Raw genomic sequence first — 72,089 nt, 5'->3', positions numbered from 1 at the left:
TATTATCAAACTGTAATGGAAATAACATCATGTTGGAGTCAAGATGGACAAAATCCCTGGGCCTCCTTCAGTCTGGGTGGGAGGACATAAACCACCATTTAATGAATTTCCCCTTGTGCCAGACTTTTCATTTTCAGTGTCTGAGGAGGCGAATGCTGTGTCCATATTTTGCAAGTAAAGTTGTGAACTAACCTCTCTCCAGTGCTTGGGGGGCATGTGGCCTTTTCCACACCCAAGAAGCTGCTCTTCCACTACACTCGTCTGCACCCAGGTGAACCTGGGACTCAGAGAGAACCGATCACGTCGCCTTGTGTGGCCAGGGCTGGCTATCAGCAAGACGTTGACCTTGATCAACTTTGAATGAGAGAAGGTAGGAGCTTCGTCAGATGGAGGTAGTTGGCATAGATGAGCACAGTAAGTGGAAATGGAACTCTGTGGAAATTGGTATTATCCAACTTGAGTGGATTTAAGGCTATACATTTGGGTCTAAAAGTAGAGGGGTTTAAGTCTAAGATGTTTGAAATGAATTTGAGGATTCTTAGAAAGACATTGTTGATGCTGAGCAAGAGAGAGAAAGCAGTAAGAAAAATATTTATGGAGGTTAATATGTTGAGATGCATGGAAATCAAGTTGTCACCTCACAGGAGTCTCCTCTGATCCTCCCACTTGCACAATTGCTCATCTCATGCTTCTCCTACTCTCACTGGGCAGATTTGGAGATGGTGACTTAGCCACTGGGTCCCTGGCTCCATAAGGGTCTCACACATGAGTGTGGTTGTCTTTCTTCCTCTCCATCACTGGGCAGGGACAGAACCTCCTCCCATCCACATGGCCATGGTGGCAAGAGGAGTCCTGGTCTCCTCGCCAACTCATCCAGCTCTGGCCACACCTTCTCTGCACTCTGCTGCCCACCACATGGTGGGACGGAGCACAGTGATGTTGGGAGTCGGGCTTGGACTTGAAGGAAAGTGGAAGGGCTCTGGAGTATATGGAGCAACCCCACTTCCCTACTGTGGGGCTCATACCCAGCCTATTTAACAACAAAGTTTCATGCTGCCACTCTTGGCTACTTCTCCCCATGAACGCTTCTGCCCTGGAGACTTTCTGGGGCAGGGTACACTGATGTGGGGAAAGATTCATCTATTTCTGAGTTGTTTGACCTCAGACTCTCTTAATACTCTACCAGATGAATTTGGGGAGGCTGTGAGGTAAGCAGAGTTGAAGACTGCCTCTAGCAGTATCCTGCACCATCCTGTCATGCCGAGCAGCAGTGTCCAGAAAAGGACAATAACCTGATTAGATTCACTCATGCTAGAAGCAGAGCTGGGGGTAGAACCAACTCCTCTGGCTCCCAGTCCAATGCTGTTTCTTTTACTCTAGAATGTGCCTGGATGCCTTAATTCAAAATTTGATTTAAGGTTACTTAGGAAACCTCTTCTTCTCTAAGAAATATGTGCTTTTCCTGGCTTGCTTATTTATTCCCAACTGTATTTGTTGTAATCAAACTTCTGAGTCTTTTGGAGGGGTGCACAAATTAAGCTGTCATCTCTCACTGAAAGCTGAGAGTGAAGAGAGTTCAGCTTCTCTACAGAGCGTAAGTCTGAAAGAAGGGGTAAAAGTGAGATCAGAAAGTCCTTGATCTCAGGGTATGGGCTTGAGGAGGGTGGGAAGATGGGAGGATGGGGCGTGGGGGAAGATGAAGATCTGAGGGTCTTGGTTTGCAGACATAACCAACTTGGCCTTGCTAGTGATTCCGATTTTCCTTACAAGGGAGGAGAGAGAAGAGGTAGGAGGGAAAAACTTAATACTCTTGTCAGACACCTGGCTTGTCCATGGGCTGCCCCAGCTGTGATCTACATTGAGGATTTCTGCAGGGGAGGGGGGAGATGAAGATTCTTCAAGGAGGGTGTCAACGGGTTGTGTGTGGAGGGGACTAGGCTATGCAGCAATAGCTTCATCATGAACATTTGATTCTAACCCATGGTATGATGTAGAAGAGGCATAGAAAGGCTTACTTTCAAATCATGTGTCATACTGAAGAATAACGGTTGTTGCTGCTAGGGGTGCATATATATTTTTAATTTCTGAGTGAATGAGTGTCTATAAAAGATGTTGAATTGGCAGCTTAGAAAGCTGCAGCCCTTGATTTATTCCCAGAAAAGGAAAGCCAGAGACGGTGGCTTGATCTTTCCTGAGTGCCCTGGGCCACCCGCCCTACCCCTTGCCCTTGTCTCACTAAGAATTTTGATCAATTTCCCTTGTGTGTATGTCCTTCCCACAATTCAGCATTGGTTTAGATTTGGATGATACCAAGACTCAGTGGCAGGGGAATAAAATAAATGAATTTTGAGGTCCCTTCCAAATAAATTATTCTGTGACCATGGTTTATGTATACGCAATACTAACACTTGCACATCTTTCTCTAAGTTGGATTTCTTTTCTCAAAGGGCTTTTGTATATTATATTTCCTACTGTTATCTTTACATATCTGTGCTGCAGTACTTGTTAGAGTCATTTTTGGGTTTGGATGGGAGAGTGAGACACTGAGAATGATGGCGTGTTGTGGAAGGAATCTGAAAGAAGTGGTGGGATGAAAAAGTATTTGTTTTCAATGAAGAGAGAAGCCCGAGTCAAACATAATGGGGTGGCCATGGATGGGGGCCCAGAATTCAGGTTTCCTTATACGTCACCCTCCTCCCACCAGCTCAGGCATCAGTCATCATTACTTAACACAAAAACAAAAACAAAAACAAACAACAACAAAAATAAGCACACACAGATGATGTAATGATGACAAAAAACATTAACAAAAATAACCCTTCTGAGAGAAGAAAACTTCTATCAAGATAGAGTTAGACAGACACAAAAGGAGAGGCATTGTATGTTACCACTAATGTGCACTCTTTTTGAAGAATATAGAGGACCTAAAGATAGACAACAGTTAGTGAAGGGGGAGCAATATTCTGATAAGAACAGATAAGATATTGAGGGTAATCTTAGTGAAATGGGAATGTTCAGGAGTGACTATGGTTTGTTAATTTTCTTGTGGTATGGTAGGAGCATATTGGAAGCAATGAAGTTATTTCAGGATATTTGTTTTTCCTGTTCCTTTGCTTTATTTTATCTGGAAATGTTTTTTATTTATTTATTTTTTTTTTTTTTTTTGATAAATAAAGTTAAAAAATAAAAAAACAACAAAAAAGCTAGAGTTAGAGGCCTAGAGGTAGAAGGGAGCGGCCAAGGTGAGATGAGGTGAGCCAGTTCTCATCCTGGATCCGTTGCTTAAACATCACTTTTGCCTACAGGACATTTAAACCGTCTGAGTTTCAGGCTTCCTGTTATTGAAATAGGGACGTGAAAGCAACTTTGTAGGATTAAATACAGCACACAGGTAGAGCCATTGGCACTCAGTAGATGCAGAGGGTATATCAGTTCTCCTACTGAAAAACCATGATTTTTTTCTATCAGGTAGGGAAGCATGATCATTGTGGAGGTAAGAACTTTTTCTTTTCGTTTTTAGAGACATGCATGACTGTTTGATTTCATATTACAATTCTGATTTTTATTAACTCTAACTTTGGTTTATTTTATTTTCTCTTTAAACTAAGCAGGTTCTTGACTTAATACAAGACTTAGGCTTCTGGATACCTTCCCTGCATTTGGTCCAAGAAAGCATTCTGAGGGTGGTGCATATTGGGGAAGTATCTGAAATTCTTTAAAATTGGCTACTAAAATATGGGGAAAGAAGTGATTCCAGGTAGGGTGTTGCTCTGTGTATTGCCCCATCGTAAGAGAAGGTCTGTTTGTGGAAGAGGAAGAGATTCTGGGGCCCTCGGCCCCCAACATTCTGTGGTACATTGACATGGTCCGTGCTTTCTACAGCAAACCAGAAATGCAGCCTCAAACGTACTGAAAGAAGGAGTGGGATAAAAGAGTATGTTACTGTTTGATGTGATGAGAAATAAAATATTTGTAGAAATGTTACCATGTAAGTAAGGCACCTACATGGGGCAAGGTGTGATCACTATAGAAGCTGAAAATACATTCACACACACACACACATTCACAAGCACACTCCCTCTTTCTCTTCCAGTTATATTTCCTCCATCTGCAATAGTAGTTCAATCTAAATCACATCTGAAGTACGAGTATTGAAAATAAAACCCAGATTTTTGTATGTTTTACTTGGCTATCATCGCATGTTTTGCAAACCTTTATTTTTCTTTCCCAACATTCAGATGGGAAAGTGAGCAGCAAAAACACTAAGCAGTCATAGTGTAATCAAACCAGAGAGATAACTCAGCAGGTCTGAACGAGGCCATCACGTTGCATTGAAGGATTCCAGATATGCCTTCCCTTTAGAAGAACATTGTTGACATTACAAAAATGATTAAAGCTTTTATTTCTTTTAAATATAATATAGAAATATATTATGTCTCTCTATCAAGTTAGAGAGACTTAAAGATATGTATTCATAAATCAAACTCTCAACAAGTATTTATGGAGCACCAACTATATTCAGGCATATTGTGATAGGAGCTCTATGTCTTACCCAAATACAGTAACAATTCATCCCTGCCATCCAGGAGGGTAAAATGTATTTATTCATTCATTCAATAGTCCACTACTTATTTAGCACCTAATGTGAGCCAAACTCGTTGCAAGTACTATAGATACAAATATTAGTAAAAAAAAATTTTTCCTGAAAGCTGCTCACTAAGGAGAAAACTGACAAACAGTTATAAATACAATATATTAAATAAAGCAAGATAAATAACACTTTACCAACACGAAGAACTCCAAAATCTCAGGGGCTTACTGCATAAGAGTTTTGTTTCTAGCTCACGTTAAGTCTCACATGAGTGACCAGAGATAAGTTAGGAAGTCGAAAGAGTGGTTTAAAAGTCAAAAAGTGTGAACACTCTGAAGTAAGGCAACGGTAATGAGATAGCAAGCAGACGTTGGGTGCTAGAGATAATATATATAGGCACTTGGCTGGAAGACACCTTTCACTAAATACTGATAAATATCAGGGTACTTTTACTGAACAAGATTTATATGAAAAAATATTTCAGAGGACAAGGAATCAAATTGCCAAAGTCTTAAAAGTACAAGCAAGAGTAGAGTAGAAATAAATAATTTTATAGATAAATCTAAATAATTATTGATGTCATAGTTTTGTAGGAATAAAATAATATTTAACTTCAAAAACTCAAATACATAGCTGTAGAAAATCTAAGTTGTAGATAGTCCATAGAAAAATTGAAAGGTAACGTATAACTTCAAAACTATTTGAGAAAAAATAGAAGACAAGAAAAGAAAAATAAGAACATGGAAAACTTTTTAAATGCAGGGAAAAAAAAGGCTAAGGAATGGGTGGATAAACAGTGCAAAGAATGGTAGAACAGAAATAGTAGAATGAAAAAATAATGGTGGAATAAATATATAGAAAGAATATTAGAGTAAGTGCTAACTTTTCACTACTCAAAATAAATATTAGTGTATTAACTTTCTCTATTAAAGCACAGAGGTTTGCTGACTAGGGAAAAAATCTAGCTCAGGCTGTTTAGTAAAATGCAAGTAAAATAAACCAATAGACAAGTTCTATAATATGCCAGTAAAATGACAACAAAAACAAATGCAATGATATTTTTTAAAATTCATTTTTATCAAGATATATTCACATACCATGCAATCATACAAAGCGTACATTCAATTGTTCACAGTACCATTATATAGTTGTACATTCATCACCAAAATTAATTTTTGACATTTTCATTACCACACACACAAAAATAAAAAGAATAAAAATTAAAGTGAAAAAGAACAATTAAAGTAAAAAAGAACACTGGGTGCCTTTTTTTTTTTTTTTTTTTTTTTTTTTTTTTTTTTTTTGCCCCCATTTTTCTACTCATCCATCCATATACTGGACAAAGGGGAGTGTGGTCCATATGGCTTTCCCATCACATTGTCAGCCCTCATAAGCTACAGTTTTGTACAGTCATCTTCAAGATTCAAAGGTTCTGGGTTGTAGTTTGATATTTTCAGGTATTTACTACTAGCTATTCCAATTCATTAGAACCTAAAAAGTGTTGTCTATATTGTGCGTAACAGTGCCCACCAGAGTGACGTCTTGGCTCCTTTTGGAATTTCTCTGCCACTGAAGTTTATTTCATTTCCTTTCACTTCCCCCTTTTGGTCAAGAAGATGTTCTCCATCTCACGATGCCAGGTCTAGATTCCTCCCCGGGAGTTATATTCCACGTTGCCAGGGAGATTCACTCCCCTGGGTGTCAGATCCCACGTAGGGGGGAGGGCAGTGATTTCACCTGCCAAGTTGGCTTAGCTGGAGAGAGAGGGCCACATCTGAGCAACAAAGAGGCATTCAGGAGGAGGCTCTTAGGCACAATTATAGGGAGGCCTAGCCTCTCCTTTGCAGCAACAGTCTTTCCAAGGGCAAGTCTCATGGTAGAGGGCTCAACCCATCAAACCATAAGTCCCCTATGTCTGTGAGCACATCAGCAACCATCAAGGTGGGGCAGTCCAATAAGCCTGCATTCTCCACCAGCTCCTCAAGGGAGCTCTGCATATTTTTTTTCATTTTTTTTAAATTAACTCTTTTTTTAAAAAAATAAACTATATCAAAAAAATTTTTAAAAAAACATTCAACAAAAAAACCTTTCAAACAAACCACAACAAAAGAGTAAGAAAAAGACAATGAACCTAAAATAACTACTTTACTTCCAACATGTTCCTACTCTACCCCAAGAAAGTAACCTAATACAGCAACATTTCTGTGAACTTGTTCCTTCCATACCCATCAGAAATAAACAAACCATAGTCATTCCTGGGACAAACGCAATGATACTAAGACAAAAAAAAAAAAAAAAAATCAAGGAGAAAAGCGCTAACAGTAGGGAAAGTCATGGGATAAATGATCCAATCTACCAAGAAAGAGCAATAGGCATGAGCTTTAGTAAAACCAATGAGAAGTTTACAAAATACAAAAATCTTTGGAAATGCAAGGTGAAATGGAAATTTTTACAATCAGAGTTAAAGATATTAATACGACTTAAAAAAATGTTAGCACCAACAGGCAAAAGAAGTACACAGAAGATTTTAACAACACAATTGACATTCTGAAATTAAATGACTAAATAATAGATACATAGATGATAGAGAGAAAGCGCAAATAAGAGGGAGAGAGAGAGAGAGAACAATCAATTCAACAAATAAAGAATGTTCATCCATTTCAAATATAAGGGAATTTTCACACATTGACCAGCTTCTGACCACAAAATCTCAATATATTTTAAATGTATTGAGATTTTGTATTTAAATGAATATGGCCTATAGAATTCTATAGACCATATTCTCAGATGAAAGTACAGTAAAGTTAAAATTAACAGAAAAAGGATAGTGGAAATGGAAGAAGTCATCTACTTGAAAAGGGGAATAAATCAAGTTTAAACAGGAATTCAAATGAAAATTGCAAAATATGAAAATTACAAAGTATATATAGAGGAATTAGAACATTATATATTAAATCATATGGGATGTGGCCAAAGGAAATGACTTTAATAGACAACAAGAAATATTGGAAATAAATTCAGTAGGCATAAATGTCCATTAGGAATAGTTCTACAAATAAGACAAAAATAAACAGTTCCAGGGCCAACAGTTTTGCAATTCTATTTGTTTTTTCCTCATCTTCTAGGATGCCTGTTGGATCTCCAGACATTGCATCCATATCACAAGCAGGAAGAAGGAGAAAATGAAAGGGAATGTTTGTGTTTGTTCACTCTTTTATCTGGAAAGCAAATGTTTTCCTAAATATCTCAGTAGTTCTTATTGGCCAGAACTATAGGAAATGGCGCATGGTAGGTTACAAGGGAAACTTGAAAATGAGTAACAAAGTTGACAGAAGAAATGAGTAACCACAAAAAGACAAGATATTAAAAAGAAACTACAATAAAAACAGAAAACTGGATAAATATAAAATCTGGTTATTGAAAAGACCAAAAAAATACATAAAAAGTCAAGCTAAAGTAATCCAAGAAAATATATTACACAGCAACATTAGAAATAAGGAAGAAGATATGAGTGAAATTTTAAATATTGGGAGAATGGTAGGTACAACTTTAAGAAACCACCTTTGAAAGTATAGGGAAAATAGGTGCTTTCTTACAGATATGGACGTGCCAACACAAGGGGCAGACATCCCTCATGGAAGAATAACCATCAAAGAAAATGTAAATGTTTAAATGGCTCTATCAGCATATTAAAATAAAACAATGAGACTCATTGTATGCAAAATGATATGTAGTAAAAATAATCTTTTCAAATGTCTTAGGAGACCAGCATAGCCATTTTTTTTTTTAATCCACAATTACAAAAGTTAAAAGTTACTAAGTGTTTGGGATAGGTCAAAAATGATGTTGCTCATTTGAATTTAGTGGCCATGTTGCATAAAAATGCATTATTTTTAGACATTGTAATCACATCCATCTTCATAAAAGTCCACAGGAATTAAACCAATTGAAGGAAGAACATATCCACAATTCCCATCCCATCCTTACTCTGAGTCTGAAACACTCTAGAACAAAGAGTTTAGAATGAGATCTGAGTGCCTATAAGGGTTTATAATAAATACAGAGATATTTAGGAAAACACTTGCTTTCCTGATGAAAGTCTGAAAGTTAATGAGCAGACTATTTAATACTTGGTGTTAGAAAATAGTCACCTCCCTATCCAAAAGGAGGGAGAGAAACAGAGACACAGACAGGCAGAGAACCAGAGAAAGCCAAAGAAAATCCCTTTCTTTCTCAACCATCTACATACAAATTAATTCAAGATGGATTGAAGAGCATAAGATAAAGAACAAAATTCTTAAAGTATCTGAAAAAAAATCAGAGAGCATATTATTAATCTATGTATCGGGAGGTTTTTCTAAGTAAGATACCATACCTAGAATTTATAAAGGGAAAGATTGACAGGTTTTACCATACAACAAATTATAAATGTCTGCATGACAGAATACTCCATAAACAAAGTCAAAAGAAAGAAAGAAATGTTTGTGCAGTGGAATAATGTTTTGATATAAGAACCGATTTTCCTCTAACTTCCCGTTATGCCCACCACCTATGCCCAAAACCACCAGAACCCTATTTTGGCAGCAACAAGGACATTCTACATTCACGGCCTCAGAAAACAGATGACACAGCACTGTGCAGCGAACAAAGGAGTCTGTTCTCAGCTTTTGTATTTCAAAAGCCTAGGATGTGACATAGAAAAAAAAATATTTTGAAAAATGTGTTTGTAACAATCGCAGTCTCAAGATTTGATTGTCTTGATTCTTAATCAAGAATCTTTTGGCTTGGGGAAGAAGGGGAATTGAAAGGGAAGTAAAGAGAGCAGAGAAACCGGCAGGTGCATGAGGAGAGCCTACCCTGAGCCCCCAAATCCTGAGGTTTCAGGGGCCTGGTAGGGGAGGGGGAGATGGAAAAGGGTGTGCTGGTGACAGCAAACTCAGAAACAAGGTCTCAAGTCCCTTTTCCAACAGTGGAGGCCTAACGGGACAAGACTTCAGTGTTCTCACTCCTTGACCCCAGCCCCAGTGGATGAAAAGCCTGTATGGTGTGTCTGGGAAGATGGGGTTGGCACCTTCTCTCACATGCCCCCATGACCAACACAGCACAAGAACAGCCAAATCATCCCAGTGCACCAAACAATGGCACTGAAGAAGCAAGTAAAATCAACTTGACTGAGAACAAGGGATGATTCAGCATTAACTTGAGGACCAAGAATTCAAGCAAGTAAAGTATTTCTCAGGAGATGCCAAACAAAGGTGACTGAGGTACAGAAGCATCCTGTGTCCAACTCCTGGGCACACCTAAGCCCCCAGGGGATTGATACAACCAGAGGAAAAGGGTGAGGCAGGGAGTCTGAGATGCAGTTTCTGGCACCCAGTGGAAAGGGTTGAAATCGAATTAAGTAAGAGAAAAATGAAGAGAGCTTCCCTTCTAGCTTACATGAGTTTGGAACCCATTAGCTTAGCCACATTCTCCTGGTGTCCAAAACACCTAAGGATTTCCTCCAAATCATTAAGAGAAGGGCGAACAACCCATCACAGGTTGGCTTTTCCAGGTAGCAGACTCTGAGTTGGAGTCCACTGTGCAGAAGCTTTTTTAAGAAGTCCTCTTGGAGCAACACCAGTGAAAGGGGTTGGGGTGGGGGGAAAGGCAGGACTGGCCAGCGGGAGTGGCTGCGTTGCAGACAGCCCCGACACAGAATCTAGGCCAAAGCTGTGGGGAGCTCTGCAGTTAAAATGTCCCATCCCAGTTGTCTTGCATTGGGCTGAAATAGCCAGGTCCTTAACCCCCATCTCGAGCAGTCATTGGATGGAGTTTGACCTGGGAAGAGCATGGCCTTGGGCAAGATGGATCTCAGCAGAAGTCATCCCTTAAGGTCTGGCAGTCCTCCTAACAACCAGGAAATATGTCTCCATGTCCAGCCACAGCTCAAAATAAAAATAGGCAGATGACACCCATACCCAATCAAGGCAATGCAAAAAATAAACCAACCAACAAACACACAAGAATGTGTTTAAGCTGCTAATAGGAGGGGTATTTGATTTTAAACAATGGGATTCTCTATTCCACCCCCACTATAGACTGGCAATACTTTTAAAATATTGACAATATCAAGCGTCGTTAAGCGTGCAAGAAGAGACCACTTTCACACACTGTTGGTGGGATTATAAACATATGAAGCCTTTGGGAGGCAAGTGAGCAGTGCCAATCAATTTATAAATGTGCATCCCCTTTGACTCGATAATTCTGCTTTAAGGAGCTTGCTCAGGAGAAATACACCAGGCCACAAACGGCCATCTATAATTGTGTTCACTACAGCCTTGTCTGTAAGCATGAAAACGAGGAAACCACACAGATGTCCATCAAAAGGGAAATTTTAAAATAAATTTTGGCTCTTCTGTGGTATAGAATTGTAGGCCTTTGTTTAGAAAATTGAGGTATATCCGTATCCATGTGTACTATTGTGGAAATATATCTGAGTCATACTATTGCCTGAAAAAAATCAAATAACACCGAGCATAGTATTCCATTTGTGGATTGAAGACAGGCACATATGTACATATATATTGAGAGGGAATGGAGGTGAATCAGAGAGCAGATGGTGCTTCCACGGAGATGGGGTCGGGGAGGGGAAGGGTGGCTGTCACATTTTACTTTGTATACTTCCACATTAATTTATTCTTTTGAAAACATTATCATGAAGTATCCATAAAATAATAATAAACGAGCTGAGAAGTTCACATGGAAAAATTAAACCAAGAATATTTTGGTTCCATTGGGGATAATTTCAAAAACCCTGAGTTTTGTATTGTTTAATATCCTCAGCACTTGCTCCAAGCTCCTGACTCATCAGGAGCTCCTTCCCAGAACTAAATCTAGGGCTTGGAGAATGAGATCCATGTCTCTTTTTTCATCCTAGATGAAAAAATATCTCCTGGATGCTGGGGAAGGCAGAACAGCTGAGAGGTCACATGTACAATGGAAAAAGTGGAAGCAAAGAGCTCAGAAGCTGTCTGATAATGCCCAGGTCTGTGAACCTGGTGGGCCTGAGAGAAGAGAGGAAAACAACAAACAAAAACACCAGAGTAGAACATCCATGTCACTTCCATTAGGATTCTGTCTTTTCCAGGAATTCTACACAAATAATGCCTGTACACTCTCCTTTCGAAATCGAAAAGTAAGACCCCAAAGGACAGGGTTTATGTTTTAATCTTCTTCTGTATCACCCAGCACTTGTGCCTTGCACAGGACGTTGTGCGGAATAAATTCACTAATTATGTGTGGCTTGGTGGCTCTATCTCTGTATGCAGGTACCACATGACTAAGTAGTGGAAAGACAAGGGAACCGCCCAGTTGGGATTGAGTTACATACCCTTTCCATGTTCAGATCTTAATCCGTATTCCTACGGGTGTGAACCCATTTGTAGATAGAGCTGTTTGAAGACATTATTAGCTAATAAGGTAAATCAGGTGGGCCTTAATCTGGAGGCCTTATTAAGAGAGGAAATTTGGATGCAGTCAGTTGGAGAAAACCACAGGAGGAGACCATGTGGTCGAGACAGAGATGCAAGCCAAGGAGCCCCACGGACATGGGAAGCCAGCACCAGAACACTGCAAACATCAAGGAGAAAGCGTGGCCTGCTGGGACCCTGGACTTCTTGCCTTCAGAACTATGATACAGTAGATCCTGCTGTTTAAGCCGAGCCACTGTGTGGCACTTTGTCATAGCAGCTCTGGCACACTGAGACACCCCCACTGGAAACACCTGTTCCAACACCACATGGCAAAGGTAAAGAAACCATCATTGTCAACGAGGTTGGGCATCTCCTGCACTGAATTCATTTTGAGAAGGGGTTTTATAGAAAGGAGGTTGCTATAAGGTGAGCTGGAGACAAGGAAACCTTCCTAAAGGAGCTTCTTGGAGAGGTGGCAGATGTTTGAGAGAGTACGCATGTGCTCCGCGTTTCAAGGACGCCTCACAGGCACTCTTTGAGGCATGAATTGGGAGCAACAGGAGTAGGAGAAAGAGAGAAGACAGACAAAGAGAACTTTTACCGAGCTTTTGCAAAAACAGTAAAGTCAGTGGGAGAACACAGAATAGGACAAAGACTGAAATCCAGGGTGAAGTGGTGATACAGAGGTGAGAACATATTGGAAGGAGGTGGGTGGCGGGTACCAGTAAACCATGTGGGAGATGTTTTATAGCCCTGGTGATAGAGAATCCTAAGAGGCACATGATTGAGAGGCAGGGATGAGCTGTCCAGAGGCAGGTGGTGGCCTTTGGAGCAATGCCCCAGAACTAGCTTTGCTTGTAAAGCACGCTGCATGAATCTCAGCAAACCCATAACCTGGCTGGCCGTACATACCTAGGGCTTTATTCAGAGTTGCTGAATGAGGTCCATCCCATGCCTGAAAAAAATCCCTAATTGTATTCTTGGCTACTCTGAAAAAGCACTGGGATCTTCCAGCCTTTCTATGTTATTCAGTAAATTGCTTTCTCTCTAATCAGTGAAATCCTGGTAAAAGACATTTGCTATTGTGTGTGTGTGTGTGTTTTAAACTTGAGCCCCTGTTTACAAGTGTAAGTGCTAGGTACCCTGAAATCAGTTGCACCTCCTACAAATTCTCTCAGCTATAAAGATGGGCAGCATGCACCCCAAATGCTTCCACTGTAGGCTCCTACCTTAGAGTCTCAGTTCCTTGAAGATAGGTGTCTCTTGTGTTTGTTTTTTCACTCCAGTTGATAGCACACCATCAGGAATCCAGTCTATGTTTTCTAATTTTTCAGAAATAATTTTGCTTCTTTGTTTATTCTGCTTCCCCAACATAGAACAGCCTCCTTCACATGGTTATCAAATGAAAACCTTTGGTTTCTCATGGAACATTTCACACTGGTTTCCTCTCTCACAGATCCCCTATGGTGATTGCCTGTTCCAAGCCTTTGGAACATCAAACTAAATTGTATTATATCAGCTTCTTATTATTTCATGTAAAGGCATGTGTTCCATAATAATTATGTAACTTAGATGGAGTCACTTGGCTTTTCTGAGTCTGTTTCCTCACCTGGAAGATGGAAAGAAAAATAAATATTTCACAGGATTTTTACTAAGATTAAGAGATACAACATATGAAAAAGAGTGGGTGCTGAGCAGAGCATGAGAGCTTAGAAGTAAAAACCACCTTTCCCTTCCCTGGCTTATGTCACTGATCAGGGAAAACACCTTCACCCTGCTTGTATCTTACAATTCCTAGCACAGTGCTTAGCACAAGCTAGAAGAATCATGGAATTCAGGTTTAAGAAGGACTTAAAGGTGGTATACACTCACAGCTTTCAAGATTTTTTATTGCAACCCATGTTTTACATCAGGACACAGTGTATGTGTGGGTAAGCATATATTCTGAAGCTTTTATTTTATTCTACCACATTCTTTTTTTAAATGCTGCTTATAGCCCAATAAATTGATTTTGTGACCCATAATGTGTCGTGACTTATTGTTAGAAAATAATGATCTAAATTCTAGATCAACCACACAAAAGTGTTCCCTCTCCACACCATCCCTTCCAATGTGACTGTCCAGTACTTGTCTACTTAGGTAAGAAATGCTTGACACTGAATAGTGCCATGGAAGATGCCAGCAGAGGTGAGCCCTGTGCTGTGGTGTGCAGGCACCAAACAGCACACGGGAAGCCCCCTCTACTGTTTCAGAAAAGGGCACTTGTTCTTGCCTTTCAATTATACATGCCTCTTACGAGAGGGAGCTGGCTATGTGAAGTGGTTGCAACAAGAATGCCCATGAATTCTTTGTAAATGCAGACTGGGCTGTGCCTCCATCCCCACTTGGCAGTGCCTTCAGATGTGTCCTTCTTCATCCCTCATGCACAGGATCTCGGACTCTGTCAGGAGCGTGTGGGTAATTGGGGTGCATTCATCACTGACAGTGCTTTCAGCTGGCCCCAGGCAGAGGGACTGGGTAGAAAAGTAGGGCTTAGTTTCTCTCAAGGTATACGAGTCCCAGAGGGAGACACAAGTGCCCATTTGCTCCTAGACCAGGAGAGGGGAAATCTTAAAATAAAACCTGGCTTGGTCTCCAAAACACACCTGGACTCCTGCCTAAGAAGTTCAGGGGTATCCTGCTATTGCAATTGAGTCTCATTTATCCTTCCTAAGATTCCCTCCCACTCCTCACCTCATTGAAGGCAGAGAGGATTCCAGGTACAGATGCCCACACTTTGGGAAGTCAGCTCAGTACCCTAACTCCCTTTCTCTAGCAGAGATGCGGCCCCCTTTCAAATTGAGAATAAGAAGCAAGTCCCTCCTTTTTCCTTCCTGATTCAGTGAAGAGTCTGGGGTCAAGCAGGTAATGGGAAAGACCTACCCGAGGAGAAATAAGGACACCTTCCAAAGGGGGATTTACCATTCTCAGTGATGGGGCAAAGAAATACATCCCAGGGACCTGCTGATGTTGCTAATTATGCAACCAGGAAAGAAGAGACTGATTAGGTTCCACCAGGCCAGATTCAGGTTTCAGGGATAGAAGCTCACTGAAGTTAAGTCCTGACAAACATTAATGTAAATATAAAATAAGATTTTGATTTAACTCAGTCATGAGAACATAAGATTTAATTAATAATTTGGTTGATACTTTGAATATTATCCATGAAAAACAAGGGGAAGGATCTCTAACTTCACAACTGTCCTGCATCCTAGAACTGCTTAGCATGGCCCCTTAGAGAGACATGCAGGAAAATGATCGTTAATAAATTCTTTGCTTGAGTCTTGAGCAGTCCTGCTCTCTAGGGTTTGTTTACATGCTCCTGGATGGGCATGCTAAGGCCTGGGAATTGGGACCATAGAACAATTCGCCACTTAGGTGTGACCATCTTCTGATCAACCATGTCCACCTGCTCTCCAGAATGTTGAACATCGGTTAAATTTGATGGCATCTTCAAAGAAGCATCTCACTTTCCAGCTTCTGCCCCATTAGTGATTTCTAAGGATCCAGATGAAGTTCTAGTGATCAGCTTATCCCAGGCCAGAGGAGGTGGTTAAAGGGGAAGGTTGGGAGGGTGAGGAGATTTTTGAAGGGGGTTGTCATTCAACCAGTGTCTCTCCCTCTTCACTCTCAGTTCTGCCTTGGCCCTATCTATATTCCTGCTATCCAGATGTCCCTTTGCTGGAGATCTCTTCCTTCCCCCTCCTTCCTACCCAACCCCCTCCCCACAATCACTTTTCTTGAATAATTAGCATCCATCCTTCAAACAGGAATTCAGTGTCACCATGTTCAAGAAGCTCATCTGCTCAATCCAGGATGCTCCTTGCACTCTCTCCCATGTCCCGGCAGATCCTGGGCTGCTTTCTGTGACTGCACTCACACTCACACTTTTCACTACCATCACCACTTTGCTGCTCTGTCTCCTCAAATCAACTGTAAATATTTTGAAATCAGGGTTTATATCTCACTTGGCCTAGTGCATTGTGTGCTTAGAATCATAGTTGGTATTTGATTAGTACATAATAAATGTTGAATTTTGCCTCCATCTTTTTATGGACCATAGCATTTGGACCCAGTAGAGTTCTGAGGGGTTTGTGTGTGTATGAGTGTGAGTGTGTGTGTGTGTGTGTGTGTGTGTGTGTGTGTGTGTGTGTGTGTGTGTTGGTGTGTGGGGGTGGAAGAACGAATGGTTGCCCTTCTTGGCAGTAACTGAGGCATCTCTGGAAGGAGATTTTCCTAATGAGACCTCTGATTTTCTGGCCAACTATCCTGGCTTTCCCAGGACTGAGTGGTTTCCCAGGATGTAGAAATTTCACTGCCAAAACCAGTGCTGCCCATGGCTAGCCACCAGATTCTCCACCTATGATGCTACTTTGGTCCTCCCCATCCTGGGGCTTTGTAACTCCACACCACAAACCAGGCTGCATCTGAATCAGCTATGGAAAATGGAAAGTTATCATTGCCTTGCTAAGAATTCCCAAATTTCCCACTGCAGTTTCTTTGCCCAAGGTTGCCCTGTTTTGAGTTCTTTCCAGCTCATTATCCATTCTTTTCTAGCAATAGAACCCAAGGTGAGTTTTAGCAATGAGAGGATTAGAGCAGCCTCTCAGATTCAAGAAAGAACCACATGTTGAGGATGGTTCTGTACCAGTTATCTCTGGATTACTAAGGGAAAGAAGAATAAACTTCTGTTTTGTTTAAACCACTTGAACTTGGGGTCTCTTTGTAACAGAGTTTAGCATTCATCCTATATAATATACTAGACTAACATAATTTTCTATCTACAAAGACTATCATCATCCCCTTTTGAAAAAACTGAGAGTTTTCCTTACCCCCAGAGACCTACAGGAAACAATAGCAACAACACCAACAATAAACACCCCGCCATTTAGTGAGCACGTACTTAGGACCTGACGTGATGTCTGTGAGAGGCCCTTAGGGTACATGACCTCCTTTAGCCTTCCCACTAACTCTCTGAGGTGACTTTTATTTTCTCTATTTTTCATATGAGAAAAATGAAGCTGAATAATGATGCAATTAATCCAATTCACACAGCCACTAAATGGTAGAGTCAGGATTTGAACCTTGACCAGTATTTTGAACACAAACCGTAAAAAACCCAAGTCATTTTTCCCAATGTTTAATTTTTTCTAGACACATGAATGTTAATAAGAGGTAAAATTAACCTCTCCTTCTCCCAGTCTCCTGCCAGGAGAGGCATCTTGGCCTCCATGCTACTCACCCTCCCTGCACATTCCCTTCAGTCTCTCCTACCACTCTGTGATTCCTATGTTACCACCAGAGCTGTCTGGGTAAATCAAGACCTATTATTCATCCACATAAAATCTCTCAAAGGCACCTCATTGCCTCTTGCAGTTGTTCTCAGCAGGGCAAGGATCAAGTTGGAGGGAAAGTTTAAATCATCCTTAGTATAAAAAATTAAAATTCCCCAGATGAATAGAATGTCCTCTATTTTCCCTGTACCCCGCCCACACTTATGTTCCAGGTGTGAACTTCTAATGTAATAGAGAAAAAAAAGAGTAAACAAAATGTGGAATTTCAATATCCATTGAACATTTAACCATACAGGCAATATGCAGAGTATCATACATCCTGTGATTTATTCTCTTAAATATACTAGTTGCATTTGCAAATCTTACCTCATCCAATTTCCACGAGAAGATGTTATTTTTTCCCTTAGTTTTATGCTGAGGAAACAGAGGTCTGGAAGGAACAACTCCCCTCCCTCCTCCTGATCTCCTGCCAAGAGACAAATCCTGCTAAGATCTCATGCTATTAAGTCTTAAGAGGCTAAATTCAGGGGAGGATTGTGGGAAGGTGGTGGAGTAGGAAGCTCCAAGAAGCAGTCCCTCCAGCAGAGCCACTATTAAACAGGCAGGAAAAGTCTGAGTCAACTATCTTGAAACCCAGGAATCCAGTAGAACACTGTGCAGCATCCAGGGAAGAGCAGGAGAAGGAGTCTGGTAAATTACAGTAAATACTAGCAAATTGCTCTCTCCACACAGCAATTTCCACTGCCCCACCTCCACTCTTGCAGCAGGCAGCAGTGGGGTCCGGCCCCAGCATAGTTTGCTGGTGCCTGAAAGGGACATATAAACGCACTCCCCTAAGATCTGACATGGCACTGTCCAATTGCTGTTCAAAGCTTTTGATGAGCTACTTTGGATCAAAGGGGGCCTGGCTCTGAGTGTGGTCACTATTCCAACCTGCCCCAAACAAAGGTGGCGGAGCAGACTTAAAGAGGATGTACCTCCTCAGAGGAGCAGAGGACAGCTGAAGGGCTGCATTTGCTCAGCAGGTTGAGAAAGTGCAGCTTTGGGGAGCATGGAAGAAGCTCCTGGCACCCTGGTCCCTGGCCTTGCTCTGGTTGGGAAAGACTGACTTGGGAAACTCCTGCCTGGCATCCCCTCCTTCCCTCCCAGAACTTGCCTCCAGGCAAAAGCAGCTTGAGACAACTAAAGCAGTATAAGAAACAATCGATGTGGATGGCCTAGGGCAAAGGCTTTCCTGCTCTAATACCAGCAGTGGAACAACCAGGAGAGAGAGAAGTTCTGTCTCCTGGAAAATAGAAGGGACATTCAGATTCTTGTAAACAGGGGAACTCTTAAGGCCATTGGTAAGCACAGCCCAGGACAAGACACAGGCCCAGAAAAGACAGGGAGGTCTTGCACTGTGCATTCACCCAGGGCAGACCTTCTTGATGGGGGTGTGACACTCAGGAAAACCTCTTTTCATATGACCAGCTACTTATAAATCAAGAAACAGATATCTTGGGAAATAAATTCCAGAGTTAACATTTTAAAATATTAAAATATACAGATTACATTTAAACAAAAGATTACAAGACAAAGAAGCAAGAACTGATGGTCCATCCACAAGACGAGGATAAAAATCCAGAAAAAACATCAATGAAGAGCACCAGATTGTGGATATACCAGGCAAAATCTTTCAAAAATTGATCTTCAGTATGCTCAAGGAGATGAAGGAAAATACAGAGATAGAACTAAAAAATATCAGGAAAACAATGAATGAATAATATGAGAAACTCAATAAAGGGTTAGAAATTTTAAAAAGGAACCCAACAGAACTACTGGAGTTGAAGACAATAATAACTGAAACGAAAAATTCCCAGGAGGGCTTTAGCAGCAGATTGGAGCTGGCAGGAGACAGAATCAGCAAACTCAGAGATGAGACAAAGGAAATGAGTCAGGCTAAAGAGCAGAAGGAAGAAAAGAATTATAAAATGCAAAAATAGCCTGAGAGACTTCAAGGACATCATTAAGAGTACCAATAAGCACTATGAGGGTCCTAGAAGGAGAAAATGGAAAGAGGCAGAAGGAATATTCAAAGAAATAATGTCAGAAATGACAGAAAACTTCCCAAACTTAGCAAGATGTGAATATGCACATCCAAGAAACCCAGAGGACACCAAACAAGATAAACTTGAAGAAAAATAAAATATTCCTTGTCACATACTGATCACAGTGTTGAATGCAAAGGAAAAAAGAGAGTTCTGAGAGCCACAAGAGAAAAAGCATTGTTATATACAACTTAATCTACTGTTATGTGTACCTTAATTTACATGTTGTGCAGATTAAATGCCAATTGCTTTTCAGAAACCATGGAGCCAAGAAGGCAGTGGGATGAAATACTTAGACTGATGAAAGAAAACAATTGCCAAACAAGAATTTTATATCTAGTGAGCCTTTCTTTCAAAAATGAGGGAGTGGTTAAGATATTCCCAGATAAACAAAATCTGAGGGAGTTCATCACCATTAGACCTGCCCTACAAGCAATGCCAAAGGGAGTTCTTTAGACTGAAGGGAAAAGACACTAGACGGTACTTCAAAGCACCATAAAGAAGTAAAGACCTCTGGTAAAGGGAACCATTTGGGTAATTATAAATGTCAGTACTATTTTGTTTTATTGTTTGGTATGTAACTCTACTTTGGTATGTAACTCTACAGCTGCTAAAATGCAAATGCATAAAAAGTAATGGCAAATCTATGGTTTTAGACATACAGTGTACAAAGATATAATTTGTAACAAATACAAAAAGAGGTGGAGAGATAGAGGGGCATAGGAACAGTGCATTTATATGCTATTGAAGTCAGCATCAATAAAATATGGTCATTATATATGTAGGATGTTAAATTTTAACCTCATGGTAAGCACAACAAAAATATATGAAAATATATCCAGATAGAAATGAGCAAGGACTCAATACAATGCAATTCAAAAAATGAAATAAATATGAAAGTAGGCATGAACGGAAGAATTGAGGGATAAAAAATGGTTTAAGACTTACAAACACTAAATAGCCAAAGGGCAGAAGAAAGCCCTGCAGTATCAATATGGATTTTAAATTTTAGTGGATTAAACTATCCAGTCAAAAGGCAGAGATTGGCAGAATGGATAAAACATTTTGACCCAACTATATGCTGTCTACAAGAGACTCACCTTAAATTCAAATTTATAAGTAGATTGAAAGAGAAAGGTTTGAAAAAAATATACCATGCAATTAGTAACCAAAGGAGAGCTGGGGTGACTATACTAATATCAGATAAAATAGACTTTAAGTCAAAAACTGTCATGAGGGGGAAAAAAGAAGATAGTCATTATATAATGATAAAGTGGTCATTTCCATAAGAAGACGTGATAATTATAAATAAATATGCAACTAACAGCAGAGCCCAAAAATATTTGAAGCAAATACTGACAAATTTGAATGGAAAAACTGATGGTTCCAAATTAATAGTAGGAGACTTTAATACACTGCATTCAATAATGCATAGAACATCTGTACAGAAGACAAGTATCTTGAGTGATACTCTAAACCAACTAGACCTAACAGATATATATAGAACACTTTACCCAACAACAAAAAAATACACATGCTTCTCAAGTGCACATGGATCATTCTCCAGGATAGACCATGTGCCTGTTTGAATGTATTATGTGCCCTAAAACACCATTATCTTTGATGCAATCCTGTGTGGGCAGACGTATTAGTGTTGATTAGATTGTAATTCTTTGATTGAGTGTTTCCATGGAGATGTGACCCACCCAACTGTGGATAATAACTCTGAATGGATAATTTCCATGGCGGTGTGGCCCTGCCCATTCAGCCTGGGCCTTGATTAGTTTACTGGAGCACTATATAAGCTCAGACAGGAGCAAGCTTGCTACAGCCAAGAGGGACATTTTGAAGAATGTACAGGAACTGAGAGAGGAGCTGCAGCTTACAGAGACATTTTGGAGAAAGACTTTGAAAGCAGACCTTTGCTCCGGGGAAGCTAAGAAAGGACAAATGCCCCAAGAGCAACTAAGAGTGACATTTTTGAGGAGCTGCAGCCTAGAATGGAATGTCCTGGGAGAAAGCCATTTTGAAACCAAAACACTGGAGCAGTCGCCAGCCATGTGCCTTCCCAGCTAACAGAGGTTTTCTGGATGCCATTGGCCATCCTCCAGTGAAGGTACCCGATTGTTGATGACTTACCTCGGACACTTTATGGCCTTAAGACTGTAACCTTGTAACCAAATAAACCCCCTTTATAAAAGCCAATCCATTTCTGGTGTTTTGCAAAAAAGCAGCATTAGCAAACTGGAACAGACCACATCTTAGGTCACAAAACAAGTCTCAATAAATTAAAAAAAATTCGAAATCATATAATGTATCTTCTCTGAGCACAAGGAAATCAACAACAGAGGGAGAAATGGAAAATTCACAAATACATGAAAATTAAATTATGTACTCTTAAATATCCAATGGGTAATAGAGGAAATCATGAGGAAAATTAGGAAATATCTTGTGGCAGATAAAAATGAAAATACAACATACCAAACTTATAGGATGCAGTAAAGGCAGTATTGGGAGGGAAATTTTTAGCTCTAAATGCTTACATTAAAAAAGAAAGAAGATTTAAAATCAGAGACCTAATCTCAGAACTGGAAGAACTAGAGAAAGAAGAGCAAATTAAACCTAAAGTAAGCAAAAGGAAGCAAATAACAAAGATTAGAGCAGAAATAAATAAAATAGAGAATAAAAACATAGAGAAAATCAACAAAACCAAAAGTTGTTTTTTTGAAAAGACCAATAAAACTGACAAACTTTTAGATTACCAAAGAAAAGGGAGAGAGGCCACATATGACTCAGTTCAGACATTCTACTGATTTCATTAAAATAAAAAGGACTATAAAAGGATATTATGAGCAATTGTACATCAATACATTAGATAACCTAGGTGAAATGGACAGAGTCCTAGAAACACACAAACTACATACACTGGATCAGGAAAAAATAGAAAATATCGACCAATCAATAATTAGTAAAGAGACTGAATCAGAGTAAAGCCCAGGACCAGATGGTTTCATCAGGGAATTTTACCAGACATTTCAGGAAGAATTAACACCAATCCTGCTCAAACTCTTCCAACACTTGAAGAGAAGGAAACATACCCTAATTCTTCTATTAAGCCGACATTGTCATACTGAAGCCAGATCAAGATACCGCAAGAAAACTACAAACCAGTACCTTTCTTTGTAAATTTTATAAGAAATTTCACTTTTATTGATTAAAAGCATAATTGGCCATGTACATATATATGAAAACAGCATTCAAATATTTGGAGACATTAAATGTATTTTTTTCTGTGTGACTTTATAGGCTTTATATAAAAGTATGTAAGTTCAAACCAGTATTATAATTGTCAATAGTTACCAATATTTTTTTATTTTGCTCTACTTTTCATCATAATTTCTAGGACAGATCCAAAATGAAAACATTTTAAGATTCTAGGAAAATAAATGATGACAATAATCCTCTAAATAAAAGCAATTTGGAAGTGACATAGCAACTGTCTAGCAATGTACAACCAAACCAAATAGTGCATTCAAGTTAAAAATGTTTTCTAGTTTAAAAATTTTTTTAATTTCCTTTCAAAAAGTATACTGATCATATTTTAAATATATATATATCTTAAATACCTAAAGCAAATTTTTTTTTTCCTTTTACCAAATAAAAAATTCTAGTGAAATTGATAGCAGGTATGTGGTGACAAGATGCTTTGAACATGGGCTCTTTGAAATATATTCCATTTGCCACATTTTCTCCTCAAAAACAATCAGGATGAAACATATGGACTGCAGCCTATTTAATTTGCAAATTTGTGGAGTTTTTTATTTAGGAATATGAATCTTTTCCTGGCCTAAAAAATTAATTATGATCATTACAAACCATTTGGAAAATATAGAAATATATGAAGAAGATACTAAAATCCCTGTAATCCTACCATATAAAGAAACCTCTCTGGCAATATTCTGGTGTGTTTATTTCCTGTTTTTATTCCTAAGCACTCAAAAATATATAAACATGCATATAAAATGGGATTATAGTATTTATACAATTTGGTTTCCTGCTTTATCACTGAATAAAAAGGTCTTGAGTTGCTTTCACTTGCCCTTAATAGTCGTCATAAAAATTTAAGATTTTAATGGCAAAAAAAAATTGTTGAATGGATATACCATCATGTAAACAAACGTTAAAGATGGTGTGTTAAATTTTATAGCTTTATATAGATTAACTGCCTCTCAACCTGCAATTTAAATGTCACATTATCTCTGTATGTTCCCACAACTCCTTGAAGACTGGAAGGGTCAGCAAGTGAGAAAAGGATACTACATCCCAAATATTTAAGGTCCTATTCCCCCTGATCCAAATGAAAGTGAGCAATTCTGAATGGGCAACTGAAGGCCTGCTTGTTAAGTTCACATGCTGAACTCATACAGGCTGTAGGACAGAGTTGATGGGTTTGTGATCCTATCTATTCCTATTGCAGCATATAAAATGAATGCTATTTCCTGGACTTAAAATGAGGGTCCTGCCTTGCTGAGCTGGGTCTTCTTGAAAATCAAGGAGGCCCGGTCACTGCCCACCATGGTTCCCAGTGCTTCCTAGAGTATATTTCACTTTATATGGCAGCTCTGTCCTGAGGAGGTGATTTCTTCACCTCTTTTCATTCCCCGTCTTTCATAAATTTCTCTCTCAGGATTAACACAGATTTCATGAAAATACCCAGTCAGCTTGCAGAAAGGCTCAATATGATGGTAGGATGACTTCCCAATCACTATAAGGATGACATTTGCTTCTTGTAAAAACTCTTGGGGATCTGGGCCAGATCTCCTACATGTTCCTTGCAGATATAACACATGAAATTCAGTACAAAGACTGCAATAGCCCAGCACTCAAGGAACAGACCCCTCCCCCCACAGGACAAACACAGGCAGCTCTGCAAAGGCTGCCCACACTCCGCCAGTTGGGGCCAGGGCTGTGCAGCTGCTAAACTGCCAAGTGACTGGGACGGGGGTGACCATCATGTCTTGCCTCCTAGGGCCGCCACTAACCAGTATATCTTAAATATATCTTATGAATATAGGTGCAACAACCCTCAATAAAATACAAGCAAATTGAATCCAACAGCACATTAAGAGGATCATACACCATAATCAGTTGGATTTATCCCAGGTATGCAAGAGTGGTTCAATGTAAGAAAGTCAACTAATGTAATACACCACATGAAGATAGTTAAGGAAAAAAATATACATTATCTTTAAACAGAAAAATTCAACACCCCTTTTGATAAAAACATAGAAAACTAGGAATAGAAGGAAATTTCCTCAACATGATGTAGGGCATACATGAAAAACCCACAGCTAACTTTATACTCAATAGTGAAAGACTGAAAATTTTCCTTCTAAGATCAGAAACAAGACAAGGACGTCCATTGTCACCACTGTTATTCAACATTGTACTAGAAGTTTTGACCAGAGGTGTTAGGGAAGAAAAAGCAATAAAAGGTATACAAATTGAAGAGGAAGAAGTAAAAACCTCACTATTTGCAGATGACATGGTCCTATATACAGAAAATCCTAAACAATTGACAACAAAGCTGCTAGGGATAATAAATGAATTCAGCAAAGAGGTGGAGTACAAGAACAACACCCCAAAATCAGTTGTGTTTATATACACTAGAAATGAACAATAGGAAGAATAAATCAAGAAAAAAATTCCATTTACAATAGTGTGATGGTTAGGTTCATGTATCACCTCGGCCAGGTAATGATGCCTGGTTGTTTGGTGAAGCAATTAGTGGCCTGATTATTACTAGGAGGATATTTTGTGGGCTTAAATCTTCAGTATGTTGATGGCATCTATGGCTGATTACAGCTACACTCAACTGAGGAGACTGCCTTCAGCAATGAGAGACATTTCATCCAATCAGCTGAAGGCTTTAAAAGAAGAAGTGATGATTTCAGCAGTCAGAAGAGAGAATTTCCTTCTCTACTTCAGCCAGCCAGCTTCTCCTGGGGAATTCATTGAAAACTTGCATCAGAGTTCCCAGCTTGCAGCCTGCCTTCCAGAATTTGGACTTAAGCAAACACAGTTGTGTGAGACAATATTTATAAAATCTCATAATATTTACAGATATCTCCTGTTGGTTTTGTTTCCCCCAGAGAACCCTGACTAATACAAATAGTGACTAAAATAATCAGATATCCAGGAAAAAAATATAACCAAAGATGTAAAGGACTTGTACACAGGAAACAACAAAATATTGCTAAAAGAAATCAAAGAAGACCTGAATAAATGAAAGGGCATTCCATGTTCATGGATTGGAAGACTAAATATTGTTAGGATGTCAGTTCTACTCAAAGCAATTTACAGATTCAACATAATCCCAATCAAAACTTTGAGAACTCTTTTTGCATAATTATATATTTGAATGTGGTTAAAAGGGGAACTTTCAGGTTGTGTATATGTTATTAAAGTAAAAATTTTTAAAAGAAATCCATGGAACTGCACAATGCAGTGAACCCTGAGTTAAATCATAGACCATAGTTAATCATACAATTATGAAACGTGCTTCCATAAATTAAATCAGATGTATCATACCAAAGCAAAATGTTAATAATAGGGTAGTATATTAGATTCCTGGAATCCTGTATTTGATCCATGATTGTTCTGTAAATCCACAACTTCCCTAATTAACAAAGAATGGAATGGAAAACCCTCAAAAAAAGAAGCTAAATCTAACCTAGTTCTTGATTCTAAATGCAGACCCATCTCAAAATGTGGTATATAAAACCCTCCCCATCTTGTTCTAACACCATATTCTGTCTAGAAGTCTCACTCAGCTCTTCTTCACATAGAATGTGACCTTACTTCTCTCCAGTCATCAGGGTGTACATCTCATTGTAACTGAAATCCTCCGTTACATCATCACAGGAACCTGCTTCCTCGTCCTTCCCAGTCCACAAGCCCCTTCTTATCTTCATTCCCTTCCTCATCCAGTCAAAGCTCCATGGTCTAACACTTCAACCATACTCCGGCCAAATTCTCTAAATGTCCTTGCCCCCTCTGTCTTCCATTATGTTGACTCAACCCTGGGTCTGTCTAACTATCTGCCTTTTCAACTTAGAGAAAAATGCAATTTGTGAACTCTTTCATGGATCTCCAAGTTCCAGTGGGTCCCTAACATTGAGTGACAATGTTTCTATCCTCCCAGAGAAACCTCTCTCCCTCAGTTGTCACACTCTTTCCACCTACCTCAGCAGATGACTTTGCCTCTTATTTCATTGAGGAAAAAAGAAAACTGACTTGTTTATTCACTCAACGAGTATTTATTGAGCCTCTTCTGTCACCCAGGCATACTTCTAGGTGCTAGGGATACAGTAGTGAATACAGCAAACAAAAACCCCACCCTAGTGGTGCTTGTGTCGTAGCGGGAAGCAAGAGACAATAAACAGACAACAAACAAATAAATAGTTGTTTTAGTTTTCTGGCTTCTGGAACAAATCCCATACAATGGGTTGGCAAAACAACAAGAATTTATTGGCTCGTGAGTTCAGAGGCTAGAAGGCTTGCTTCCTCCTGGGGCTGGTATCTCCTAGCCAGCCAGCAATCTTTAGGATTCCTTGGCTTTTCTATCACTTGGCAATGCACATGGCAATGTCTTCTCCTTTCTCTGTTCCAGGTCCTGTTTACTTCCAGCTTCTGGCTGCTCCTCACAGCTTCTCATTCTGTGTCCCATTTCCTTTGCTTATAAGGATGTTAGCCCTGTTAGATTAAGCCATTCATTCAGTTTGCCACTTAACTATTATCATCTTCAAAGGTCTTATGTACAAATGGGTTCACACCCACAGGACCAGGGGTTTGATCCTGAATATGCCTTTTTGGGGGGACATAGTTAAATCCTGAACAATAAGTTCACTCCTACAGAGTATTTCTGATCTTAATTGTTATGAAGAAAAGTAAAAGAGGGGCAGAGAAGGAGCAAGTTGCCATTTTAAATGAGTAGGCTTCACTGATAAGATGATATTTGAATAGAGACCTTAAAAGAACATCAACCTGGAACTTGCTCAAGCTCTCGTCCTTTGCCCCCAAAATTGGAATCCATGCCCACCAGGGCTGTGTTTCATCCTGTCTCAGGGAAGCCCTGGTTTCCCCCTGCTGTCTGTCCCAAATGCTCAGGATTGCATTTCCTTTCTCCCTCCTCCTTAGAGAAGTCCCTTCCATCAATTACATTTCCTCTTTCCTCTGTCTCCAACCTCTCTTTCATTCACCAGGCTTTTCTTACCACCGTCTAAGCAGATCACCTTAATTAAAAAAAAAACAGAAAAATGAAATCCCATCCTCATCCATTCACCTTCCTCAGGCTACATTTCTGTCTGTCTTGCACACTGTTTCACAGCCATGATTCCTAAAAAAAAAAAACTTGCCTGCACTATTTCCATTTTATTCTCAACATTATTTTCTTCTCATTTGGGGTCCCTTCTCTCTACTCCATAGCCAGTCTCTATCCTAATGACTCCCAAATCTCTGTCTCTAGCCTGTATCCAACACCCATATTTCCCATGCTGAGAGGATATCTTCTCTCAGATGCTTCAGGGATAACTCATGCTCTGTAGGCAACAGACTCTACTCACCCTCTTCTTGTCCACCCCTAAGCCTAATTCATTCTATTTTTCCTAGTTCACAGGATAGTATCTGCACTAATTCACTGCCCTTCCAGAAAGCTGGCAGTCCTTCTTCTGTCCTACCTCTCCTTTGCAGCTCACCAATTGCCAGATCACCTTAATCCTGGCCCCTGAGTACCTCTAGAGGCATCTATATCTCTCTGCTTCTCCTGTCTCCATCCTGTGCAGCAAAACTTCTCAACTGCCTCCCTCATCTCAAGATTTCTCTCTCTCCTCAGCCAATCCTCCAAACACAGCCAAAATTATCATCAAATGCCAACTTACTCCCTCAACACCCCCTCCTTTTAAATCTCTTCAATTACTATAGTCCAAAAGATAAAGTCCAAACTGCTGGCATATCACGAAAGACCCTCCAGGAGGTGATATTTCTCAACTCTCCAGTCTCATCTCTCACTAATTTGTTCTCTAACCTGCCCCCCACTCTTTTCCTCATATAGGATAAGCTCGTAATTGAAACTTCAATTCTAGTAAATTATTGCTAGATCCTCTTGAATATATCAAGCAAACTTTTATATTTGAGCCTTTGCATGAATACTTCTGCTTCTAGATCATCTCTCTCCCTCTCTCCTTTGTCTGACTTTTCTCTGCTCAGGACTCAACTCAGATGCATCTCTTCTTTCAGGCAGTCTTGGCAGACCATTGTGCAAAGCTGACTTTTGTGCACCTCCAGTGTTTCCTCACCATGTTCTCTGCTTACCTGTATCATAGCATGAGATTAGTTGGATTTTGCTAGGTTATACTGCGTGACAAAACCCCCAAAGGCTCAGCAGCTTACAACAAAATCAAAAATATTTATTTACTGCTCATGTTGCACATTTGCAGATAAGGGCTGTCTGACATGGCTCTGCCCCAGGCTGTGGGTCCAAGCCAGATCTGCTCCACAGATCTTCACTCCTAGGACCTGTGCTGAAGGATCAGCCTCCTCCCAAGACATGCACTACTCACGCACACGGAACAGGCACACAGGAGCCTGAGTCAGATGCGACAGATTTTACGGTTCTTCATATGAACTCACATTCCACTGGCCAAAGCAGGTTACATGATGAGCCCAACATCAACAAGGCAGGAACGTGTACTCCGCTCTCAGGGAGGCAGGGCAAGAATGTGGGTGTATAATCCTCTTGTAGAGGAGGATAATAATTGTAAACAATATTGCATTGTACCACATCTGCCTTTTCATTTGTCTGCCCCTCTAACTAGGATGTTAGCTCCTTTAGGGCCAAAATTGTGTTGCATTATTTTCTTCCCAATGCTTTACAGTGTCTGACACATCATAGGTGATCAAACATGTGGACTGAATAAATAACTGTTCACATATCACTTCTTAGATGCTCTGCTTCTGTTTTTATACTTTCTTTGCACTTTCATAGAGCAATAAAATAAGTCTGTTCTAGCTCTTATGATGTTGTACAATTTTTTATTGTCCATGCTTATTTCTCCCTCTGGACTAGAACCTCCAATGGCAGAAGCATCAGCTCTTCTCCAGCTCCTAGCACAACACCTGGCAGAGGCATTCAATAAACGTTAAACAATTCAACCAAATCACTCTCTCAGTTTAAATCAGCATGCATTTATTGATTACCTGGTGGGTGCCAGGCATTCTCACTCCAGCAGTAAGGGTTAGAAGCTAGGAAGTCCCCAAAGACCAGGTCAGTGGGGTGGGGGACAGCCAAGGGACAAGGGCATTCCTGCAGTCCTGTCTTGAAGAGTAACACTTACCTCTGAGCAGGAAGACTCAGTGCCACTCCGCTAGTCCATCCCCATTCCCAACCACCACAGCCTGTGCCTCTCACCCCTTAGCATGGCTGCAATCTAATCTTCCCATCCAGTTGATTGCTTTGCACTGCTCAGTTCACCAAGCACATTTGTGTTTATTGTGCGATTAGTGCTGAGTATATTGAACAAGGTAATGGCATGCAGCAAAGGCCAAGAGATGGCTCCCTGGCTCTGTGCAGTCAGTGAGGATCTCCCTCTCTCTCTGTTAACCCAGAGCCCAGCTGCATTATGCGGTTCAAGCCTGAGCTGTAGGCACCTGGGGAAGAGCACAGTGGAATGCAGCCTAAGGGGCTCTTCAGGGGCAAACCTTGAACCAGGAAGCACCAGTGAAGAGGAGCATAGAGCACTGTTCTCCATTAAAATACAACCAGTGAGGAATTCAGTGTATGTGGACAATGTTATATGAGCTCCCAGGTACTTTGCAAGCGTGAGGGGAAGGCTGGATGCTGAGCACGTTGGTCTTCAATTCATGGAAAAGATGGAATTTGGAACAATGTAAGCGGGAAGGAGGGCCTGGAGAAATGGAGGGCAATGCTGGGTGATGCTTTCCCATGGTGGGTCAGGGTGAGAAAACTTTGGCCAAGTAGATGAAAAAATGTCCCTGTTATTAGCCATTAAGCAGGGTTTTCAAGGACCCAAGCCTCAACTGTTCCCTCCTTCTCTACCACCCTTACTCCCACCAAACATCATCTCCTTCCTCGCCCCTCTGTTAATTATTCTACTATTTACATAATGCACAAGTTATTCTTGATGGCAGAAGAAGCACCAATGGACACTCATTCATTCATTCTTTCATGCATTTCTTAATAAATACGGCATGTATTACCTACCAGGCACTGCATCTACAACTTGGAATAGAATAGACTGCTTCTGCCATTGTGAAACTTACAGTCTAGTAGGAAAGAGAGATGACAAATACGCAAATACATAAATATTCAAATATAGGTTGCAATGTGTGTTATGAACACTTCTTTCTTCCTGTACAGCAGGGCGGGCTTTCAAACCTAAAGGCTTCAGGGGACTTCTGGTGGACTTCAGGGGGTCTCTGAAGTCCTTTAAGCTCTATGCAAAACAGCCTATTTAGGTGGGCAAATGCTTGCAAACATGGCTTTCCTCAAAATCTCCAAGAGATCTATGGTCTCATGAAAGTTAAGAACAAATGCTTGACAGCCACACCAGACACTTCTCTCCTTCTCCCATTGCCACCCCCTGGAATTGATTAAATATGCTCATGTTTATGGATGACATGGAAGCCACCAGCTCAGAAGAGCAGAGCAAGGAGACTGGGGCTGTCTCCTGGACAGGCAGATGAGCAGGTCAGTGTGCTAAAGCCTGAAAAACACCCCAAAATGTTCAGTTTGCCTTTGGGAGTGGGAAATAGGATGACGTTGCATTCTTTGCTATACATTTCTGTGTTGTCAAACTTGTTTAAGAAAACATGTTGCTTTTATAACCAGGAAAACCAGCACATTAAAGCTATTCTTATTTGGCAGGGAGTTATATGTTTTGCTACTTGTAGACATGCTTTGCTGACTAATGCATGGAGATGTATTGCACAAAAAAATATAATATACTGGTCCTATGATTATATAATCAGTTAATATAAAATCTTATTTTTTACTGTATTTAGCCTACCTGAGGAGTCTGTCCACACAGCTGTGGACTGCAATGCTGGCTAGGGCTGTGGGAGAATATAGAGGTCTATCACCTTTGACCTTAGGCTCTAGTTGGTGTGTTTCCAGGTCAATGAGCAGGAGTCCAACTAATAAAAAAGACCAGGAGTAGGTAAAGCAACCTTTCCTAGATTATGAGCCATGCAATGTGAACACAGACCAGAACTCAGAGTCAGTGATGGATTCAAGTCAGCTTTCTGGATATCTGATCTTAGCAAAGGCACTTCCTGACCTGTGCCTCAATTTACTCAAGTGTAAAGAAGGAATATGATATCACACCCTGTGCATCTCACAGTATAATCACGAGACAGAAACAAACAAATGAGAGCTAAAACCGCATCCAGATCGGAGAAGCAAGATGTGTTGCCCACAGCCATTTGTCTACTAGAGACATTATTTTTCATCTAATATCATGATAACTAAGAAGAAAGTCCATTATTGAAATCCATAATCTCCCTGGATACATACAACAACATGGATATAGAAAGCTCTTTTACATTGTTTGGTAACTCTGAGGACACTGCGGAACTAAGTATTATGTGCCTCGGACAGGGGGTAGATTTCCAACACTGTATGCCCAACGCATGGCCACACCCCAACCACCTCATCTGAAAATGTCCACCAGTGATATCCCATCATGTAGAATGAGACAAAATGATGAAGAAGGCATGAGCCTGGGATGAGTTGTTCATGTGCAGAGGGGGTTGAAGGCAGGAAGGGGGTCTTGGGAATGGCAGATTATTTGTCTGCCATTGAGGTAACAGGGCTGGACTCCAGGCTCCAAACCACACTTATGTTGAGGGAGATGGGGAGGTGTTGGAGGGAAGTTGTGAGGTTTAGAAGAGATGAGCATTTCCCAAGTTGTGTTCTCTGCCTTGGTTTGTGAGCTCTCTCACATCTTGAAGCCACGCATGATTATTTCTGTTACTTGTAGAGCAATTTCCCCCCTCATTTAAATATATAGTGTAGCAAGACATCTAGGCACAGACAGCAATGCTGGTAGTCCCAAGAATTGTGCCTAAACATTCATTCTCAAAGTTTTGTTTTTTTTCCCTGCACCCTGAAATCCAAATTGGATGGAGGAGGTCAGGGGGAAAAGAAAGCCGATTCCCCTCTGCAAGAACAATGTAAGGAAGGTACGAATGGACCACAAAAGCCTGGAGTCCTGAATCCAGGAACCAAACATGAGTCTGATGTCAGTCAATGGGGAGAGAGCCTCCTTCTGTTTTCATGGTTGATGATAATGTTTATTATGAAGTCATAATAAATAATAATAATAATGTTTATTATGTAGAGAGGGACGTGATGCAGGGCTATATCAAAGTCAGGAGCTCTAGTCCCAATCTTGTCCTGCTCCTGTGTGATAAGGGGCTAAGCACTTGATTTTTCTGGTCAATGATTTACTCTTCAATTAAATGTGAGGTTTAGAAGAGATGAGCATTTCCCAAGTTGTGTTCAACAGAGCTTAGGTCCACAGGATGTTAATAAGCATTAACTAATGGGGAATGCTGGGTTATACAAAGTTGAGCAGGTTCCTTAACTGCAAGAATTCTCAGAGGTTTAAATATGCTAACGTGCATTCTGAATCTCCAACAGGTGACTGTAAATAAGAGGCCTTGATTCTTTTCCCTCCTTGATGCCCACAGTCAACTAACTTGTTAGTTTTATCATGTATACCTTCTAACTCATTCATAATCCTTCCCCTCTTCCTCTCCTTCTAATGAACATTTTATTTCCTATTTGCATTCCTGGTGGATATCAGATATGACCCCTCAAATCCATCCTCCGTACAGTAAATCTCAGTAAAACCAGAATCTGGGCAACTCAGCTCCCTGCTTAAAACCCTCCAGCACCTCCCCATCTCCCTCAACATAAGTGTGGTTTGGAGCCTGGAGTCCAGCCCTGTTACCTCATTGCCTCTGACCGTCCATGTCTGCAGAGCCTTGGGGTTCCAAAGGGATTTGGAAATCACTGGCTTATGGAATAAAAAGAACTTCCATGGCAGTGGGGACCCTCCAAGGCCTGAACTGGGCCTCACTCCTTGTCACTTATTGTCTCACAGTTCATATATATATATAAATAAATATACACATATATGTGTGTGTGTATACATACACACGCACGCATGTGCGCACACACACACACACACATATATATATTCCATGGGGGAAAAAACAACTTAGCAAATAATAACCATTATTATTATTACTCCATATTTGTTTTACAGATGAGAAAACATAGCATAGATGAGAAAACAAAATAAACTGCCCAAGGAAACATAGCAAACGTGATGGATTCACAGTCCAAATAAGGCAGTCAGAGCCCAGAGCCCCCACCCTCCATCACGGCTTGCAGTAATTGCCACCTGTCAAATCCCACCCAGGGAATATCCCTGGATGGAGTATAGGTTGTATTCTGTTTAGAAATGGGGAGAAAACAGAATACTTAATCCTGGCATGCAGAGAATCCAAATAGGAACACTTCATAAAAAGTGCATATGAATACAGCTCTGAGAAGAACAGATTCCTGATGTATAAAACATCAACTTCGCAGGGTCAGGAGGATTAAATACGATGTGGAAATCCGCTATGATCTGTAAAGCAGAGAGCAGAAGCATGAATGCTCCCAGGAGCCAGGCACATACCATAAATGAGTTTAGCTATCTAGGTGGGGAGTACCTGCCCCATTTGAAGAGGCTTACAGACTGTTGTCTGAGATTCAGAAAGCACATATCCAGTGTTACCAATACTTGTGATTTCTTAAGAAAACATCTCTCTAATTTTAAACATTGGCAACAATTTTTTAATCACTGTAAGTCAAACAAAATGCCAGGAATCTGGGGGAGGGATTTTGCCATGAGGAGGCCAGTTGGCAACCTCTGCTTTCTAAAGGGTGTAGGGAAAGTTGGCTTTTTGAAGAACTTCTTGGACTCTCCCAAAGCCAAACCACCTAAGGACAAAGGCATTTGGAGTCAGGAGGGGTTTCCTCCCCAGGTGGTACAATTTTAGCTGGGCCTGAAAGAAGGGGACTGATCATTGCACGTGGACAGGAGAGAGACAGGATAAGTGAGGATCATCAGGCAGGCAGAAAATGACAAGAGTGAATCAATCTGCCCTTTACAGTCACAAGACTGAATCAAGGTGGAAAACAACAAAGAGAAAACTGCAATCAATGAGTCCCGAAAGGTTTATTTTGAACTCTGACTCCAGGAGGGAGTCACATAAATGTTGCTAATATCTTCACGAGGCACTTCAGTGTGCTCACCTTCCCAAAAAACAGAGGAAACAAAACCAAACACTATCCCTTTGCACTGAGTTTTGTGAAGGGTTCATAAATTGGATCCTGTCAACCTCCTGCTTAAAATTGGTTATGGCTTCCCAGTGCTCTCAGATCAAATAAGAAGTTCCTTACCTCAGCTAAGCCAGCCCTGCCTGGCTGGCTCTAACTGTATCTCCAGCTTCACCTCTGTTTTAGTTTCCTCAGCTGCTCAAGCAAACACCATGAAATGGGTCAGCTTAAACAATGAGAATTTATTTGTTCATGAATTTGAGGCTAAAAGGAAGTCCAAATCAAAGCATCATCAAGGCGATGCTTTCTCCCCTAACACTGCTGTGTTTGGGGCTGGCTTTTGGCAATCCTTGGCTCCTGGGTCACGTGGAAAGGCACATGGCAACTTCTCCTGGTCTTTCCCTTCCCTTTCAGGTTGTATCAATATCTAGCCTCTTGCTTCCTGTGGCTTTCTCTCTGTGTCTGAATTTCACTCCACTTATAAATGACTCCAGTAATAATTAAGAACCTTCCTGATTAGGCTGGGCCACAACTTCTTAACTGAAGTAACCTCATCAAAAGGTCCTACTTACAACAGGTTCACAGGAATGGATTAGACTTAAGAACATACAGCTTCAAACCACCAAAGCCTTACACATTCAGCTCACTCAGTTCAGCTACACCTGGTTATCCACGTTACCCCAACCTTGACCTCTTGACCAGACCTTCTTCCTTTTGCCCCTGCAGATCCACTCTTCCTGCTTCCTACTCTGCTTGATGTGACCAGAAGTTGGCTACAATGACCCCATAAGTGGGCTTCCTACCTTCTATGCTCCTCCTGCATGCAGCCAATAGAAACACTAGCAGATTGGGGGGGTGGGTAGTGGAAATCAGACCTAGCTCCACCCTGGAGGATCTCTCCAGTTGAGCTGGCCCTTCTCCAACCATGGAAGTCTGAGCTTCTGGGAGGAGACCTCTGCACACAACCTCCTAGTCCCAGGTTCCATGGGTCATGCACTCCTGGCCCCTGCCATTTTAGCGATGGTGTTGACCCTCTCTTGTGGTTCCCTTATGCCCTGCCTGCACCTATGTAAATAGTCCCCCTTTAAACTCATTCTTCACCTTATCCAATCTGAGTGTGCAATGGTTTTTGCCAGGCCCCTGACTTTACGACACTCTCTCATTTCAGGTCCTCTATGCCTGGGATTCATTTCCCTACCTGGAATGCTCTTGCTAGAGCATTTGGCATGGCCAGTTTCTTCTCACCCTCTGGGTCTCAGCATGGATGTCCTCTCCTCAAAAGGGACTTCCTTGCCTACTTGTCTCAGCTTGAAGCTCCTTCCCTTCACCTCAACACCCTTTTTCATAGCCCTTCATCTTTGTAATCCCTATGTGTCAAGTATTTTGGTATTCTGCCTTCCTGATGAGACTTCAAATTCCACCTCTGTTGCGCTGAAGACTTGCACCTATTACCCATAGAATAGGTGCTCAGTAAAAATTTGTTCAGTAAGATGAGGGAGCAAACCTTCAGGTATTCATGGTACATTGTCATCATCACCATCATCACTGTCATCACCATCATCATAATCATCATCACCATCAGAATTCATAATATTCATAATCTGTACACCAAGCAGGAATCAGACAAAATGAGGCTTAAAAACTTGTCTAGTAGTTCTGTGACCATAGATAAGGGATTTAGAACCTTCAAAACTCAGATGCCTCATATGTGAAGAGAGACTAGTAAGAACATCACTCATCCTGCCTCACATAGTTGTCCAGGTGTCACATGGCTGGATGCATGTAAGATGACATTATAGAAAGACAAGGTCTAAGTAAAGGTTTCTATACAAGATAAGGTCTTCCATGGAAACCTGATGAGCCAATGTCAATGAACGTATATTCAGCAGAATAGCTACAGTTATCACTATTTTCTTGGGAAAACCTCCTATTCTTAAGGTTTGTGCTGCAGGAGATAATATGAAGAAAACAGAATATCAGTGAGGTTCTTTTGGTTAGGATGTTCTTGGAAGTGGTGCAAGTGTGACCATAATTAATAGATGCCTGAATAATGCAGGCCGCAGCTTACTCCCTTTGGGTTCCATTTTGTTGAAGTTGTGGTTGTGACACAATCATCTGGGTAGAGAGATTCATTTGAAAAGGGAGGGATGGGTCTTTGACCTCCATTTCAAAGGGACCTTTTTTTTTTATTATTAAACTGAGTTTTATTTAAATACATTCACACAACATACAATCATCCATGGTATACAATCCACTGTCCACAGTATGATAACGTAGTTATGTGTTCATCACCACAATCTATCTCTGAACATTTTCCTTACATCAGAAAGAACCAGAACAAGAACAGAAAATAAAAGTGAAAAAAGAACACCAAAAATCATCCCCCCATCCCACCCCATTTGTCCTTTAGTTTTTATCCCCATTTTTCTACTCATCCATACACTAGATAAAGGGGTGTGATCCACAAGGTCTTCACAATCACACTGTCACCCTTTGTAATCTACATTATTATATAATTGTCTTCAGGAGTCCAGACTGCTGGGTTGGAGTTTGGTAGTTTCCAGTATTTACTTCTAGCTATTCCAGTACATTAAAACCTAAAAGGTGTTATCTATATAGTGCATAAGAATGTCCACCAGAGTGACCTCTCGACTCCATTTGAAATCTCTCAGCCACTGAAACTATTTCATCTCATTTTGCATCCCCCTTTTGGTCAAGAAGATACTCTCAGCCCCACGATGCCGGGTTCACATTCATCCCCGGGAGTCATATTCTGCATTGCCAGGGAGATTTACAACCCTGGGAGTCGGGTCCCACATAAGGGGGAGGGCAGTGAGTTCACCTGTCAAGATGGCTCAGTTACAGAGAGAGAGGGCCACATCTGAGCAACAAAGAGGTACTCAGGCGGAGACTCTTAGGCACAATTACATGCAAGTTTAGACTCTTCTTTGCGGTAACGAGCTTCATAAGGGCAAGTCCCATGATCGAGGGCTCAGCACATCAAACTGCCAGTCTCAAAGGGACCTTTTAAGGACCATTGGGATTATCTGAGCCAAACTCCTCAGGTGGGAGGGGTTGGCTGTGGTAAGGCTGGGTCTTTCTTCATCCTTCTAAGTAATATCAATAGGAATCTGGACTTGGCTTCAGGAGGGAGGTCAATTTGTAAACCACCATAGAAGATGTGGTTCCTCTACACTGCCGCCTTCTGCTAATTCTACCACCTGTATCTGCCATTATTCTTTGGCTTCCTGGGGCCTTGCTGGCCCCACAGAAAGGACAAGCAGAGTCTAGGAGCTTATTTCTGTAACCTGCCCACAGAACCAGGAGATAATTGAATACAGCCTGAAAGGAGCTGAGAAGTATAAGGGCAGGGTTTAGGGATGGGATTTCTTTCTTTCTTATTCATTTTTGGTTGTTGCTACTTGAACAAGATGTGTTTCCTCCCTTAAGCCTCGTGCAGCTGTATTCTCAGCAAATTAAAGAAAGGAGGAAAAGAAGCTATTTAAATTTATACTATTGAATTTCTGTAGGACACCGAAATATTTTTGAAGTTAATGGGGGAGCTCTGAATAGTCTGTTTCAAATAATTACAGGAAAAAAATACATTGAAATAATTAGTAGTTGCTATTAGAACATTCAGCAAAATGAAATGACATCTTCACATGCCTATTAAACAGCACTTTATTTTCAGTTTAGGGTGTTTTGGATGAAATTAGATGGCAAACACACTGCATCATTGAGTGATTAGAAGAACTGGTATCATTTAGAGTTAGACTAGTCCCATCATCAGCTTTTTTTCTCTTTCCTCTTTAAAAAAAATACTTGCTTTCCCATTAGGCAAGATTTTAATAGAAATGGGACCAACTGTAGCCCCTGAGACTTCAGCTTAAATGGCTTAAATGTAATCCCCCTTGGATGTGAGGAAAGGCCTTGAACAGAATCTGATTATTTCATAGTTTCTAATTCTGGAATGTTCTTTTTACTCTGTTTAGAGAATACATCAAACCTTTCTCTCCGCCATGCTCTCCACTCTCAAAACAGAATCTGATTTGCCAAAAACAGCAAGTGGTGCTAGTCTAGTGAGTAAAACCAAATCCATCTTTCATTCCAACCCTTACCAGCTTCACATATCTCCTCTCTACTTTAAAACAAAAACATCCCAATTAAAAAAAATACCAAGTGGTCTTATTTTTCAACATTTTAATTTAGCAAAACATAGGCCCTGACCACATCCTAATCCCCTCCATCTCTCCTCTCCCTTCTCCTCCTTCCTTCTCTCCTCCTCCTGGTCCCATCTCAGTCCTTCTGCCCTGCTTCGCCCCTCCTTCTTCTAACTGCTTCCCCTCTCCACTTCATTTCTTTTCCTATGGGAGAAGAGAAGACAGATCGGAGAATAACGGGAGAATGAGGAAGAGTTGTGAAGCAACGGTGTCCCATATACTTGTAAGTCGACTGCATCACAAAATATTGTTTATGTTTTCATTTCACAATACACAATTTTGGAAGAATATTTTTGAGGCAAGAGAAACTGAACAAATCTGTATGGGGCTGTTCTTCTTTTTCCCAATATTTTATTATTGTGCCTCAAGAAACTCGTCAGACCCACTGTTCTAGTTTGCTAATGCTGCAGAATGCAAAACACCAGAGATGGATAGGCTTTTATAAAATGGGGGGTTATTTCACTACACAGTTACAGTCTTAAGGCCACAAAGCGTCCAAGGTAACACCTCAGCAATCGGGTACCTTCACCGGAGGATGGCCAACAGCATCCGGAAAACCTCTGTTACCTAAGAAGGCGGCTGACGTCTGCTCCAAAGCTCCAGCCTCAAAACGGCTTTCTCCCAGGACGTTCCTCTCTAGCAAGCTTGCTCCTCTTCAAAACATCACTCCCAGCTGCACTCAGTTTCCTCCCCCCGCCCCAGTCAGCTCGTTTATATAGCTCCACCGATCAAGGCCCACCCTGAATGGGCGGGGCCACATCTCCATGGGAACATCTCATCAGAATCATTACCCACAGCTGGGTGGGGCACATTCCAAGCAACTCCAACCAGCACAAAAACTTCTGCCCCACAAAACTACAAAGATAACGGCATTTGGGGGACACAATACATTCAAACCGGCACACCCACTAACTACTTTCTCATTAAAAAAAAAAGTCAAAAAGTGTTTGGAAGTACTGAGATTAAATGTGAAGCAGAGAAGGAAGACTCAGTGGAAGTGAAATGGGCTGTGAGAGTGGAGGGTCCCTGTTTCATGGTGGGCAGCAGCAAAAGAGTGAGGGAGTGGGGACTGCTCTGCTCCACAGCTGGACTTAGAGCCTCCAGATTCTTCCCCAGGGCACAGCCACATTCTCTCATGTGGCTGGGCCTTGCCACCAGCTCTTGCCTGGCACTTTCTTAGCTCACCACACTCACCCTTTCTACCTGAGCCTCATTTGTTCAGGAGCACTAACTAGGTGGCCCTGCCTCCTTCCTGTCCCCAGGTTGTACTCAGGGCACCACAGTGTCCTGCACTGGGGCAGTTCAACAAGATTGTGATACACTCACAACTGAGGGCAAGTACTTTTATCAACTTTCTTTTGTAGTATATGGCCATTATAATAGCTCCCATTCAGAAATGAATCTGTTTAACCCAGAAGATGACACTAAATTTGGATATTTTAAACCAATAATAAAGGGAATGAAGGGGAAGTAGGCTACAGGTGTATTCAGCAGCAGAAGGGCCTTCCATAGATCCTAAATATGTCCATTTCAACATCTCAACTGCACCCCTTTGCTGCCATGCTCTGAGCCTTGCTCCTGACAACCTGAGGCTGCAATGAAAAGAGCTGAGACTGCTGTCTGTTGTCAAAATTTGGGCATCCAGATTAGGAAAGCCTTCTTTGCAATATTACCCATCTATACGAGTTAAGTCAGGGTCACTACTCCCTTATCCCTACAACCTCCTATGCCCCCTCTTTTCTCTCTAACCCTCCCCTTTTCATCCCCATTTTCTCTCACACCCATACCTTCAGCTTTGGCTTACTGTGCTTTCTTCTCATTCATTCTCTTCATATGGTCCCAAAAGAAAAGGAAATACTTTTCTTTTCCTTCCAGAGCTACGTTAATTGGCTCTGTCCTTTATAACCCCCCTTCTCTGATCCTGCCTTTAGTGATTTCTCCAATCACCCAGGGTAAACAGCTTCTATCCTGCTCTGTTTGATGTAGGGGCAATACACAGCTGCCTCTTCTCAAAGTTTATCCCACAATACATTCCCCATATCTTCAGGGGACAAGCCCAGGGCCCTGAAGCTGTTATCCAGGGTAGGATCTCCTAGCCTGCTGCAATGCCCCTTGGCAGTGCCAGCTGGCTCTGCTGGGGCAAGAGGAGATTTCAGGTCACAAAGCAGAAAGGAAGCAAGGCTTCAGAGTGAGTACTCTTTGGGAGTTTCCCTGGAAGTGGGCTGCCACTCAACACTGAGCATCTCACCTACTGCCCATCTCTCCTCTGTCCATGGTGCTGAAAACTCACCTATCCGCTAAGAGCATAAGGAGATTTGACGGTTAGCTTCAGTGTGTTCCTTCTGTTCCAGCCAAGGCCACGCTGGACTGTTTCCCCATCTCCATTAGCCTGGATCTGAACAAAGGTGGGGGCTCTGCCAGACAGCCTTCCCTGCAGAAATGAAGAGGAGCACATTTGGTTTTATAGGGAAGCAAATACAATAGAAGCCCTCGGGGAAGAGCCACGACCTCATCCCAACCCAGGCCTGTTCAGAAGCTTTGTGCTCTAGATTTATAATGTCTGTACTGAGCCAATTTAAAGAATTTCAATCAACAGACCCCATATGATAAATTTCATGTAACGCATCCTTATGAAGGAGAGAATCAATTTGGATTGAATTTGAACCTTGGTGGGGTGGGGCAGGGGGCTTCAAGAAGCCTCAGAATTTCTTCTTACAACCATTAAAATTCACTATTATGCATGAGCAGACTCTAAGAAAACAGCAACATCTGGGCCTTGAAAAAAATGAATGAGGCTGTTCAGTAGCAGACACATTGTGGGGTGATTGGGGCTGGCTTTCTGGATTTGCACTGTTCCAAAAGGTTAAGTAACCTCTCCCAGCTTAGCCACAATAGCAATAATAGTTTCTATCTTGAAGTGTGGTTTTGTGTATTAAAGGAGAAAAAATATAATGATAACTAATATTTATTATGAACTTAACAGTGCCAAGTACTATTCTAAGCATTTTGTGTGTATAAACTCACATAATTAAAGTTAAATAGTTAGCTCAGTTCCCAGCACACAGTAGTCTTAATAATTCTTAGGTGTCATTGAGAGTAGCAACAGTAATAATGAATATTTCTAAAGCACACATCATGCACCAAGCTCTGTCCTAAATACCTTAAATATTATCTTCTCAACAACTCTATGAAGGAGATGCTATTGCCATCACCCCCATTGCACAGACAAGGAGGCCAGGGCACAGAGAGGCCAAAGAAAGCATTTCCCAGGTGAGAGCTAGTGCGTGCTAGAGCTGGGACCTGAACCTGGGTGGTATCTGTCAAGACCAGACTGTTAACACCTGCCTCTCCTCCAGAAAATATTGACTGAGCTCCTACTAAACACAGGCACTATTTCAGGGACTTGGAATCCTTTAGAGTCCCAAGTGGATAAAATATTTCTCCACATCCTAAGGAGTGAGACAGATAAACAACTTAAACAAGTAGCATATATAGTATTTTTTAAAGTGCTTCATGAAAACACATGAAGCAGGGAAGAGTGATGACATGTTTTAGTGTGAGGGAAGCATTTTGGATCAAAGAAAGTGATGAAAGTGATGTTTGAGTTAAGAGCTGAAGGAACTGAAGGAGCTGGCCATGCAGATATGGGACAAGAGCATTCTAGTGGAGGGACCAAGTGCAAAGGTCCTGAGGCCTGTACTGCTGACAATGATTGTGTTAATCAAATCCTCTGCCAGCTACCACCTCTAACTACCTCCTCCTCACCTCTAATTGCTAAGCTTAGGGATAAAGGGACACGGATCTGGGAGTAGATTCTGAAATATTCTTTCTTTATTACAATTCCAACTATTGCAAAACACTGAAATAGGAAAGAGCATTCCTACTGTGAGAATTTGTGCATGTGCCTATAGCCTCAAAGTTCCTACTTCCTAAAGAACTTAGTTCATATCTTTTGCTTGCATTAGACTGCAGGAAAGGGTCTAAAGCTGAAGACAAATGTCTTTAAAACCACTTTGATCTGAGTATTGTAACCATTTAGTGTTTATTGATTTTTCTTTTCTATTTTCAGGAAGGTGGGAGCATGCTAATTAAACATTTTGAGTAAAGCTGGTTTCCAGGAGGATAGCTTAAGAGTCCTGATAGCCAACTCTGTTTACTTTCCAACAGAGGCTCCTAGGAAAAGTGAGCTGACTAAGTCTCTACCTCCCCAATCAGCCCAGTTCTGAAACTGGGCAGAGATCTCTGATCCCCATGCTCTTTCTGCCTTGCCTTCTGTTAGGGGTTGAATTAGTGCAACCTCCCCACCCCCCCACCCCCCCAAAAAAAGACATGTCGCTATCTGGTCCTGTTTGGAAATAGGCTCTTTAAAGATGTTCTTTGTTAGGATGAAGCCATACTGGACTAATGGGCTTAATCCAATATGATGGTGTCCTTATAAGAAGGGGAGATTGGGAGAGAGTCAAAGGAGACAGGCAGAAAGAGAAGGTGGCCATGTGAGAGAGGCAGAGGTTCATTAGTGCCACGGATTGCCAGCAAGCCACTTCCAGGACCCTACAGACTCCAATGGAAGAGTGGTCCTACTGACACCTACAGAGTTTGAACTTCTGGCCTTCAGACTTGCTATAGCAGCCCTGGGAAACTAAGATGCCTTTGATCTCTGGCCTCCTAGGTTAAGAGTCATCAAAAAAGATGGATGAAGAGTCAGTCTCTGTAAACAGGAAATAAAAACAGCCCTGTAGAATTTGTTGGAACATGGTTCCATTGAATGTGGACCTGTTGGGGTAAGAACTACTCTGGGGCTTTGAGCAGACCTCAAAAATTTGACTGGCAATACTGGGCAGACTGTAAGCATTGCTTCCTTCCCTCGTGAGCAGAGGTAGCTGCTGAATACCTAGGCTTCTCTGGGCCAACCATCCAGAGGTTCTCAATGGCAGAGACAAGGAGGAGATGCCCTGGATGAAGGACTTTCAAAAGGCATATATCTGTTTTTCTTTTCTCCAGTTTCCTATGTCTTTTATTCTGTGTTAAATATCCAATGTTATTTAATATACTTTTAACAATAACAGCTAACATTTAGGCCTATGTTATCTTACTCAGTCTAGTGAAACCTTTCCAAAACCATGAAAAGCATGTATCATTATACCCATTTTCCAGATGAAATGGAAGGCATAGGGACTTCATGTGCTTCAGAGTTAGGATTTGACCCAGATCTGTAGACTCTGCAATGCATGCTCTTAATCATATTTTACAGCATTCCTCGTATCAACTAAATAACATCTGAAAATGTATACCCACACACATTTATAGATGCATATACATATATATGCATATATACATATTTATGCATTTACATCTATACACAACCAACCTCCATACACACACACACACACATATACACACACACACCATGCACTTGGCTATGGGAATGGTTGGAAAGAAGTAAGGGTTTTTGTACTATCTTGCGGAGCAGAGTTTACAAAGGTAAAACTAGGAATGGAATGCATTTATTGTGGGCAGGAAAGAGGAGTCCAGGCTGGACCTGTGTGTTTTGGGCCTCTTTTCTGTGCGTGTTGGCTGAAAGTGAAGCTGTCTGTGAAGTGAAAACTTGCTTTAAAAAATGCACACTTGCAGACTCTACATGCATCTGTGTGAATGTTCACACACAGATAAGTACCAGGGACATACATAAAACACAAAAGTGTTTGCAACCAGCAGAAGCATTGTCAAGTCTTGGGGAATAAGGACATTATGCTTGGCTGCTCCCTGCCAGGCAGTGTGCTGGGCTCACTGTCAGACAAAGACTCCTCTGAGAACTTTCATTGGGGTGGATGGTACATCTTTGTTTCTTTCATGTTAGGAAAACAAACTGGACTGCTAGAAAGAGCACCAAAGAGTGGACATTTTGTTTTTAAAAAAGATGCACTAATGATTTGAAACTCTGCTCCCTTTCCCCCTGGTACCTCTGAAGCCTGGGCAATCATCCCTATCAATCTGCACCCTTTTACACTTTCAAAATCATGCCTAAACTCCATCCACTCCTTCATACAGCATGTACTGAGTCCTGGCTATGCCATGCGGTGGGGATGTTTTTATGTTTGTGTCTGTAGGTATCATAATAGTTGGCTAACTTTTTTTTTTTTTTTTAATCATCATTTTATTGAGATATATTCACATACCACGCAGTCATACAAAACAAATTGTACTTTCGATTGTTTACAGTACCATTACATAGTTGTACATTCATCACCTAAATCAATCCCTGACACCTTCATTAGCACACACACAAAAATAACAAGAATAATAATTAGAGTGAAAAAGAGCAATTGAAGTAAAAAAGAACACTGGGTACCTTTGTCTGTTTGTTTCCTTCCCCTACTTTTCTACACATCCATCCATAAACTAGACAAAGTGGAGTTTGGTCCTTATGGCTTTCCCAATCCCATTGTCACCCCTTATAAGCTACATTTTTATACAACTGTCTTCGAGATTTATGGGTTCTGGGTTGTAGTTTGATAGTTTCAGGTATCCACCACCAGCTACCCCAATTCTTTAGAACCTAAAAAGGGTTGTCTAAAGTGTGCGTAAGAGTGCCCACCAGAGTGATCTCTCGGCTCGTTTTGGAATCTTTCTGCCACTGAAGCTTATTTCATTTCCTTTCACATCCTCCTTTTGGTCAAGAAGATGTTCTCCGTCCCACGATGCCGGGTCTACATTCCTCCCTGGGAGTCATATTCCACGTTGCCAGGGAGATTCACTCCCCTGGGTGTCTGATCCCACGTAGAGGGGAGGGCAGTGATTTCACCTTTCAAGTTGGCTTAGCCAGAGAGAGAGGGCCACATCTGAGCAACAAAGAGGCATTCAGGAGGAGACTCTTAGGCACAAATATAGGGAGGCCTAGCCTCTCCTTTGCAGCAACCGTCTTCCCAAGGGTAAAACTTATGGTAGAGGGCTCAACCCATCAAACCACCAGTCCCCTATGTCTGTGGTCATGTGCTAACTTTTTTTAATAAATATATTGCCCCCTGGAATCATCTATGGGCATCTTGGTGACCTAATCATTTTTAACTGAACAATATCTACCCAGTGCTTAGCACTGCAGACCTCCTTGCCTTCCACCCATTTGCCCTTCCATCCCCATAACCTCACACTGGTTACATCAGCACCTGCACAGACACACACAGAAGCCACTTCTCTTTCTCCTTTCCCCTCCTCTTTCTTCTCCTCAGTGTATTTGTTTATTCTTTCATTCAATCCCAAAAGTTATGGAATACCCAGTATATGCCAGGGACTGGTCTGGGTACTAGAGACACACCTGGGACCAAAACAGGCAATTCTAGGGTAGAGATAGACAATTAAGAAGATAAATAAATAAAATGCTAGATGTTACATAGTGAGAGGGACTAAGAAGCAACATGAAGCAGAGAGAGAGATAGAAAATGTTGGGGGGCATTTCAATTTTATAAATTGCTGAGGTGACATTTGAATCAAGATCTGTAGAAAGTGAGTGAGAAGGCCATGCGTTAAAAGGGGAAGGGGCACTTCAGGCTTAGAGAAGGTGATGTGCCAAGACTCTGAGGCAGGAGAGCACCTGGCACTTAATAGGAGCAGAAGTAGGGTGGGAGGGCATGATGGAATGATGGAGAAGGAATGATGGAAGTAGTAGAAAAGTAGTAGGAAAAAGGAAGAAAAAGTTTGGGGTGCAGTCTGGGTCATGTAGGGGTTGCTGAGCATTTTAAGGACTTTGGCTTCTACTCTGAATGTGATAGGGAGCCAGATGTGTTGTAATGGGATCTCTCTTATTGCTGCCTGGAGAATAAACTGAAGGAGGGCAAGGGAGAGGCAGGAAGGAATCCACTGTAGCAATGGAGGCAGCAGTGCCTGCAGGATGTGCTGGAGGGTTCAGGAAATAGAGGCAGGCTGACCCCAAGGGGGTCTGGAGTCATCAAGGCGGGGCACAGAGTTGACATTTGCCCAGGTGATGCAGGATTAAAGAATTTTAAATCTGGTAAGACTGACTTTCAAAAATGAGAGCATGATTAGAACATTCCCAGATAAACCAAAGCTGAAGGAGTTCATCACCACCAGAACTGTCCTACAAGCAATGCTAAAGAGAGGTATTCAGACTAAAAGGAAAGGGCAGTAGATTGTGAATCAAAGTGGCATAAAGAAATAAGGACTTCTGATAAAGGTAACCATATGACTAATTATAAATGCAAGTAGTATTGTATGGTATTTTGGGTATGTAACTCCACTTTTCACTTCTTACAGAATCTAAAAAAATGCATATAAAGTAATGATAAATCTACAGTTTTGGACATATAGTGTAGAAAGATACAATCTGTAACAAGCACAACAAAAAGGTAGGGGGAGGAAAGAGTATAGGAACAGTGAATGTGTATGCACCAAATGGGAAAACTGGATATCCATAAGCAAAAGAATGAAGGTGGACCCCTACCTCACACTGTATATAAAAATTAACTCAAAATGGATCAAATACCAAAATATAAGAACCAAAACTAAAAAACTTCTAGAAGGGAAGCATATTCAAGGCTCTGTGTTAGGCAATTGTTCTTAGACTTTAAACCAAAAGTATGAGCCTCAAAATTAAAAAAAAAGATAAACGGGACTTCATCAAGTTAAAAACTTTTGTGCATTAAAAGACTTCATCATGAAAGTAAAAAGATAGCCTTCAGAATGGGAGAAAATGTTTGGAAACCATACATCTTATATAGGTTTGATATCTAGAGTATATAAAGTAATACTGCAACTGAACCAACAATCCAATTTAAAAAAGGGCAAAAAATTTCAACAAATATTTCTCCAAAAAAGATGCTCAAATGGCCAATAAGCACATGAAAAAGTGCTATACATCATTAACCATTAGGGAAATGGAAATCAAAACGACAAGGTGATACCATTTCATACCCAGGAGAATGGCTACCTTAAAAAAAATGGAAAAGAAGAAGTGTTGGAGATGATGTGGAGAAATAGGAACACTCTCCCATTGTTGGTAGTAATGTTTTTACATTGTACAGCCACAGTGGAAAACAGTTTGGCAGTTCCTCAGAAAGCTAAGGACAAAATTACCATATGACCTGGAAATCCCACTTATAGTTATACACTCAAAAGCATCGAAAGCCAGAACTCTAACAGATATTTGGACACCCATATTTATAGCAGCATTATTCACAATTGCCAAAAGATGGAAGCAACCCAAGTGCCCATCAACAGGTGAATGAATCAACTAAATATGGTATATGCATACAATGAAATATTCAGCCATAAGAAGGAATATGCTACATGCTACACTATGGATGAACCTTGAAGCTACCATGTTGAGTGAAATAAGCCAGACACAAAAGGGCAAATATTGTATTATCTCTCTAATATGAAATAATTAGAGTAAGCAAATTCATGGTGTCAGAAACTAGAATACAGGTTACCAGGGGCTTGAGTGGGGTAGGCAATGTGTAGTTGATGCTGAATTGGTACAGAGTTTCTGTTTTGATTGATGGAAAGGTTTTGGTAATGGATGGTGGTGATGGCAGCACCATATTGTGAATGTAATTAACATTGCTGAATTATATATTTGAATGTGGTTAAAAGCAGAAATTCTAGGTTGCATATATGCTACTAGAATGTAAATAAATAGGACTGTACAACACAGTGACCACTAATGTAAACTATGGAGTGTAGTTAATAATATAACTATAATAGTATTGTCCCATCAATTATAACAAAGGTACTGTGCTAATATAAAGTGTCAATAATAGGGAAAACTATTGTGTAAGGGAAGTATAGGGGACTTTGTTTCTTCTGAATGATTTTTCTGTAAACCTACATCTTCTCCAATAAAAATAAAATTAAATTAATGCTCCTCCCACACAACAAAAGAATTTATTGGCAGGCTCACACACACATTCACTTGTCTAAGAGAGAAGAATTTTTATTGCTTGTTTAATTATCTGCTTTACTTCATTATACAAATCTGAGAAACGGGAGAATCCAAAAGAAAAAAGCAAAAACAAAAAAAAGTCAGAAGAGTCCAGCTGAGAACATAATAAAAACCTGGGGTGTAACAGAATGAGATAAAAGACAGAGAAATCATAAAGCCTGCCCCCTTTGAGAGACTGAGTAAGGATATTAGAAATTTCTAATTGGATATTGGTTGCTGGACTTTTTCTTGGAAAACAACAGAGGACTGAGATAGGGTAGAACTGGAGAAGACAGAGAGGAAGGTTATTGCATGTAGAGCCAGGAGGAGGCAGAAACAAGAGTTAGGCTAACACGAAGAAGGCTGGTCTCAATGAAGTGGAGGTTGAAATACCATAAGTAGCAGTTGAGTCCCTTTACACAGACCTGAAGGACACTGGGTTCTGTGTACCCACCCCGCAGATACTGCTTTGTGATTGGCCCCAATGGGGCTTGATGAGCCATCACTATGGAGTCCACACCTGTGGCTGAGTGCTCTGAGTTTTCTCAAAAGACAGCAATTGTGTTCTTGAGGTTAAACCGTCACAACCCCACTGGGCAATAAGGGGTGGGGCTGGGTCATATATTTAGTTCATGCTGAGGAGATAGGAAAGCAGGGTAAGTAGAGAAAGGTCCACTTCCAAATTAGTCTTGTTCAAGATTTGTGCCAGTTGCCATTGTTTTTCTGATTTCTCTCCTTTGAGTTTAAAAGATGACTCCTCTGTCTGCTCCGGAATAAGACTGTGAGGATATGGTATATTCTATGGGGTCATTTAAAACTTCCCCCATAGTGATACTTAAGTTGAGGTTCCCACGATGGATGGTAAAGCAGGGACACAAAACCAAATGCTACCATGAAGGAATGGTCCTTGTTCCCTGACCAGAGGCAGTGAAGCGGCCCACAGTGAATTCTGGGAGCCTTCTTGTAAGAGTCTCTGGTGATTTTGTCATTGGAGCTAACTTCACAAGAGAGAATGAATAAATTCCTGGGATCCTAGCCTACTTGGCAAAAAGAACTAAAAGACAGTGTCAGACAATGCAAAATTGAACTGGTTCACCATCAGCAAATGCTTCTGAACTGAATGGGGCATGAATGGAGATACAACCAAAGGGTGAGGATAGGGCAGGAAGGAAACAATTCCAATTAAGAAAACAGGAAGAAATGAATAAAATGTGGGAACAGAAGTTAATAAAAACTCTCCAAGGTCTAGACAAGAGAGATGTAGAGTCAGTTGAGGCTCAACGTTTCTTAGGGACTGAACTCAGGCAGGACCTTGGAAAAATGATTTGAAGTGAATATGACCATAGAATCTAGGAAAGACAATCCCCAGCCCAGGATTTGTGGGCAGTTCCAATCTCAAATGCAGGTTTGTGTTGAACTTTCAGCTGTATGGCTGAGTTATTGACTCTGTTCAGCTCAGTTCAACTGGCTGTCCTGGCTTTTATTAATTTCCAAACTAAGGGGACCTGGGATATGGAATAACTTGTGGGTTGAGACTGTGATATCCAGGCTTGGATGAAAATACAAACACCCCTTATTGTCCAGTGGGCAGTGATGGTTTAACCTCAAGAACACAAATTGCTGTATTTTAAGGAAACTCAGAGCACTCAGCCACAGGTGTGGACTCCATAGTGATGGATCATCAAGCCCCACTGGGGCCAATCACAAAGCAGTATTTGTGGGGTGTGTACGCAGAACCCAGTGTCCTTCAGGTCTATGTAAAGGGACTCAACTGCTACTTATGGTATTTCAACCTCCTCTTCATTGAGACCAGCCTTCTTTGTGTTAGCCTAACTCTTGCTTCTGCCTCCTTCTGGCTCTACATGCAATAACCTTCCTCTCTGTCTTCTCCAGTTCTACCCTTTCTTCGATAAACAGCATAAGCACTGTCTCTTCCTTGAGGATAAGTGAATAATTCAACCCTTAATGGCATGCCAATATGGCTTAGAGTCTAAGCCAAAGCATGCAGAACCTGATTTATAGTTTGTACCTTGTAAACATCTCTTTATGAACAAAGGACAATGCTTTGAGCAAGTTACTTAACCTCTCTCAATCCCAGTGTTCCCATCTGCAAAAAGGTGATAAACAAATCTGTACTTAATAAACATTTATTGGGTTGGCTGTTGATTTCCCAATGATTCTCTCAGAGGTTTGCCACCCTGCACGCCTCCTTTTATTTCCCACCCCTCCCAATCTAACACATAGTATGAACTGGAACAGCAATTTTCTTTTATGACCTTCCTTTTCTGATTATAGCGTTTAGTCTAAGAGTAGACATTTGATAGAAGGCAAACCAATCATTGTCCTTACTAAGAAAGTTCTTAAAGCTGGGGGAGGAAACATTTTCTGTCTCGTTGTAAGGATGTGAAGGTATAGGCCAGGGGTTACCAGATTTTCTGCTTCCACCGTGTGTAAAAAGCTGGAGCATGGTAGATCAAAAAGAAATCTAGGAGGAGAGTAAAGCAGAGATGGAGGGAGGAGGAGTCTTGACAGTGTCCCTGGTTCTAATTACTGTAGTCCCAGGATCTACCCTGTTTCCTTTGACTTCATGAGCTATTTGTGTTATATTTCTCTTCTTAAAAAAAGCCTATTTCTTAGGACCAAGAGTCCTAACTACCTGGTTGGGTTGTTCTAAGCATTAAACTGTACAGCACATGGTAATGCTCCACACGCTGGAAAGCACACAGTTCAGTTATGCAAAACTGGTGCTTATTCTATCCTCACCACCCATCTTCCTGGGGAGCTACATAGCTTGTTGCTTAGGTGTGTGGTTGGGTGCATGAACTCTGGAAACCAGTTTCTTGGGTGTCAATCCCATATCTACTACCTGGTATCAGTGTGGCCTTGGGTAGATGTGTCTCTTGCCCTAATATCCTTGCCTGTAAAATGGGGGTTATGGTGAGGATTGGATAGCTCAATATATGAAGAACTTAGAATGCTAACTATTGCTCTAAAGTATCAATTCCATGGCCACCTCCCCCTGGTAATGAGAATTAAAACTTTCTTAAATGCAGGAATTGTATCTTATTTCACCTTTGTGTATCAGATATCACATATCAAACACAAAGTAGGCTTTCAATAAATGTTGAATAAATAACTAAAAGAATGTTCTTTTATAAAATGCGTTTTAATTGTTCTGTGTGGACTATCTAACTCTTTCCAGTTAGATGATAAAACTCAGAAGGACAATGCTGAGGGCATGAGAGGAATTGTAATAAATATGCTTTGCCTGATTTCTGGGCCTCCATGAAGAGCTAGCAGGGAAGCAGAGAAGGTAGTTCTGAGTCATTGCCACCTTGCTTTTCCTTAAGTTTCTCTAGCAGTTCCTCAGGAGCAAAGGGGAAAGCTATGCAGTGATGACAGGGCTGCTTTGTCACAGTCCCCAAAGCCCTGGCCTTTGGATGCTAAGTAGAGCTGTTCTTAGATTTTTCTCCAGCAAGTGCTCTGTGAAACACTTAGAGACCCTTTGAGATGACAGTCATCGGGGAACCCTAGGGTGATCTAACTTCGCAGGGCAGCTATGAGATTATTTTCCTTGTCCTCTGGGAACTGTCAGTAAAGGCAGCTCAGAGCAGCTGCAGAATCTGAAGGAGGATGAAAAAAAAAAAGATCCAATCTACGGCGCCTTGATGCTGTCAATGAATGCAGCGTCTATCTCCAGCTGATTTCATCTAATGTGATAACACTTGTGGTAATAAATATTGTTAAAAATAAAAGTCACTTTGGGGATTGAGAATCACTGGGACAGGTGTTCAGAATGAAGATAGTGCAGTAATTGGGTGACTTATTCATTATTGGAAATGCCGTTTAAAATCTATTGCATTAAAAAAAACAATACTTCAGCTGCTCTCTGGCCTTCCAAAGTCATTAGCCGGTGTTTTTTATCTGTTTGTTTTCCTCACTGAAGTGAGGTTTTTAATGTCACATGAGAACTAACTTGAATCTCTGCCAGCATTTCAGAGTGAATGATGAAGCCTTCTGAGGTGCACACATCTCTGCACACTCGATGTTCCTTTTCTTCAGAGCTCATGGTTTCTGCAGTCAGGGACTGGGCACAGGCAGGGTGGGGGCAGAGCAACGATGATTTCTGCTTAGCATGGAAGCCCATGGGGTGAAGAGAGAGGCATGCCGTTTTCTCCAGGCTACATGGTGAGGCTGCAAAAGAACTCTGAGGAAGGGCCTTATGTGCCCCTCAGCCCCAGTTCATTCTCTCTGACAAGACATAAAATCAAATAATAGTGCTGCTTCAAACAGTTGTTGTCTTGTGGCATTTTTGAAGTACATCATCCATCTTTATCACCATCACTATCACAATAGTCATGGTTCCATGTTGGAAAACTGGGAAGACCAAGGCCCCAAAGAAGCAATGAGCTCCTGATGTCACATAGCGAGCTAGGCACTCAATTTCTACTTGAACTTAGTTTTGAAACATTCCACACTCTTTCTTTAAAAACATAAGTTAAATCCAAAGTCTGAATGAATTATCCTTGTTTTGGATTTCTAAGGCTGTATTTGTTCTTGTCCATTGGAGGAAACCTCATTATGTCATAATGCAGGTGGGAGATTGGATTTGTGAACTTGCTTTGACCTCGATTATCTCACTTGTCTGAAAGGATAACCTGTTGTGTTCATTTTGGTGTCTTTTGAGGTGGCTTCTTCAGGGTTTTTCTGAATTTTCAGTTGAAAATGTAGGCATGCTTGGGGAACCATGTAGCTACTTTATCCATATATTGACCTTGCATATACTTGTCTGACGAAATCATGGGCCAGAGCTCCATTACTTGACTTCTAGAATAAATCTTTTGGAATGATGAATCCTGCTGAAGATATTCCTGGTGAAATTTGAGAGGTGAGTATGGCACCTGCTATAATGCCCCCCTAACCTGTTGAGAGAGCAGATAGAGCAATTCACATACATAAACTGAGAGTAGACACCCAAGAAATGTTGAAAATAATACAAAAGCATACCTCTTTCTACAGGGCACCGAGGATGAGGCAGTACACCAAAACTGAGAACAAAAGATGAATAAGGAAGAATTTCTACCCCCTGGGAATTCACAGATGTTTGCCATAAAGCAGCTTTGATTCTAGAAATGTAGCAAAATGACCCAACCCCAACATGGTCAGATAAGTGCCACTGAGTGAGCTATTGACAGGAAGCCAAAACATGGGTTCTAGTTTCCCTTCAAACATTGCATTGTCCCTTTTCTCTTGATTCTTGCTCATCCTTCAAAATTTAATGTAAACCTTATTTCCTCAGGGAGACTGTCAAAGAAAAGCACCAGCCAGTATTTTAAGTGACTGGGCAGATGTTATTCACACTATCATGGCAGGGGAGAAGAGAAACCAGCAGCAGCTGGTCTCAATTCCGATTAGCACAGACATAGCTAGATCATTTAAAGGACACAAGGGGAAAGGGAAATGGGGGACAAGAAAATTACTGAGAAGGCCTGAAGGAAGTCTGAGGAGGTCTGGCAATGGGCTTATGGAAGAGGATTAGGTAATTGTGCAGTCCTTCCACACACAGAGTAGTACCTTTTGTGGTTAGGCAGTATTGCATCATCTTAGGTAACAGCTGATGATTGGGTCAGGGGTCCACCAAGAACATAGTCTAGCATTAAGGAAGTCCACACTGAAGTTTGGACTAGCTTCTGTTGCAAAGTTTGGACAAGATGTGGGACCAAGCCAAAGCTCTTGAGCAGATACACAAGATCTTGCCTGAAATCCCCCATCTAGATTTGGTACCCTGCATGTTTCTTTTATGACATTGCTCATAACTGCAATCAAATAGGTCTTTGGGTGATTGCCTGGGTGAGGTTGATCTCCCCAATCAGCCTAGGAGTCCCAGGAGGCAGGGTTCATGTGTCTCTTGTCGTACTGTACCCCCAGCAGGCACTCATCAAGCATTTGAGAACAAACACATGGGGAGAGGAAATTTTGCCTCTATTAGTCCAAAGCAACGCAAAACTGGTACTTAGCATCAAAAAGTCAAAAACAGAGCCATAAGGAAAAGTATTTAGTCCTCTCAATTCATTCCGTAGATGGGGAAGTTGGCCTTGATTATAAGTTGCTTCTTTACTGATGAGAACACTGAGGGAAAATACTACGCAGTGCCTGGAAAGATGGTACCTAAAAGTCTTTCGTGCTTGTCACTCCCTGGATTTCAGCTCTTTCCCATTTTCTTCAGTTTATGGTCACCTGTGGAGGAGGAGAGGGGCTCTGGAAATACAGAGCCCAACTCCTCTCCTTGTAGGCTCAGCCAAAGCCCTATAAAGCAAGCCACTGTAGAGACAGCCAGGAAGTGCCTCTTCATTGGATAGCTTATAGGGCAAGGAACTCCCAACTGGCTGCTGAATAGCATCTCGAATATACCAAAGAGGTAAATTAAATACATTAATCTCGGTGAGAGTCACAATTGAGGCATTCAGTGCTGCACAGAAATTTCCAACAATTGGCCTCATTTGCTTCAATAACAAATAACAAAAGGGCGGGGAGGGAGTTTGGTTAGGTATGGGCAGCTTTTTTCTGCTCTCCTTCTCCAGACGGGTAATCAAAATGAAGTTCCACATTGAGAATATGTATTTCATTTTATTCTATATATGAAAGCAAACACATTTGGTCCTTTCTCCTGTAATAAGGCAAGTCCTTTATGTGTTATTCATTTAAGAGCATAAAGATGGTGCTGGTGACACCAAGGCCCTGCATGCTTCATTTCAACCTCCTATCCACATAAAGAGGCAAATTTATTCATTCAGGTTAAGATTGTTTTATGCCGGATACATAGCATCATTCTCCTAAACCCATGGAACTGCAGCAGTATGGATCTATGTATGTTTTTATTTCCATTTTCCAAACATTTTACTTCTATCTGTGGGCATGGGATAAAAAACAGCCTCCTCCCAATGCATGTGCCAAGGCTGTAGGAATTGAGAGAAAGTTTTGTGCAAATCCAGACCCAAAATCACTGATTTGGAGTCATTTCCAGGATTTATCCAAGAATGTGGAATGGTGGGAAGAAAGGCAAGAGTTAGTTATAAGGTCTGGGCTCCGGCTGTGACACTGTGGGGTGACTTTCCGTTAGTTAGTAGTAAAACAACAGCTAACTGTCATTGGAAGCTGAGTAGGCAAGGACTAGTCTTGGCTTCCATTACCCTATCAAATCCCAAGACAGACCAGTAGACTGCTATTATTACAAATTTCACTTCAAGTTTGATGAAACAGTCATAGGAAAATGTCTTAGGGCACACAGCTGGTACTCAAAGGAAACAGGATTTGGAGCCAGGTCCATGGATTTAGAAACCTGAATTCTTAATAACTACTTCCTACTGCCTCAGAGCCTGAACTGCCCTCTTAGGGATCTGTTCTTCTTCTTGGCAATATCTAATAATGCCTATTTGCCAGGAGTTTTGGTGGAATCAACTCAGAAAATAAAAGCATTGGAAATTGTAAAAATAATAGAAAAGTTAAGTATTATTATTATTGTAATAACATAATAATCTATAGGACTTAACCAAACTAGATGTTGCAAGGCTGACATAACTTTTTCACTGTTTTCTCAGGATATAGGCCCAGAACACACTCCTATGGGCGTGGGTGCGCTCTCCCTGAAAGAGATCTGTGTTCCACATGGAGAGTCTCTCTGGGAAGAGCTTAATCCTGAGGCAAGAAATTAGAATTTAGAGAAGTGGGAGAGGGGATTAGAATAAGGGAGTGATGGGGAAATTTCTCTCTTTAGAGCCCCAGTTTGTTCTGATGTAGACAGAAGGGGAGCAAATAAATTAGGTTGATGTTTTAATTCACAGGGAGCCAGAAGCAAAGAAGAATGTTGGCCTAGTAAGGACCCTGGGTTATTCTCAGCCATCAGTGCTTTGCCCAGTATATGTTCCAGTATGTGCCCATAGGATCCCATTGCAAGCACCTGAAGACTTTCCCCCAGGCCATTTGAGGGGCAGACCCCAAATGCCAAAGAGGTGATTCTCCTAGGAGAAGCTCTCATCCAATGACAGACGAGCATTGGCAGATAAAAACCCCAATTGTGGGACAACTTTGAGGATGCTCTGTGCAGCCTCCCACAGGTCCTAGACAGGATCAAATGCCCCTTGCCCACAGCACTTCTTTTCCTGTCTTCTCCACCCTTCTTCTAGCATTTCCTGAAACCACTTCCCAAGGAAAGTTCTTGCAGTCAAATTCTTACCTCAATTTTCCTCTTGGGGAAGCCAACCTAAGACATCCATAAGGGAAAGGTCTGTCCCTACTCTTGTGGTAAAGTAGCAGAAAGGGGTGTGATGGGTTGCCTCCAACACCAGCAGGGAGAAGGACTTCAGAGACAATTAGTGTAGTTGCCTGGGGCACACCATGAGGAAGTGCCACCTTGAACCTGTACTGTTGGCTGCTGACAGATGATGAGATGCAACCTCCTTTTGAATAAGCCAGTATCCAAAGCCAGGGTTCTGGGGCCTCAGATAGGAAGAGTACATCTTCACCAGTGAAATGAGAACTCTTGCAGCCCTGGGCATTTGCTGATGGACAGTCATATTCCAAGAGGCAGTAAGTGAGGCACAAGGGAAATCTGAACTTCCTTCTAAATGGGGAATGTGTGTTCTCAGAACCACTGCTTTTGAGGGCACCAATGTGACATGCCAATATTCATACCCTAATAATGTACAGCTGGATATAAAGGATTATTAACACTTTTAGTGATTTAGCTGATTTTTTTAAAATCTCATATATACTGATTTCATGGAATATTTTTTCCCACATGAAAAAAATAAAAAATCAGAGTATGTTCTGGAGAGGGGAGGATCGTAGATCTGAAAAGCAAAATACTCCCAAGGCTCCTTCTCTCAACCCTGATGCTCTGAAGAGGAGATGCAGCACTTGGAGTTTAATTCAGCCCATTAATAAATGAATTATGCAATTAGTTGATATACAATTAACTGGATTCACAACACATGTAGAGCTAACTGGGTCAGCCTGCATCTGTATGACTGTAATGTGCCTAAATGAATATGCCATCAAAGGACACGTTGTGGAATGAAGAATCAGATTTGTCTGAGGCTGGGGATGGTGCTTGCCAGCTGCTAAAGTGCTGCAGATGAAGACTTAGTCTGTGTTGGCAGGAGAAGCAAAAGCACCACAATGCAGGACTCCAAGCAGCATTCTCTCTGTTGTAGCAGCCATTGTTCTCCCCAGATGAGTTTGGACAGAGATCAATATATCCTGAATCCTCCTGGGCAGAATGGATGAGCAATTGGATTTGGATTGGGATCTATCAATCAATCACTAGCCAAAAGGGGTTCTGACAGCACAAGATGAAAAGCTCTTAGCCCAAAATAGCCCTTCCCTGGGCCCTGCAATTTTGACTGACTCAGACACAAAGTCAACAAATATACTCAATCCAGTGATGTCTAATTCCAATTGGAAAATGTAAGCCAGTAAAACATTCAGTTGTGGTTTGTAGGCATGACCAATTGATCCATGTCCAGGAATTTGCCTTATAATCAAGGTTTTGGGTGACCAAGTTAAGGTTGATAGCAGAAGCATGCTAATATCTATGTCCAAAGCTGGTGTGTATGTGTGTGTATTTTTGAATGTATGTCTGCCTGTGTATGCACGTGTGTGTGCATGTGTGAGTGTGTGTGTTCCCTCCATATGGAGAGAGGAAAACTTAAGGGATCTTCTAAATTTAATTTATTCAATTTTGCTTTTGAATTCATCGAAACTGTTTTGGGATACTCAAGATCTTTTGAATCAGAATCTATACTTCAGCAAGATCCCCGTATGATTCACCGGTACATTCTGTCTGAGAAGCTTGGCTGCAAAGCACTCCACATTGATTAGGAACAATCATTGCACTAATGTAGCACATCAGGAACTCTTCTTGTTTATTAGGTCTTCAGATATGATAACTCATTACTGATATAAATATACTGACATCAGCATCAACATCACCAGAAAGAGAAAATACCAAATGTGGGCTCTGGTCTAGACTTCACCCCTAATTTGTCGTACAAATAGTTCATATTCAGGGTCTAATTCCTCCTTTATACAATTAAATGGTTAGACCAGATTACTACTTCCCAAACTGCATTTCCTCCACCTTTGGATATGGTAAAGAAAGGAGGTAGAATAACATAGTAGCTACAAGCATGGGATCAAAATCAAAGGGTCCTTGGGTCAGATGTTGGCTCTTTCTTAAGAAGGGTTGGCTTTGAGAAATGTATCTAATTTTCCTAAGCCTCAGTTTCTCCAACTTTAAATTGGACCAATTTTAAATGTTCAGTTCCATAAATTTTGAAAAATGTGATCCATATTCCCCAAATGCAAACAAGTTAGAGAGCACTGCCATCACCAATCACTCACCTGGCCCATGGTGCTATTCTAGCAGACCAGTGGTGTGGCATCATGGTAAAGCAAGAGTGGTGAGTGGTGTGAATACACTGGATGTCACCACTGGGGTGGGAGTTATGTGGGCTACTTTCGTCTAAATTCTTGGAACCGTACTTTGAAAATGGGTCCATTTTGTGTGTGTGTGTGTGTGTGTGTGTGTGTGTGTGTGTATGTGTGTAAATTATACCTCAATCAAGTTATCTAAAAAGAAAAAAAAATGGAAAAACTCCTTTTGGGTTATATGGATTCTTTAACTTTCTCCCTCAAAGATCAGTTTTTTTAGTGTGATTCCCAGACCACTAGCCCAGAAAGTGGAAGAGCAGGCAGAGGTGTTTGTGAGCATGGGATGGGTATTTATGGCAAAGCCATTGACTCTATCTTCATGGTGAGCCTTGTGGGGCTGTGCTTCATCAGTCATTAAATTGGGTGAAAGCTAATGAGAGATGACTTCTCTTGTGATCCTTGATGAGGAGTCTTTGACTCCCTGTGTGGGGATCTCTTCTAGGGCAGAGGCATCAGAAGGCTCCAGAAGAGGTGGCCAAGGGTGATGGTAGGAAAACAGCCTTCCTCACAGACCTCACTGCCACCCCATAACCTCCCAGATGGGGAATGAGACAACTGACAGAATCCCCCAGTACAGTCTCCCAGAGCTCAGAGAGTTAGCTTAACAACAACAACAAAAAGGCTCACACACAAAAACAGCTATGGATTTAACTCCAAGCACCAAATTTAAAGAAGTGAACAAATTGCTAAAATGAGTTGGAATTAAGCATCAGGACTTCTTACTACAAGCTGTTAGTCTCTGACCTGAGTTTATGATCTGCCCCAATTAGCAGGTGCTACCTTAAAATTAGAGAGCTAAAACAGGACCTTAGAGTTCATCTAGTCCAGGGATTTTCAAAGTATTTTTAGCCACCAAATAATTTCTTCAAAACAAATCTCAGGCAGAGTTGTAAACCAATGAAAGAGACAAAATCACAGGCTTATGTATTATCAGTACTACTACTAATAATAATACATAAGTAGTAGAAGTTCAGGTGGGCATTCCAGAGTCCCACCCACCACCATCCCTATTATAGCCTCTGAGGAACAGTTTGAAAAGCCTAGGGGATATGGTCCAATGCCCTCACTTTATTGATTAAGAAACTGAGGCTCCAGTGAGGCAGAGACAGAGGCAGCTGTAGAGCTTCTGGACATTGCTACTGCATCTCATACAGAGCTGCCCTGACTAGTAATGGGTTTCTTACTCTTGGGCAAGCTATTGGTCCCATTCTGAGTCGGCGCATTGAGAATCCTGAGAACTCCATGCCAAGTCAGCCAGCTCAGATGTGCTTAGCAGCCATGGGCCATCCTTCCTCTTCATTCCTTTCCAGAATCAGAGCCCTGAGGTGGAGAATCATGCACCACCCAGACAAGAAAGGAAAAGTGCCTTGGCATCTCAGCAGAAAGAAAGGACAAAGAGCTCTCCCTGGTGGGAAATGTGACTGGCTGAGGTCAGAGCCCTTGGGGAGAGAATGGCACCCAGCTGTGCCCAGGTGTCCTCAACCACCTCAACCCCCGCACTCCCTCTCCCACTGCTTCATATCCAAGCAAACCAGTAACACCTAGAATTCAGGAGTCCACAGAGTTGGGTGAAAGCCACAATTACATCTTCTTCATGTCCCAAGAGCTTCTTTGAAAGTTTGCTCTTAGGTGCAAAATAGAAACTTTGCCTCAAGCTGGTGCCTCTCATGGTGTTTCCCTGCCAAATGCAATGTTTCTGCCCAGGGGCCACTGATCCACCCTGTCTTCCTCCCTGAATCACACCAGAGAACAGGAAGTAGATTACTACCTCTTCCGAGTTGGTCTAGTGGTGCTGCCTTAAAGTCATCTTTCAAACAGCCTGCAACTTGCCCCGCATCCAGCCACCCCCTGCTCCTTGTTCGACTTTAAGGTAGGTCCCAGTTGTGCTGGAAGGTTCTCCTCTGAAAGAGGGAATGGATCAATATAAATGAGCATCAATATGCTCCTGAAGCACCCATTTCTGGACCAGCTATTGATGTTCTCTGGTGTTTGAATCCTGGAATGATAGTAACATGTTCCCAGGCAGGTGCCTTCAGTCTTGGTGTTGCCCTAATCCCAACACCAAATCCCCACCAACCTGCAAATGCCAGAGTTTTGTCTTTACACCTTCAGTGTTGAGCTGAAAAGCAAAGTGGTACAAAAGTGGTCCCCTGAAAAGCTAAATAAGTCCTCCTTACAGTCCAGCAGGGAATCAAGGCCTATGGAGAGCCAATCCTCACACTTCAAAAAGGAAATGTTATTTTGATGACTATCTGGAACCAACAGCTAATGAAAGTAGAGAAAGTCCCCAAAAGGTATTCCAAGACAGGCTGGTGGTGTTCAGAGGATATTCACCTGTATGCAGAATCAACCATGCCTCGTTTCCCCACAAAATCTTCATGTTTAATGAATTTGCTAATGACAGCAATAGGGAAAATAGCAAAGCCCCAGGGTATCCAGGAACACACTGTCCCATACAGACATCATAGCCACACATGGCTACCATATTGGTCAGCCCAGACTGAAATGCATTTCTATCACTGTAGAATGTTCTCTTGGACAGCTGTGCCCTAAGACTTTGATTTAGTCAACTATTTGCCCATAATCAAATATTTGAGTACCTATTAGGTAGGTGCTAGTTTGCTTATGTCAGGTTCTTGGACTACAAGGTTTAACCCCAATGTTGGGATAGGCTGAAGAGAGGTTGCCTAGTAATTCTTTAGGTGGATGGGGTTCTGGGGGGCAGGGAGGGCCACCCAGGAAGAAGGAAGAGCATATGTGAAGTCATCCCTGTCCTACCTTGGTTTCTCCAGCCTCAGCCTTTAGTCAGTCCTGTTCTGCTAGACTTCTGGTCTTAGCTATTGACTGGAGACAGACCGACTTTGGATTTGAGCCCGTCTCCTCTATATGACTTTGCTGAGCTCCATTTCCTTACTTGTAAAAGGAGAGTAAGAACTGTCTCCTAAGATTATTCTACATAGCAAATAAAGCAGAGCATAGGAAGGCATGAGGCATAGTTTATGATACGTATTAGAAGCTCAATAAATATTGTCATCTTTTTTTTCTTTCTTTTTCAGGTTCAAGTACAGAGGTCCTTGGGTATCATGCTTTCCTGAGTTTCCCTGCCCAGCCCTGGACCCAAGGGCTGGACCTTGTGGTCTCCTGCATCCAGCCTGTGTGTGTGGCTAGAATGCAACTGTGAATTACAGCTCTTCACAGCCCACAGTGGAGACTTCTTTTCTTTTCCTTGCTTTGTTTTGTAGCAGGTGGTTCTCATTGTTGTGCAGAGAGGTGGGGGCAGCGGATGTCAGTGTGTGCGGGTGGTTGTTGAGCCATGAGCCTCATTCCCGGCAGCTATGGGCCTGCTCCACAGTTGTGCCATCTGGAATCTTCCCAGGTTAAACTTCAATCTCCTGGGAAGCAGCTTAGTGACAGGGAAAGATCTTTGGAACCAGAGCCAGTGTGGCGTCCCAGTTCTGCCCCTTATCAGTGGGCTAACTGGGGCCATGTGACTTTCTCCCCCCTCATCTGACACCATGGAGCTCACCGGATGAATCGGGGAGTAAATGTGATGAGATACCTTAGGCATCTGATACAGCCTGGCATGCAGTTGGTGTTCAATGTCAGTTCTCTTTCTCTTTTGGTGTTAGGAATTTGAAAATTCTAGCATCGAGAAGCAGGTGTCAAGAGACCATTGTTTATTCACGGCCATATTCAATAGTCATGTCTAGCTCACCTACTACATGCTGGGCACTTTTACTTACCTGTTCTCCTTTGGTTCTCACCACCAGCCTACAAGATGGGCATGACTCTCCTATTCTGTAGGTGAGGAAAATGAGGCACAGAAAGGGTCAGCAATATTTTCAAAGTCACTCAGCTAATGGCAGCAGATTTGGGATGCAATTCCCAGTCTCCTGACTAAAAGTTCATCCCTTCGTATCTCCCTCAACCCCACGGTGCTTCATGAGAAACGGAAGGGATAGGAGGGGATGGCTACAAGCCTGTGTGTGCAGTCCACACCTTCCAGCACGGGGAGAAGAACAGCTAGGATACAGAGGGATGCACCAATGGAAAAGTAGTGGGTGGCCCCAGTGCAACCTTTTTATCCATATCTCTTTTGCAGGCAAGAAGACAGGGGCATGCTATCTGCCAGAACAGCTAACACTGAAGGAACAGTCAGGTAACTAGAATTGTACAAATTGACATCACACCAGTAAAGTGACCAAGTGGGAATGGCTTGCTCAGGAGGTAAAGTCTCCTCATTCGGCTCCCTGCCAGTTTTCTGGGCCCTCTTGCTTGCCCTAGTTAGATTCCCAAGTGTTCTCTTCAGCCCAGGCTCTGCTTCATCACCCAGAGCAAACTTTGATTATCAAAACTTTCAGCTGATGCACCTGGCTCTCCTGAGTCAGCAGAACTCTAGGGAAGGCGCTTCCCAGAGAATCCTGCCTCGGGCTCTGCTCCTGGGGGTGCTGGTGACAGAGGATGTCATGCCCATATTTAAGGCACAGGTCCTGAGAATTCCATTTTCAGATTCTATATTTATCCCTTTTGTACAATTGCCACTTGGTAAGTGTGCATATTATGCAAAACATCCCTTAAACTCAATGCAATGGCCTTAGATCTGCTGTCGCTGTGGGTGCTAGGCTCCCCTCCCTCCAAAATAACTTCTCTTTGGATAAAGAGAGGGGGATTACCTTCAGGAATCAGGAGTTTGGAGCAGCTAACAGTTTCAGCAAAGGGGCAGGGAACACACATATCAACACAGGCTATTTGCTAGTAGTTGCTTCTACCATCTCTTTATGGGGAGGGATTCCCATACAATGTAAATAGTATGGATCTGTTACATTTACAGAGTGCATTTCACATACAGGAATCCAGGTCTTCCTTTCAATCACTCTGAAAATTAAGAATTGGATTATTACCCCCATTTTCCAGGTGAGAATACTGTGACTCAGGGTGGTAGTCAAACAGTTTGTTCATGTGAGGCCAGGACTAAGTCACAGTGACCATTCCTCATTCATTTCTTCACTCAACAAATATCTACTGAATGCCTAGAACATGCCAGAAAGGGTTCTAAGTGCTGGGATACAGCAAGGAACAAAACGCACAAAATCTCTTCCCTATAGTAAAGGCTGGCAAGATGGTTAACATAATACATCCATAATTACATAGGGTGTTAGAAGGAGATGGGATGGAGGTGGGTGGAGCAAGGGAGGGGATGGGGAGGGGACAGGGAGGGGATGGGGAGGGGATGATGATGGGGATGATGATGGGGATGGGGGGATGGGGAGGGGATGATGATGGGGATGGGGGATGGGGAGGGATGATGATGGGGATGATGATGGGGATGGGGAGGGGATCGGGAGGGGATGGAGAGGGATGGGGAGGGGATGATGATGCTGATTATGGGGATGGGGAGGGGATGATGATGGGGATGGGGGTATGGGGAGGTGATGATGATGGGGATGATGATGGGGATGGGGAGGGGATGGGGAGGGGATGGGGAAGGGATGGGGAGGGGATGATGATGGGGATGATTATGGGGATGGGGAGGGGAAGGAGAGGGGATGATAATGGGGATGATGATGGGGATGATGGGGATGGAGAGGGGATGATGATGGGGATGGGGAGGGGATGATGATGATGGGGATGATGATGGGATGGAGAAGGGATGTGGAGGGGATGGGGAGGGGATGATGATGGGGATGATAATGGGGATGATTATGGGGATGGGCAGGGGATGGAGAGGGGATGATGGGGATGATGATGGGGATGATGGGGATGGAGAGGGGATGATGATGGGGATGGGGAGGGGATCGGGAGGGAATGGGGAGGGGATGGGGAGGGGATGGGGAGGGGATGATGATGGTGATTATGAGGATGAGGAGGAGATGATGATGGTGATTATGGGGATGGGGAGGGGATGATGATGGTGATTATGGGGATGGGGAGGGGATGATGATGGGGATGATTATGGGGATGGGGAGGGGATGGAGAGGGGATAATAATGGGGATGATGATGGGGATGATGGGGATGGAGAGGGGATGATGATGGGGATGGGGAGGGGATGATGATGATGGGGATGATGATGGGGATGATGATGGGATGGAGAAGGGATGCGGAGGGGATGGGGAGGGGATGATGATGGGGATGATAATGGGGATGATTATGGGGATGGGCAGGGGATGGAGAGGGGATGATGATGGGGATGATGGGGATGGAGAGGGGATGATGATGGGGATGGGGAGGGGATTGGGAGGGAATGGGGAGGGGATGGGGAGGGGATGATGATGGTGATTATGGGGATGGGGAGGGGATGATGATGGTGATTATGGGGATGGGGAGGGGATGATGATGGGGATGATAATGGGGATGATTATGGGGATGGAGAGGGGATGATGATGGGGATGGGGAGGGGATGGAGGGGGATAATGATGGGGATGATGACGGGGATGATGATGGGATGGAGAAGGGATGCGGAGGGGATGGGGAGGGGATGGGGAGGGGATGGGGAGTGGATGATGATGGGGATGAGGATGGGGGTGATGACAGGGATGGAGAGGGGATGGGGAGGGTATGATGATGGGGATGGGGAGGGATGAGAAGGGGATGGGGAAGGGATGGAGAGGGTGAGGCAGGGATGGGGAGTTTACCACGGCCTCAATGGGAAGGCAGCATCTGAGCAAAGACTGGAAGACATGGAGGAAGGGAGGGACATCAGTGTCTTATTCACATCCTGCCCTGGGAAGCTGTGGATTTTTCCAGTTTGCATTCCCACTCTGAGACACCAGTATTCCTAGGAAGATGAACAGGTGGCTTGTCAGAAGCCTAGAGCTCCTTGGCCTGTGCAGCCCCAGTTGGTGCCACCTGGCCTGAGGCTGCTTCTGAATGGAAGGTGAAAGGTGGCCGCAGGGATTCACTGGTGCTGTGGATGTCTGTGCCACCAGCAGAAAATCACAATGAAACCATGGACCAGAAACAGTGGGGTGAGGTTCACATTAGCATAGAGGGAGCTTGGGGGTAGAGGGGTGTCCATTTTCTAATAAGAGCAAAACTCAAAGCTAGGTTCACCAGCCCCTAGGTGGGCATGAGCACATCATGCCTCACTTCTAGATTCTTCTCTCTGTGACCTCGCTCTGCAAAGGAAGCTTGGTCTGGGCATCTCACACTCTTACCTCCCGGGTGCTGCTTCTTCTCTCTCTTGATGCTCACATGCTCGGATCTCCCAATCTCTTTTTGGCAACCTTCATTCCCAATCAGTCTCATCAGTGATTTGCCCCCCTACCCCCATTTTTTGTTTCCACTTCCCTCTCAACCTGCCCCAACCCTCTCTCCTGCTCTCTTTTACTATGCAGAGGCCAGGCCTGCAGCCCGTCACCCATTTATCAATGCATTGGAACTGTAACTCAAGTATTGATCTGTGTTTGTTGGGTTTTTTCCTGTAAACTGGGGCTGTAAAGATTTCATTAGCCTGCCTCACAGTCATTACATCAAGTAATAGGAAACATCCATCTTCGTCGGGCTTCGCTTCTGCACCCAATGGAGAGCGGTTTGAAGAGCGTTAATCAAGCTATGAAAATCATTGGCAGCCCATTCCTCTATGATGAAAAAGCTGGTTTGCAGCCTCGCTGGGTAGCAGAGGCCTGACACTGTAGATACCTGCTGTGTGGTTTCCTACTTAGGGAGTCTGCTCTTTGCTTGGTGCTTATCTGCCAGTCTCATTCTTTGCTTCAATGTGATTCCCTAGGTCATGTGTGGTGAGAATGTGGCATGGGTGAGGCAGGCAGCTCTGAAGAATGATGGACAGAAGGGAGGATTTTTGGTCCCAGCCATGGATCACTGTTAAGGCAGAAGACCTCTGCAGAGATGGGACAGGAGTCCACTGGAATGGGGCAGCGTGGGTGGGGGCCAGGGGGTGAGGAGGAGCCCTTGGAGCTCGACTCTTACCAGCTTGCCCACCTACCCCTCTCCTTCCACCCAGCCTTCTAGGTGGAGACGTTGCCCACTGAAAGCAATGCCAATGAGCTACCTGGGAAGGGAAACAATCAAGCCTACTATACTTCACATTTTTATATATGCCAGACATCTGGGGAGTAGAGTAGGGCCCTGAGAAAATGAGATCCAGAACAAATAAAACTGGATATTGGGAGAAGATGAGTAAGGCATTTAGAGCACCATGTGTTGGGGAGGTGGGGAAGGGGTGACGGTGCTGCAGATGGTCTTAGATCAACTGGTTTTCAGCTAGTGCTGAGACCAGAAGCATCAGCATCAGCTGGGAACTTGGGAAAAATGCACATTCTTGGGCTCCACCACAGATCTGCTAAATCAGAAAGCCTGGGAGTGGGACCACCAATCTGCTTTTTTAGAACCTTCCAGGTGATTCTGCTACACCCAAGGTTTGAGAACCACTGTCCTAGAGATCAAGGGGAGGGAGTGATGCAAAGGCATCAGGTGAGAAAAAGGAGAGACGAAGGTATTGAAATGATAGATAAGCGATGGAACACATGAATTGTGCTAGAGCTGGTCCTATCAAGACCACTATGAAACAAGCGTGAGCTGGGCTGCCCCAGGACGCAATGCCCAGAGAAAAGGGTGCTGGCTTCAGAAGCAAAAGGGGAACAGTGTGCAATAATTAAGGTGAGAACCCAGAGCTGGACGCATGGGTTCAGAGCTCAGTTGTGCCATTTGCCAAGCTCTATGACCATGGGGAAATTAGTTTACCACCCTCTGCCTCTGATTTCTCATCTGTAAAAGGGGAATGATGATAGCAATAATACCTTCTCCATAGAATCCTTGAGGGAATTCCATGATTTTGTGCATGTAGCCTGTAAAACAGTAAGTGGCAGGGTAAGTGCTAAGTCAACCTTAGCTATGTTATTTCACCCCAGATGCATCTCAGCTGCACACATGCAAAAGCCATGGGAAGTAGATGTGAACAGTTAGCCAATCAAGATACAGCCAGACAACTGCATGTGTTAGGTTGCAGTAAAGGAGTAGAAGGGAGTTCTGCACACCTGCAAGAAATGGATTTTTCAAACATTGAATCATACACCAACTAACATATACGTGTGCATTTTGCACCTTCAGGAGCCCAAAGGTGCTAGGAAGCACTCAGGTGGAGGACCCAAGATGGCTGGTCCCAGTGTGTGACGGGAACAAGTGGTAGACCACCTGAGTCAGACCCAGAGGCAGTAGTGGGGTAGGCTTGGCTCCTGGAAGAGGTGCAGGCTAAGCAGGAACCTTAAGCATGTTGAGAAGTTAACCTGCAAAGTGGGATCCAGGAGGGCACTGCAGGTACATGGGGTAACATGAGCAAAGATGCAGAAATGAGTCCTGTAGATGTGAGAGGGAAATTGATTGGGGCAGTTGGAGCATGGCCTGTGACCAGACAGAGGAGTGAAGGGTCATGGCAGGGCTTTCAGACCAAACTAATTACTCTGCAGAACGTGGGGAGGACTTTGAGGGTGTAAGCAGGAGGGTGAGCCATCTATGCTTTAGTTCTCTTTCTCTGTGGCTGTGTGGCAGTTGGATTGGAGACAAATAGGACTAGAAAGAGGAGGAGCAACTAGAAGCTTCTTTGGGGTCTCATGGTCTGTCCCTTGGACTGTGTTGCCTTCTGTATCTTAGAGGAAGTGACATTTTATCTGGGATTGGGAGCATGCAAAGGGATCACTCTTCGGATGATTTGAGCAAAGAGCAGCTCAGCCACGAGAATGGCAGGTGCTACGAGTCCCAGGCAGGAACAAGTCTAGAGCACTTAGGAAGACAAACTAGTGTTGTGTGTGGTCCTGGGGACGGGGTAGAGTGGAAGAGGAGAGGCAGGCAATGGTCAGGGTTCATTCTGGTCTCTGGTGAGGAGTTTGGATTTTATTCCAAGCATAATTTGAAGCCATCAGTGGAATTTAATGAGAGGAAGAGAAGAAGCTCACTTCAGTTCCTGAAAGACCACCTTGGCTGCGGTGTGTTTAATGGGGTGGGAGGGTAATATAGAACAGGGACCCCATTAGGAAAATAATGCAGCTTCCCAGGTCAGAGGTTCTGTGACTTGGGCCAGGCTGGTGGCAGTGTGGATGCTGGCACGGCCAGAAACATGCTCGGTAATTTAGAGATGCATTTCTAATTCCACCAGAGCTCTGTGAATTGAGTCTTACAAACGCCATTTTTCAGGTGAGAAAACTGAGGAGCAAAGAGCTTGAGAAACTTATCCCTGCTCACAATGCTTCCAAACTAGTCATCCCTGCAAAGTTTCTCTGCATCCCTGAAGGTAGCATTTGTTTACTAGGAGGGATTTGGAAGGTGATGATGAAGGAATTCAGGGGAAATGTCTTTTTGTAAAAAGAGCCAAGAATATATTTCCTTATTAACTCTTTACAGCTAACACATAAATCTGCTCCCTCCAAGTATATATCTCCCGTATTCCTTCCTTCCTTTCTTGAGCTGTATGGTTTTCCTTATTACCCAAGTCTTGGAAATGCCCCTAACAGCAGAGAAGAGTGAGTTGGCTGTATCTCCAGGCTGTCAGAGGGGGAGCCGGAAGCAACACGCAGCAAACGTGAACAATTTTTGAAGTCACCTGCTTTGCCTTAAAGATTTATGTGACTGTTGTACTCTGCCTCACAATGTTTCTCTGTTTATGTTAATGCTTAAAACTATGTTTTAAATTGCAGTCAGGTACTATTCCTTGAAGGCACAGGGTATAAAAGGTTTACCTTCCTGAATCATGAATGTAATATTATGGGTACGGTGTGTGGACTCTCCCTGTGCACCAGGCACTTACTGTGCTTCACATACCACCTCATGGGGATGGCAGGTTTGATTATCGCCACCTTCAGAGGAGGAACTTGGGGCTGGTGGAGGAAGTGACCTGCCCAAGGACACATGGTTAGCACATGGCAGATATGTCTGTCCTGACATCTGTGCACTTGACCACTGCTGCATATCCCATGGAGCATGGGTGCCAGCTTAGAAAGCACAGACCAGCTCATGCAAAAGATGCCATTGCTCACAGTTCAGCTATGCATTGCCACAGTGCAAGCTCAGCCATCAGTTTGGGGAGGCTTGTGGGGGAGAGGAGGGCTGAGAAGAGGAAGTAAGTGTGATTCTGGGACTGGACCCTGGAGGGCAGGAGCTAGCAGGTGAGCAGTTCCATCCCAGGGTCTGATTCAGGCTCATGCGGGTGTGATGTCAGTGGGTGGCCCAGTCTCTGGGCCTTCAGAGCAGAGGCCATCACCCATTTGCTGCAGAGCCCAGCTCAGGAATGCAAGTCAGTGCTCAGCCTCTGCAGGGGCAGGTTGGTAAGAAAGGGCAGAGGGCACAGCTGAGTTAAACAAATCAAGATTCCGAGCAGAACTTTAGCTCCAAGAGGAAAACCAGAGAATCTAGTCCTCCAGATGGACTGGCCTGCAGGAGCTGTTGGGATGAGGGGAGGAGGCCCCAATTTGCTGGGCATTTGTGGGCTGCAGGTCCATCCCCACAAGGTTACTGCTGACCCCACCAGCTGACAGGTCTGACTTGGCCATTCTACTGCAGTCTTCGGCCAGGTGTGGCTTTGGAGGTGGGGCACGAAGAAAGCTCGGATCGGGAAGCCTGATTGGCTGGAGTTGAGACCTGCTGAGAAAGAGAGCAGCTGGCATCATCTAACACTTATCTCCTGTTTTATAGCTCTGTAGAGAAAGGGACTACGCAACTTTCCTTTAACTTGCCAAGGGTGAAACCCTTCCCCGTGGTCCAACCCTTCTTGCAATCGTAACTTAAATTACAGTATGTTACAGTTGGAGTTCCATTTTTATTTATATTTCTCATAAAGAAAAACAGCCACAGACTAGTCTCCTAACAACATCTTTCACATGTTAAACACCTTTTTTGCAGATGAAAAAACCTACACGGCAACTTCGCCAAGTCAGTTGGCCGACGCCTTCTCTTTCTCAGTTTTGAACCGTATTCACGGGGGCAAAACGGGGGGCTGGACACAAGACAGAGTGGATCATGTTTCAGGGGTCTCCCCTTATCTGATGGATCTCTTGACATTTTGCCGTGTGTCTCACTCCCTGCTGTCCTCCGGGCTAGGTGAGAATCCAGCTGGGACCGTTTTCACTCGCTCAGTGTAACAAGAAGCCAAGATTCAGGCAAAAAGAGGAATGAGTTCATTTGCCACCACAGGGATAGAGTCTAGAGTCATTGCAAATCCAAAACCGGTTAAGAGGCAGGAACTAAATTCTAAGGGTAAATTGTCAATAACCATCCTGGGAAAATTAATCTGGAGCTTCAGGGAGCTCCTATGAGGGTGCGGTCATTCAGCGTCCGCTCAGTATGTCAGCAGCCAGTCATTTCCCAGAGACATGGCCCAATGATTCCAGAGGGGATCAAGGAAGGGGTGGAGGGAAGAGAAATTTCTAGTAAATCGCCTAATAACTGCCATTTGTTAATTAGCATTTATTGAGTTCATTACCTGTGCAGACACTGTAGTATTTTGTATCCATTTCATGTGCTTTCACACCCCAGAAACATTGTGAATGAGGTGTTATTTATGCTTTACAGATGAGGGAAGTGAAACTCAGAAGATAAGTGAGTTGTCCAAATCATTCATC

At 42.4% G+C, this 72,089-nt stretch overlaps 1 pseudogene; it reads right to left on the bottom strand.

Annotated features, from left to right (window-relative positions):
* Positions 1-14,441: 14,441 nt before the first annotated feature.
* On the bottom strand, positions 14,442-59,441 carry LOC119537430 (annotated as a pseudogene).
* Positions 59,442-72,089: the final 12,648 nt, after the last annotated feature.

This window comes from Choloepus didactylus, chromosome 6, assembly GCF_015220235.1.
Source record: "Choloepus didactylus isolate mChoDid1 chromosome 6, mChoDid1.pri, whole genome shotgun sequence".
Taxonomy (NCBI): domain Eukaryota; kingdom Metazoa; phylum Chordata; class Mammalia; order Pilosa; family Megalonychidae; genus Choloepus; species Choloepus didactylus.
This window is presented reverse-complemented; position numbering and strand designations above follow the sequence as displayed.